General features: G+C 48.5%; 3 protein-coding genes and 1 pseudogene across 3 annotated transcripts in view; all 4 read left to right on the top strand.

The window, feature by feature from the left end:
- The first annotated feature begins 10,230 nt into the window (after positions 1–10,230).
- On the top strand, positions 10,231–12,926 carry LOC142246449 (E3 ubiquitin-protein ligase TRIM62-like). The gene has a single exon (XM_075319504.1). It carries the CDS (start codon positions 10,231–10,233, stop codon positions 11,800–11,802), a length of 1,572 nt encoding a protein of 523 aa, XP_075175619.1. The 3' UTR covers positions 11,803–12,926.
- Positions 12,927–27,437: 14,511 nt separating this feature from the next.
- LOC142246766 (E3 ubiquitin-protein ligase TRIM62-like) lies at positions 27,438–63,784 on the top strand (annotated as a pseudogene).
- Positions 60,511–61,247, top strand: LOC142245603 (E3 ubiquitin-protein ligase TRIM8-like). Its single transcript, XM_075318452.1, has one exon. The coding sequence runs from the start codon at positions 60,511–60,513 to the stop codon at positions 61,135–61,137; it is 627 nt and encodes a 208-aa protein (XP_075174567.1). The 3' UTR covers positions 61,138–61,247.
- Positions 63,785–71,556: 7,772 nt separating the features above from the next.
- The window catches only part of LOC142246448 (E3 ubiquitin-protein ligase TRIM7-like), a 3,001-nt gene continuing 2,468 nt past the window's right edge, over positions 71,557–72,089 (top strand). Inside the window, exon 1 of the mRNA XM_075319503.1 lies at positions 71,557–72,089. This exon is cut by the window's right edge and continues 2,468 nt beyond it. Coding sequence (XP_075175618.1) covers positions 71,557–72,089 — 533 coding nt within the window.

Below are 72,089 nucleotides of genomic sequence, written 5' to 3'. Positions count from 1 at the left end.
ATGACCCCCCACATCAGATTACCAAACACCCGCACAGCCACACCACCCCCTATAACAGCAGTCTGGAGCCCCCCTATAACAGCAGTCTGGAGGTGCAGTCTGGAGCCCCCCTATAACAGCAGTCTGGATGTGTAGTCTGGAGCCCCCCTATAACAGCAGTCTGGATGTGTAGTCTGGAGCCCCCTATAACAGCAGTCTGGATGTGTAGTCTGGAGCCCCCTATAACAGCAGTCTGGATGTGTAGTCTGGAGCCCCCTATAACAGTAGTCTGGAAGTGCAGTCTGGAGCCCCCTATAACAGCAGTCTGGATGTGTAGTCTGGAGCCCCCTATAACAGTAGTCTGGATGTGTAGTCTGGAGCCCCCCTATAACAGCAGTCTGGATGTGTAGTCTGGAGCCCCCTATAACAGTAGTCTGGAAGTGCAGTCTGGAGCCCCCTATAACAGCAGTCTGGATGTGTAGTCTGGAGCCCCCCTATAACAGCAGTCTGGATGTGTAGTCTGGAGCCCCCTATAACAGTAGTCTGGAAGTGCAGTCTGGAGCCCCCTATAACAGCAGTCTGCAGGTGTAGTCTGGAGCCCCCCTATAACAGCAGTCTGGATGTGTAGTCTGGAGCCCCCCTATAACAGCAGTCTGGAAGTGTAGTCTGGAGCCCCCTATAACAGCAGTCTGGAGGTGTAGTCTGGAGCTCCCTATAACAGCAGTCTGGAAGTGCAGTCTGGAGCCCCCTATAACAGCAGTCTGGATGTGTAGTCTGGAGCCCCCCTATAACAGCAGTCTGGATGTGTAGTCTGGAGCCCCCCCTATAACAGCAGTCTGGATGTGTAGTCTGGAGCCCCCCTATAACAGCAGTCTGGAAGTGTAGTCTGGAGCCCCCTATAACAGCTGTATGGAGGTGTAGTCTGTAGCCCCCTATAACAGTAGTCTGGAGGTGTAGTTTGGAGCCCCATATAACAGCAGTCTGGATGTGTAGTCTGGAGCCCCCTATAACAGCATTCTGGAGGTGTAGTCTGGAGCCCCCCCTATACCAGCAGTCTGGAGGTGTAGTCTGGAACCCCCTATAACAGCAGTCTGGAGGTGTAGTCTGGAGCCCCCTATAACAGCAGTCTGGAGGTGTAGTCTGGAACCCCCTATAACAGCAGTCTGGAGGTGTAGTCTGGAGCCCCCTATAACAGCAGTCTGGAGGTGTAGTCTGGAACCCCCTATAACAGCAGTCTGGAGGTGTAGTCTGGAGCCCCCTATAACAGCAGTCTGGAGGTGTAGTCTGGAGCCCCCTATAACAGCAGTCTGTAGGTGTAGTCTGGAGCCCCCTATAACAGCAGTCTGGAGGTGTAGTCTGGAACCCCCTATAACAGCAGTCTGGAGGTGTAGTCTGGAGCCCCCTATAACAGCAGTCTGGAGGTGTAGTCTGGAGCCCCCTATAACAGCAGTCTGGAGGTGTAGTCTGGAGCCCCCTATAACAGTAGTCTGGAGGTGCAGTCTGGAGCCCCCTATAACAGTAGTCTGGAGGTGTAGTCTGGAGCCCCCTATAATAGTAGTCTGGATGTGTAGTCTGGAGCCCCCTTATAACAGCAGTCTGGAGGTGTAGTCTGGAGCCCCCTATAACAGCAGTCTGGAGGTGTAGTCTGGAGCCCCCTATAACAGCAGTCTGGAGGTGTAGTCTGGAGCCCCCTATAACAGCAGTCTGGAGGTGTAGTCTGGAGCCCCCTATAATAGTAGTCTGGAGGTGCAGTCTGGAGCCCCCCTATAACAGTAGTCGGAGATGTAGTCTAGAGTCCCCCTATAACAGTAGTCTGGAGGTGTAGCCTGGAGCCCCCTATAACAGTATTCACTTTCCGTTTCAGGAGGCCCCACAGATGCTCCATAGGGTTTAGGTCTGGAGACCCTTGGCCAGTCCAGCACTTTTACCCTCAGTTTCTTTAGTAAGGCAGTGTGGTGGTCTTGGAGGTGTTTGGGGTCGTTATGTTGGAATATGAAGGGAGGGGATCATGCTCTGCTTCAGGATGTCACAGGACATGTTCGTATTCATGATTCCCTCAGTGATCTGTAGCTCCCACAGCCGGCAGCACTCATACAGCCCCAATCAATGACCCTCCTCCACCATGCCTGACTGTAGGTTGGAAACACTTGTCTTTGTCCTTTCTCACCTGGTTGCTGCCACACACGCTTGACAATGTAGCGCCCCACAGGGCAGCTGGTTAACCTACTCGTTGCCGGGCCGTTGGGGTCAGGTCACGTGATGTCACGGGTGGCCTTGCCCGGTTCCATTGCCCCGAGGCGTACAGAAATGGAAGGGAATAGGGGGTGTTGGGGAAAGTTTGTCATGACGCCACCTGTGATGTGCGGCCAGGGAGTTAGCCACCGCTGCAGTATTCCTCACTGGGGCAGGTGTTATGGCAGCCGGGATGGTGTAGCTCCCCACAGGTGGAGTGGGTCCCGGGTGGATGATGGAGGTAGAGGGGCGATGGCTGTCGGCGCCAAAGAGCTGGGGCGGCGACACAAGTAAAGGACGAGCCGACACAGTCTCTGCGGGTTCAAGGTGTCTCTTTACTCACAGCTTCCGTTGCCAGCCCAGTAATACCGGCCACCGCCGTGGTGGGCTCTGGTCAATCCCAAGCAAGTGAGGGGCCACCACCGGTGTTGAAGAAAGAATAGAGAAAGTGTCCTTGTAGTAGGATGTCCTCCTTAGCAGTTAGGAACCCGGGCTGAGGTCCCGCTCCAAGCCCTGGGCCCTGTGTAGATTGAAGGGTTCCAGAGATGTTTTGTCAGAACTATAGTCCCGACTAGTCTCCGTTTGTGTGTGCGTTGCGCCTACTTCTACCCCCTGTGGTGCCCACCCCCTGCCGGTTGCCCTAGCGACTGGAAGATCCCATGTTTCTGCATGGCCACCCCCCTGTCTGCCCCAAGACAGCTCCCCAGTGGGAAGCACCTGACTGTATGTTAGGGGAAATGTGGAAACACCGATGATTAACCCCCCCATTACCGGAGATGGACACCGCACCTTAATTGAGGTGTAGTACCCTGTGGTGACCAGAGCCTCAGGGGCGCCACAACACCATCTGAACCAAATAAGCTTATTTTGGTCTCATCAGACCACAGGACGGCTCCAGTAACCCATGTCCTCAGTCTGCTTGTCTTCAGAAAACTGCGGTTTCCTTGGCCATCATCTTTAGAAGAGGCTTCCTTCTAGGACAACTGCCATGCAGAGCAATGTGATGTAGGGTGCGAGATATTGTCTGAGAATTGACAGGCGGACCCCCGACCCTGTAACCTCTGCAGTGTGCAGCTTATGGTCTGAGCACTGACAGGCGGACCCAGACTGCTGTAACCTCTGCAGTGTGTGGTGTATGGTCTGAGCACTGACAGGTAGAACCCCCCCACCCCTGTAACCTCTGTATTGTGCCGCCTATGGTCTGAGCACTGACAGGCGGACCCCCCACCCCTGTAACCTCTGTATTGTGCCGCCTATGGTCTGAGCACTGACAGGCGGACCCCCCACCCCTGTAACCTCTGTATTGTGCCGCCTATGGTCTGAGCACTGACAGGCAGACCCCCGACCCCTGTAACCTCTGCAGTGTGCGGTGTATGGTCTGAGCACTGACAGGCTGACCCCCAACCCCTGTAACCTCTGTAGTGTGCGGTGTATGGTCTGAGCACTGACAGGCAGACCCCCCACCCCTGTAACCTCTGCAGTGTGCGGTGTATGGTCTGAGCACTGACAGGCGGACCCCCACCCCTGTAACCTGTGTAGTGTGCGGTGTATGGTCTGAGCACTGACAGGCAGACCCCCCACCCCTGTAACCTCTGCGGCAATGCTGCCAGCACTATCACAATAACAGTTGCACTCAAGCAAAAGGGAAAAAAAGCTAAAGGATGCACAGAGTGGACACAGGAATGTGAACATACATTTCTGCTTAGAAAAAACATGAAAAACTTAGATACTTAGCAGATAAAATGGTCAATTTTATTTGAGCCCAGTTACCACGCCACGGTGTACCTCTCAACTGGGTCCTAACCTAGTGAATGCCTCTCTTTTGTCTCAATCCTGACCTTTTATATATGGCTGGAAAAGGAGTGATGTACTGCAGGATGGGGCTGAGGAGTGATGTACTGCAGGATGGGCTGAGGAGTGATGTACTGCAGGATGGGGCTGAGGAGTGATGTACTGCAGCATGGGGCTGAGGCTGAAGATTGATGTTCTACAAGATGGGCTGAGGAGTGATGTACTGCAGTATGGGGCTGAGGAGTGATGTACTGTAGGATGGGGCTGAGGAGTGATGTACTGCAGGATGGGGCTGAGGAGTGATGTACTGTAGGATGGGGCTGAGGAGTGATGTACTGTAGGATGGGGCTGAGGAGTGATGTACTGCAGGATGGGGCTGAGGAGTGATGTACTGTAGGATGGGGCTGAGGAGTGATGTACTGCAGGACGGGGCTGAGGAGTGATGTACTGTAGGATGGGGTTGAGGAGTGATGTACTGTAGGATGGGGCTGAGGAGTGATGTACTGTAGGATGGGGCTGAGGAGTGATGTACTGTAGGATGGGGCTGAGGAGTGATGTACTGCAGGACGGGGCTGAGGAGTGATGTACTGTAGGATGGGGCTGAGGAGTGATGTACTGCAGGACGGGGCTGAGGAGTGATGTACTGTAGGATGGGGCTGAGGAGTGATGTACTGCAGGATGGGGCTGAGGAGTGATGTACTGTAGGATGGGGCTGAGGAGTGATGTACTGCAGGACGGGGCTGAGGAGTGATGTACTGTAGGATGGGGCTGAGGAGTGATGTACTGTAGGATGGGGCTGAGGAGTGATGTACTGTAGGATGGGGCTGAGGAGTGATGTACTGCAGGACGGGGCTGAGGAGTGATGTTCTGCAGGATGGGGCTGAGGAGTGATGTTCTGCAGGATGGGGCTGAGGAGTGATGTACTGCAGGATGGGGCTGAAGAGTGATGTATTGCACGATGGGGCTGAGGAGTGATGTTCTGCAGGATGGGGCTGAGGAGTGATGTTCTGCAGGATGGGGCTGAGGAGTGATGTACTGCAGGATGGGGCTGAGGAGTGATGTTCTGCAGTAAGTGTCTGTATATAACAGGATAAGAGAGTTGATGTTTTGTGCAAAACATGAGAACAGAACAAAATCATGAGTTGTTGTTGTGAGCCCCCCGTGTCCTGCCCCCCGTGTCCTGCCCCCCGTATCCTGCCCCCCGTATCCTGCCCCCCGTGTCCTGCCCCCTGTGTCCTGCCCCCTGTGTCCCGTGTCCTGTGTTCTGCGATCCCCATAATAAAGGTTATTGGGGTCTTTTATATATTTATTGTGCATAGTTTTTGTCTCGGGCTGTATGACACCAGACGCGGCCCCATCACATCTCCAGGGGTCTCTCCCAGATTTCTAAAAATTCAGTTTTTATTTAGTTCATCATCTGTCACTCAGTTTCCCCAGAATCCTCGGTGCCGATCTGCGGCTCCAGAGCTGTGAATTGGGGGCGGCATCGATCACACATTTGCCTTTTATACAACCAAGTCCTCTGCTTTGTAACTAGACATGAAAACTGAGACCTCCGTGCGCCGCTGTTTTCAGATGATGATGATGACGGCCGGGATCAGAATGGAACGTTCATGTCTGTTTTCTGTGGTGACATCATAGGTTTATGACATCATGGAATATGCAAATTATAGCTGACCACACCGATGACTACATAAAGGGGCCGCTCACTTGCATATGTCATCACTTTGTGATGTCACAGTGATCAAAGAGTCTAAAAATCCGCTCCTGAGAGCCTAACAGCCATTATACTTCATAAAGCAACAGGATGATGGACCGAACTACGCAAGCAAGAAAGAAGAAAGAGGAGCCCTTGGAAAAGAAACCGTGGAGCCCCTGGATTATACACTGTGGAGCCCTGTGCCTTTACTGCCTTTTTGGGTAGTAACCAGGATAGGAACGCCCCACGACGCAGGACCGTGAGCATCGTGAGAACCTGGTGACCGTATCCACCGTATCACTGCTCGTTATCCTAACCCTAACCCCAGCCCCCCAGTGCTGTCTGTGCCCCAGCCCTTCTTGTAATGTGTATGTGCCCCTGCCCTTCTTGTAATGTGTATGTGCCCCTGCCCCTCTTGTAATGTGTATGTGCCCCTGCCCCTCTTGTAATGTGTATGTCCCCCAGCCCCTCTTGTGGTGTCTGTGCCCCAGCCCCTCTTGTGATGTGTATTCGCAGATTTAGGAAAGTAGTGTTAGTTAGAATTTATTTTGGTGAGGGTGCAGGATTGAAATCTAGGGTTCCTTTGGAACCTGAAGGATAGAGAGTCTAGTGCCAAGTCTGTCTGAGGAAGCCTTTTCCAGCTGACGGCCTCAGACAGGTCCTAACAAGAGAGAGTAGCATTAGATAGTTTGTAGCATTAGATAGATTTTTCAGTTAGGGTTGATTCAACTACTCTAGCATCAAGCCCGCTCCTCCGGCCAGCAGCTACTCTGTGGATGCAACCCTGGGCCTGTGGAAACTATGGAAATAAGCTACTTAAAGCCTTTTTTCTAAATTTTAGAAACTATCTAAGGCCATCAGCTCAAAAAGGCTTCCCCAGACAGACCTGGCACAAGCCACTCCAATCTGCAGGTCCAGAAGGAACCCTGGCCTTCACCATTACCCTTGTTCAGGGTTCCTTTTGGACCTGCAGATTGGAGTGGCTTGTGCCAGGTCTGTCTGAGGAAGCCTTTTTGAGCTGATGGCCTTAGATAGATTCTAAAATTTAGGAAAAAGGCTTTAAGTAGCTTATTTCCATTAGGGTTATTTTACAGTGTGAGCAATGAGATGATGGATCTCTCCACCACATTGTCTTATGGTCATGCAGGCCTGTGCGCTTTTCTTGACTATTTGCAGGTTATTGGCACTAGATTATGGGACGTTGATCCCGGGAACTAGTCTGATTGCCCTATGTGGAGTCGGGAAGGAATTTTTCCCCTAATATGGGGCAATTGTCTTTTGCCTCATGGGGTTTTCGCCTTCCTCTGGATCAACACATTAGCTTTTAGGCTGAACTTGTGTCTTTCAACCTTAAGGCTATGAACCTGTTCCTGGGACCGACGCCTCAGACAGATCCCAACATTCAGGGGGAAAAGGATTAGTTAAAGAGGGAGAAATTAAAAGCAAAGCTCCAGAAACATAAACTAAAATCTCCAAAAATGTATAAGTTCCAAATAATATAATATAGAGCAAAAGTATTATCCTGTCCGGTCCCATGTCAGGGCATTAGTGCATTAGTCTGTGATCTGGGCAGATTAATGCTGCTGCTCTTGTATATTAAATAGGACATTTTGGGGAATTTTAGTTTTTCTGTAGCTTTGCTGTTAATTTTAGGGTAGGGACTCGCAAGACATGAGGACCCTTGACGTGGGTTGCGAGCTTTGTGTATTTTGGCCAAAATATCAACCAATGCCACATAAATGTTATATTGTTTTTCCATGTTCTATTTATTTGTATACAGGCGCTGGGCTCTACATGTGTGTGACCAGCGCCCTATACAAGCCTTATATAATACTGAGCAGTCGCCCCCTCCATGAATCGGGAGGTTGTGAGTGGTGGTCTCATCAGTATTTTGCCTCCATCTTTGGTGCAGTATTTTATGTGACCCGGGCAGGTAAATTCTGCTGCCCCTATTTATTGCTATATTGCACTTATGACATTTTGAGGAATTTTAATTCCTTATTCTGTGGCTTTTGCTTTTAATTTTATCAAAGGGACTCACAAAACAATGAGGACCCTTGACGTGGGTTGCAAGGTTGTGTTTATTTGGCCAAAATATCGACCAATACCTCATATATCAATCATATATATTATTTTGCACATGATATATACGGTATACTAGCTGTAGTACTCGACGTTGCCAGGGATAGTAACTATCCCTCTCTTCCAGTCTCTGTCTCTTTGTCTGTCTCTGTCCCCGTCTGTCTGTCTCTTTCCCCGTCTGTCTGTCTCTTTCCCCGTCTGTCTCTTTCCCCGTCTGTTCTTTCCAAGAATCAGCAAAAACATTGGCGTATGCCCTCATCATCTCCCGCCTCGATTACGGCAACCTACTGCTCTGTGGCCTCCCTTCCAACACTCTTGCACCCCTCCAATCTATCTTAAACTCTGCGGCCCGATTAATCCACCTCTCTCCTCGCTATTCCCCAGCCTCGCCACTCTGCCAATCCCTTCACTGGCTTCCCATTGCCCAAAGGCTCCAGTTCAAAACACTAACCATGACATGCAAAGCCATCCACAACTTGTTTCCTCCTTACATATGTGACCTAGTCTCCCGGTACCTACCTGCACGCAACCTCAGGTCCTCACAATATCTCCTTCTCTACTCCTCTTATCTCCTCTCCCCACAATCGCATCCAAGATTTCTCCCGCGCCTCCCCCATACTTTGGAATGCTCTTGTGACGCCCTGGACCCCAGGGGTCACAGGTCACTACACTCACCACACACACCCCCACCTTAGGAAGGTACCATCCGTCAACCAAAAAGACCCGATTGCCTCTCTCAGAGTCAGACAGGCACACCAGGTGGGCGGAGTCAGGCAGAAAGACACGCCCTCTGGGGAGTCTGCTGGCCTGAGGCAGGAAAACAGTAAACAGTTCAGTGCAGTACAGTAGAGACTGCAGTCGAGTACAGTTCTGTGCGGGGCCTGGGTTGGAGCCTAGGACCCCTGAACAGTCAGGCAGGCAGACGGCAGTGGCCGCCTGCAGGAGACCGGGAATACGACCGGTGGAACCGTAAGGGACCGGGACAGGGTAGTGGCCCGCCGGAACCGAACCGGGGAGCCAACAGGATACCGGAGCACCAAGCAGGGTACTCAGACCCCGAACTAGGCTATCCGCCACCACCATAGTCAAATTAACTGATTGCAGTCTGGACCTCAGGGGTTCATTCCCACCAAAGTCCCGATTGAAGGCAACAGTCCAACCCGTCCGGATAGGAGCCACCGCCAAAGGCCAGAGATCCAAGGGCCAGCGTCTGCGGGCAAAGGGGCTCCTACGACACATATACGCTGGGGAGCGGACTACCAGTGCCCAGGAACAGTGGTCAAGATACATCCTCAGGTGCAGGAGAAAGGCGGACATTGCCAACCAGACTAGGAAGCTGCAGCCATCTGCGGGCCCCGTTCATCACTTCGTTTGGTTTACCAGTGACTCTGTGTGGCTTAATTGTGAGTACACCAGTGCCATCAGGCACCGCACTGCAGCAGTGCGCCCCGCATCTCCCACATCGGGCCCGGGACACACCGCCCCTACCCACGGAGGGGTTAACACCAAAGCTGCGCCACAACACCGCTCCCGGGAGTCCCCGTACCTTCACCGCAGCGGTGGTGCCCACCATCACAACCCATGGGTGGCGTCACAAACAATCACCCCAAAAACCAAATACCCGCATCCCCCGCACGTAGCGCCAACCTCCCTTGCAGGGCGACGTAACCCCTGGGTCCGTGAGAGGCTCGAGCCACAACCCGTAGGACGCGAGCATGGATCCGAGCAGCTCGGCGGTCGCAGCCAAGGCCGCAGGGCGGTACACTCTGCGCCAGCATATCAGACTCTCGCCTACTGTGGAAAGCTTCAAAAGAAACTTGAAGACCCACCTCTTCCGACAAGCCTACAACGTGCAGCAAGCCTCAGTCCATTACACCACTGCGCAACCAGCTCTGTACTCACCTACTGTATCCTCACCCATTCCCTGTAGACTATTAGCCCTCATGGGCAGGGTCCTCTCTCCTTCTGTAGACTGTGAGCCCTCGTGGGCAGGGTCCTCTCTCCTCCTGTAGACTGATGGCCCTCGTGGGCAGGATCCTCTCTCCTCCTGTAGACTGTGAGCCTCGCGGGCAGGCTCCCCTCTCCTCCTGTACCAGTCTGCTTTTGTAATGTTCATGATGGTTGTACTTGTTATTTATGTATACCCTTTTTACTTGTAAAGTGCCACGGAATAAATGGCGCTATAATAATAAAACAGACTATTGAATATTAATACAAGATTAAAATTCCTATACCATTATGTATTCTATAAATCGCAGGTGCATCAGCGGAGGTCTGCTTTGTGAGGTTCTGCATCGTGAAGTTCTGTATCACCTGAAAAACACAACTGTATATAAGGTGTGATTGTCACTTTCTAAACTGCAGGGGTTAATTGCTCTGGAGCCTCTCTCCACCCCTCATTTGTACACAAACATTTTAGCTTTCGGCTCCCGCTCTTTCCCACTACAATGGCGTCTGCTGAGCTGAGGGACGAGCTGGACTGCTCCATCTGCCTGAGCCTCTATACAGATCCCGTATCCCTGAGATGTGGACACTTCTTCTGCCGCTCGTGTATTGTGAGTGCGCTGGATGCACAGGAGGCGGCTGGAGTGTATTCCTGTCCTGACTGCAGAGCAGAATATCCGGAGCGTCCGGCCCTGGAGAAGAACCGGAAGCTGAGGAACATAGTGGAGCATTTCTCATCTACTCAGCCTGAGATGGAGGAGACCAGAATCTTCTGCACTTATTGTGATTCTCCGGCCCCGGCTGTAAGAACGTGTCTGCAGTGTGAGGCGTCTTTTTGTGAAAAGCATCTGAGCAGACACAGTAAGTCATCAGAACATACGTTAGTTGAACCCAATGTTACCGTGGAGGGAAGAAAATGCCCCACACACAAGGAAGTTCTGAAATACTACTGTCCTATAGACAAGGCCTGTATCTGTGTGTCCTGCTGGGCGGCCGGAGACCACAATGGACATGATGTGGAACCACTCAATGTGGCCTTCGAGAAGAAGAAAGAGGAAATGAAATCTGTCTTTGAGAAAATGAAATCTAAGAGAGAAGAAGCTGAAAAAAAAGTCCAAAATCTGAAGGACCATGCGATAGAAGAGCAGGAGAAATCAGCTGGACTCGCAGGCAGAGTCGCTCTTCTGTTTACTGATCTCAGGGAGAAGCTGGATGATCTAGAAAAGACAATCCAGGGAGAGATCTCCAGACAGAAGGATCAGGTGTCACTCTCTGTCTCTGAGATGGTCAAACAGGTGGAGCTTCACATGAATAAAATTACCAAGGACATTAATCATCTTAAAGGATTATATAATATCACTGATCCAGTGAACTTCCTACAGCGTGGAAACACTGGTGACATCAGTGACTGGAGCTGTGATGTCATCAGTGATGTAAGAGATGGTCCATGTGTGGATGAAGGCCTCGTCTCACAGATATTACACAGAGGACTGGAGAACTTTGCCAAAAATATAATTGATCTGAAAATGAAGAGAAAGTTCCCAGAGATTAAGAAATCGGACATATTACTGGATATAGACACTGTTAATAATAACATTATTATATCTCAGGATCTCAGATCTGCTTCTTATTCCGCTATATTACAAGACGGCCCCGATGATCCCAAGAGGTTCAACAGTTCTCAGGTGTTAAGTTCCCGCAGCTTCTCCTCTGGGAGACATTACTGGGAGGTGGACGTAAGTCGGGCGGAGAGATGGATTATTGGAGTGGCCGGGGAAAGTCTGGAGAGGAAGGTGGTGGGTGACGAATCTTATATTGGCTTCAATAAGAAATCTTGGGGTTTGTGGATGTATAATAATCTAAACGTGAGTCATAATAAGATCCATAAAGAGCTGGTATCAAATTCTCCTGTGCGGGTTGTGGGGGTCTATCTGGATTATGAGGCCGGGCGTCTGTCCTTCTATCAGATGGGTGACCCTATCCGACACTTACACACCTTTACTACCTCCTTCTCCGAGCCGCTCTATGCCGCTTTTTGTGTATATGAAAATGCCACCATCAGAAACATAAAATAATAACAACAAAATGGCTATTTTAAAATCTTTAAGTGAAAGTTCAGCTTCTATTGTCCTTACATTTTTTTTTCTGTGCTGCTATTTATATTTATATTTAAATGATAAAACAATTCTACTTTTCATAGATGTGGATGTAAGACATAATGGGCTACCTGCAGCCACCACTGGAGGGAGCTCTGTAGCTTCCTACATATTGAATTACAATGAACTTTAGTGTATACATGGTATGTAGTGAGCTCCTCCTAGTGGTGGCTGCTGGTAACCATATTGTTATCTCCTGTATGTATGCCTATGGATTAAAACAGAACTGCTGCATTATATTGCTTTATTAAGTAATTTTGAACATGTTTAGATAAGGAAAAATAAAATGGTGTTTAATGACAACCTTTCACTTCATAAAGAACGGCAAAGTTATTACATTTATCTTCTGTTTTTCTTTAGCCAAAGAATCTTTGTCCTTCAACAAGATAATTGATTTATTTATGATACTGATGTAATCTGAGCTCTGCCTTCTTAATTTTTACATTAACTGAATGCATCTAATTGGGACAATCACAAATAAATTGCTGCAAAGAAATAGAGATTAACATTTACCAAAATTTTGAGATATGTACAAATCTGAAATAAAGTGTGGATCACAAGAAAAGAATAGAAGCAATGAGGAACTTTACCTGATTAAAAGAACAACAAAAAAACAACAGATGAGCGTTATTGATATTTCTGGGACTGTCTGATAATTCAGAATATGTCTGTTTTATCAAGAACCCTGATGAAGGTTTGTTTTCTTGAGCCGAAACGTGCGTCGGGTGCTTCTGGACTGCGAGGATCCATCCTCACACGCCACCACACACTATAATTTTGTTCTATCGCCGATGATTATATATTATTCACTGTTGTCCATATAATATTGATTTAGAAATACCAGTATGTGTGTATACCAGCCGTCTTTACCATCCATGGAGTCTCCTTTTACTCCATGGGTATTAATGATAGGACACAAGTGACGCCTAATGGCGTGACTTATGTAAAGTGTGAGGATAAATAAGTGTTATGTTAACACTCACATTGAACTGGATCTAAGTCCCTGGGATGTACATGTGTCCACCAATTTTTTCTGATAAGATATACATGTTGTTAATTTTTGTGTGTAATAAAATTTGATACACTTTTTGAGATTTATGGGCGTTTGATCGTTTTTTTTTTCTCCATTTTGCTTGTAACTGTTTTGTTTTATGCCAGATTATTCATGGAGCAAATTTGTCGATATTTTAGAAAACGGCACTGAGTTTACTGCAGTTAGAATACAATTTCTTTTTAACATATATTTTTATATACTTAAAAGGAACCTGTCAGCAGGATGCCCCCCCCCCAACTATTTATATCTACATGTGGCTTTTCCAAAGGCAAATCCAGCAATCCCTTCACATGGCCGGTCCCTTCCTCCATCACTAAGAAATCGGGCGTTTGACTAGATATGTAAGTAAGGCTGTAGATCTGATGCCTCTGTCACTCCAGCTCTATCCTCATCTCCTCCTACTTGGCTGACCGCTCATTTGGCTGAAGTCACACAGCATAGAGACTTGTCAGTTAAGTAGGAGGAATGAATTGGCCATGTAAAGGGAAACTGGACTTGTTTTGAAGATGCCACATGCTCAGATTTAATAGTTTAAGGGGTGAATTCCTGCTGACAGGTTCCCTGTAAAGAGGTTTTCCGGTGTTGCAAATTCACCTCTTGAATGGGCTGCAGTTTTTTCCTTTTTTTTTTTAAACACTGTTCTTTACCTATCCTCCCTGGGTCCATTGTTTAGGCTCTGTGACTGCTACTCGTGTCTGTTATTCTCTGCAGTGCTGATGTCACGTTAACAGTGCTGCAGCCAATCAGCGAGCGGTTCTGCTTGAGTTGACGGCACTAGATACTGAGCTCACTGACTGCAGCACTGTCTACGTGATGCCAGCGCTGCAGATAGTAACAGACGCTGGTAACAACAGTGAAGATTCAGCACTGGACCCAGGGTGGGTGAGTAAAGGTGGTGTCACACATAGCGGCGCAGCAGCGATCACGACCAGCGATCTGACCTTATCAGGATCGCTGCTGCGTCGTTACATGGTCGCTGGTGAGCTGTCAAACAGGCAGATCTCACCAGCGACCAGTGACCAGCCCCCAGCTAGCAGCGACGCGTTGAAGCGTAACTAAGGTAAATATCGGGTAACCAAGGAGAGCACTTCTCTTGTTACCCGATATTTACCTTAGTTACTAGTGTCCGCCGCTCTCACGCTGCCAGTGCCGGCTCCCTGTTCCCTACACTCCTAGCCAGAGTACACATCGGGTTAATTACCCAATGTGTACTCCAGCTACGTGTCCAGGGAGCCGGCACTGGCAGCGTGAGAGCGGCGGACGCTAGTAACTAAGGTAAATATCGGGTAACCTAGGAAAGGGATTCTTGGTTACCCGATGTTTACCATGGTTACATTCAGCAACGACCGGCGACCTCACAGCAGGGGCCAGCTCTTTGCTGGATGTCACACACAGCGACAGTGACGGGATGTCGCTGCTACGTCACAGAAAATTGTCATCATCGCTATGTGTGACACCACCTTTACATACAGTTTGTTTTTCTAAACAAACTACAAAGGGGTTTTCCAAAACCAAAACACTCCTTTAACAATGACCATAAAAAGATAGATTGGACATTTATGAATGCAGCTATACCAAATATGTGTTTTTATTTATTTTTATCTTTAATTTTTTCAAAGGGGGGGTTGATTTGAAGCTTTGTGCTTTTTTATTCATATTTTAAAAACTTTTTTCACTTTTTATTGTATTTAGTAGTCCCCTTAGGACTACTAAACTACAGACTACAGAGAATGATGTGTCCCCCATCAGCATGTGTTAAAGCCCGGTATCAGAGATTGACAGCCAGATTTAACTGGTTAACAGCTGTGGCCGGATCTCCGATCCACCTGCGGCTGTTAGAGGCAGATGACGGCTGATCAGATGAGCCGACATGTTGAGGGATAGATGCAGGCTCAGTGTGCAAGCCCGCATTAAAAGCAAGGGACACGACATATGACGTAAATATAAATTAAAGGCGTAAAGAATCGTGTAGCTCTGAATTCTGTTTTGAGGGGGATTTGGATATAAGCCCCAATGGGATAACTAAATGTGGGAAGCAACGCAATGTGAAAGCACCCTAGGAAAAATTCTTATACTCCCCTCTCCATCTTGTCCACTCCTCCCTGTCAGTTGTTCGGTCCTCATTGCATCTTCTGTTCCCCACCACTGATATCCCTGGGGCTCTCACACTGAATCGGGACTATGCAAGCGCGCGAAAGATCACAACATGTTCTGTAACCTTTGCTTGCGCATGTGTGGCGCCCCTGAGGCTTCAGTCGCCACAGAGTATTGCACACAAATTTGGGGGGATTAATCCTGGTTTCACCACATTACACACTCAAATACACACTAGGTTGCCCTTGTTCCCACTGGTGACTGGGCTAGGGTAGGGCGTTATAGGGGTCACCGACAGAGAGGCATTTATAGGATGCTTTCAACAGGGGCCCCAGCCCCACTAGCTTAGAACCTCGGAGGGGGAGGTGCAGCCAGCAGGGGGAGTCTGGAGCCAACACAACAGTTAGAGAGTTCTTCAGCAGGAGAGCAACAGAGCAGTCGCATCTTACAGGTGCTCCGGTGGGGAGGAGGAGAAGTTCACACGATTGCGTGGGGAGAGGGATCTCTGCTCCCCATGGAGTCAACGCCACAGAGGGTGGCAGGACCCAAGGGAAGATCATACTGCACATTGGTTTTCCAGAATCTGCCTGGACGGGGAAAACTTCCAGCTTCCCTGCCCACACAGTGCCCGACAGCACAGTGCCATATAGGATCCGGGGCCTAGGACAACGCCAGATCCCACAGCGGAACCGCGGCACCTGCAGATAGGGACAAGAGCTCGACTAGTGAAATCCAGGGTCCCCTTGTAGCTTCAAGCCAGGCGATCCGCAGACAGGCATTACAAGGAGGAGACCCACCGAAGACCAAACCGGACTGATCTCTAACGGGTTTGAGTTTGACGGAGCCCATCATATCAAGTGACTGGTATTACCTGGGTGAGCGGCACAGCACTAAAAGTGAGTAAACAACCTGGAACTGCAGCCAAAGACTGATGTGTCGCCCGTGGATAAGGGGTACTCAGATCCGGGCCACGAGGTCACTTCTGTGGGTATCACGGTGGCGTGACCCGGTCTGTGATCCCAGGCTCCACAGTAAAAAGGGGGTTAGGTAAGGGAGATTGTCCGTGACGCCACCCACGGTTGTGGTGAGGTTGTGACACCACCGCTGCTCTGGACGGGGATCCCGGGAGCGATGACAGGGGGCAGCGTTGTTGGTAGTTGTCCCCTCCGTGGGTAGGGGGTTGGTTGTCCCGGGGCCCGGTGATGTGGTAGGTAGGGATGGATGGCAGGCGGGTTGCGGGGCTTGGCGAGGTGCAGGGTCGCAGGGGTAGCGCTGTGCACGGCACGGGGGTACTCACTCAGCCAGTAATCAGGACACAGTTCTTGGTAAAACACTCGGCTGGATGGACGGGTCCCACAGACGCTGCGGTGTTTTCCCCTGACCCCAGGTTGGTAATGGAAGTCCTTTCCTGCACCTTCCGTACACTCCTCCTGCGCTCCGGTTTCCAGCTGGCTCCCCGATTCAGTACCGGTGGGCCACCGCCCAGCCCCGGCTACCTACGGTTCCACCAACTGTCTTCCCGGCTCCCTGCAGACGGCCACCACCATCTGCCTCTCTGCTGCACGAGGGACCTAAGCTCCAACCTAGGCCTCTGTCTGCGTCTGCCTCACTGCAGACCTCCTCTCTCTTCCTCTCCTAGACTTGTCTGGGCTTGTTTCCTGCCTCAGGCCAGCTAAACTCCTGGGTGGGCATCTCCATCTCCTGACTCCGCCCACCTGGTGTGTCTGTCTGAGCCCGAGGAAGAGATCAAGTATTACTGGGGATGTCTGCTGTGAACTGCTGGGGGTGGGGGTGTGTGTGTGTTGTTACCTGTGGCCCCTGGCTTGTCCAGGGCGCCACACTAACTCTTCATTACCGGCACTGCTGCTCCACGCCTAGGTGCCCTCCATTACTACTCCTCTCCTCATCCTTCCCGGGGCCCGCTCCACCTGTGGGGAGCGATACCATCCGTAGCTGCTACTACCATCTTCCCTGGAGGACAGCGGCAGCAGCCGATTCCCTGGCCGCATACCACAGGTGGCGTCAAGACATCCATCCGCACTACTACCCCCATCATCCTTCCCCAGCCATCTTCTGTACGCCTCGGGGCAATGGAGCCAGGCTAGGCCACCCGAGACCGCGACAGTCGAGGGCCCAGCGACGAGTAGGTTAACCGCCTGCCCCGTGGGGCGCTACACATGCGCAAAACCGTCTCAGACCTCACTACGGATTTCATTACTCATGACATGGATGAGAAAATACGAGGACAAGACGCGTGAGGATAATATAACTCCAATTTAGGTAGAAAAAAAACCCCTTGAATAAAAGTTAATGCATAATAAATAAGAAATGAAAGCTGCAATCTGCATGGATCTACACAGATGGAGACAGCAGGGGAAAAAATCTAAAAAGTCTGTGGTCAGGCGAGCGTATAGCATCCGATGTGATCTGCTAATGACGCTCATCCCAAACCCTGCTGCGAGCGTCATTCACTGTGATCTGATTCCCTCGCGTGTGAGAATCGGAGCACAGGTGCGGAGAGGATGCAGAAATTAATCTCTCCATATTCTCCATTGTCTGCCTCTACATAGGTCGGACTGTACTGACATCCAAGTGCAGTCTGATGTTTCACACACTCATAGACTTGAATGGGTGCGCGTGATCGGAGAAACACTGCCAATCGCAGCATGCAGCAATTTTTTAAACCCCTTCACGACCTTGGACGGATCTATCCGTCCAGGATCGTGTCCCGTTAAGCCACGCCCCCTGCCGCGGGCAGGCGGCGGCGGTCGGCACACATATCAGCTGTTTTCAACAGCTGACATGTGTGCCTGCTAGCCGCGGGTGGAATCACTTCCACCCGCGGCCATTAACCCCTTAAATCTTGCTGCCAAAGTCTGGCAGCAAGATCTAAATGCGCGCGGCCATGTTTTTTACTTACCGCCGCCCCCACCGGAAGTCACGTGCGTGATCACGTGACTATCGGTGATTGCCATCGTAGCACAGGGTCATGTGATGACGCCTGCAGCTATGATGTTTCACTTTCATTTTCCCTCGGCACGGAGCAGAGGGAAAAAGAAAGTGACTGAATCTGCTGTTTACAGCTCTATAGCTGTGATCAGCAGATAGATAAAAGCGATCGGATTGCTGATCGCTATAGCCCCCTAGGGGTACTAGTAAAATAAAAAAAAAAAGTAAAAAAAAAAGTTTTAAAAAAAAACAAAAAAACAAAAAACCTAAAAGTTCAAATCACCCCCCTTTCCACCCATTGAAAATTAAAGGGTTAATAAAGAAATAAATATACACATATTTGGTGTCGCCGCGTTCAGAAATGCCCGATCTATCAAAATATAAAATCAATTAATCTGATTGGTAAACGACGTAGTGGCAAAAAAATTCCAAACGCCAAAATTACGTCTTTTGGTCGCCGCATGTTTTACGCAAAATGCAATAACAGGCGATCAAAATGTAGCATCTGCGCAAAAATGGTACCATTAAAAATGTTACCTCGAGATGCAAAAAATAAGCCGTCACTGAGCCATAGATCCCGAAAAATGAGAACGCTACGTGTTTTGGAAAATGGCGCAAAACGTGCGCCACTTTTATTGGACAAACTTGTGAATTTTTTTAACCCCTTAGATACAAGTAAACCTATACATGTTTGGTGTCTACAAACTCGCACCGACCTGAGGCATCACATAGATACATTAGTTTTACCATATAGTGAACACGGTGAATAAAACATCCCAACAACTATTGTGCGATCACACTTTTTTTGCAGTTTTTCCAAACTTGGAATTTTTTTTGCTGTTTTCCAGTACAATATATGGTAAAACCTATGGTTTCATTTAAAAGTACAACTCGTCCTGCAAAACACAAGCCCTCATATGGCAAGATTGACGGAATAATAAAAAAGTTACGGCTCTCGGAAGAAAAGGAGCAAAAAACAAAAACGCAAAAACGGAAAGTGCCTGGGGGCTGCAGGGGTTAATCAGTCCGATAAGAGATGAGGAAAAACCCACAGATCAGAATTGCCCCATATTGGCCCGAATGCAATGCAATTGTTTTTCTCACATTGCACTTGTCTAATTTTTATGCTCGTGTGTAACAGCAATTACACAGGAAATTTACTTCCCCACAAATCACCTGAGTTTCAGGACGGCCAAAAAACCCCCAGTGCTGCTGCTCAGTGCCCGCTGCGTAGTCTGACAGTGTGATTAGCCGCTATCAGTGTGATTTCAGGAGAATCTGCCATTGCTGCTGCTCAGTGCCCGCTGCGTAGTCTGACAGTGTGATTAGCCGCTATCAGTGTGATTTCAGGAGAATCTGCCATTGCTGCTGCTCAGTGCCCGGCTGCGTAGTCTGACAGTGTGATTAGCCGCTATCAGTGTGATTTCAGGAGAATCTGCCAGTGCAGCTGCTCAGTGCTCGCTGCGTAGTCTGACAGTGTGATTAGCCGCTATCAGTGTGATTTCAGGAGAATCTGCCAGTGCTGCTGCTCAGTGCTCGCTGCGTAGTCTGACAGTGTGATTAGCCGCTATCAGTGTGATTTCAGGAGAATCTCCCATTGCTGCTGCTCAGTGCTCGCTGCGTAGTCTGACAGTGTGATTAGCCGCTATCAGTGTGATTTCAGGAGAATCTGCCATTGCTGCTGCTCAGTGCTCGGCTGCGTAGTCTGACAGTGTGATTAGCCGCTATCAGTGTGATTTCAGGAGAATCTGCCATTGCTGCTGCTCAGTGGTCGCTGCGTAGTCTGACAGTGTGATTAGCCGCTATCAGTGTGATTTCAGGAGAATCTGCCATTGCTGCTGCTCAGTGCCCGCTGCGTAGTCTGACAGTGTGATTAGCCGCTATCAGTGTGATTTCAGGAGAATCTGCCATTGCTGCTGCTCAGTGCCCGCTGCGTAGTCTGACAGTGTGATTAGCCGCTATCAGTGTGATTTCAGGAGAATCTGCCATTGCTGCTGCTCAGTGCTCGCTGCGTAGTCTGACAGTGTGATTAGCCGCTATCAGTGTGATTTCAGGAGAATCTGCCATTGCTGCTGCTCAAGGACGACAAGGAATGAAACCTTTTCTATGATTTAAAGGGGTTATGCGGCTTCTTTGACATTTTTTTTTATTTCCCTACTGGGCTACATTGGGGCAGGTAAGTAGATAGAGACCACTTACCTTCCCTGCTGTCAGCCCCTGTCCCCCGGCTCAGAGCGGTCATGTGACCGCTCCTGCCGCGATTTTGCTGCTTCCGGTCATTTCATGTCTACATGGGCAGGGCCATGTTGACATGCAAATGTGGAACAGCATGTCGCCTCCCTGCTGGGCGGGTACAGTGCGATGAGCCCCGCCCCCTTCCCTGCACCCTCCCACACATTCCCCCCGCACCTCCAGTAACCTCCCCCTGCACTGCTGTGGGGTCCATGACCTGGGGGCGGGGAATGGCGGCGGCTGTCGTGGTGTCAGCGCCAGTACCGGGCCCCCTGCCCAGGATCGCACATTCAAATGTACCGGCATCACAGATCACAGATCACCGATGCCGGTACATTTGAAAGTGCTGATGAGAAGCAGCGCAGCTTCTCATCACTGTCCCTCCCGCTGTCTGTGCTCTCTGCAGCATAGCAGTGACGTCACTACTGTGCTGAAGAGAGCACAGACAGCGCACGAATGTGCAGAAGCGGCGGGGACCGAGGACAGGTGAGTATGTACTCCACATGTTTTCCCTATGGGGATGGGGATGGGGGGGGGGTTGCAGAGCCATATGTGTGCGTGTGCAGAGCCATATGTGTGCGTGTGAGGTGCAGACCCATATATGTGCGTGTGCAGAGCCATGTGTGTGCGTGTACGGTGCAGAGCCATGTGTGTGCGTGTGCAGAGCCATATGTGTGCGTGTGCGGTGCAGAGCCATATGTGTGCGTGTGCGGTACAGAGCCATATGTGTGCGTGTGCAGAGCCATATGTGTGCGTGTGCGGTGCAGAGCCATATGTGTGCGTGTGCGTAGCCATATGTGTGTGTGTGCGGTACAGAGCCATATGTGTGCGTGTGCAGAGCCATATGTGTGCGTGTGCGGTGCAGAGCCATATGTGTGCGTGTACGGTGCAGAGCCATGTGTGTGCAGAGCCATATGTGTGCGTGTGCGGTACAGAGCCATATGTGTGCGTGTGCAGAGCCATGTGTGTGCGTGTACGGTGCAGAGCCATGTGTGTGCGTGTACGGTGCAGAGCCATGTGTGTGCGTGTGCAGAGCCATATGTGTGCGTGTGCGGTACAGAGCCATATGTGTGCGTGTGCAGAGCCATGTGTGTGCGTGTACGGTGCAGAGCCATGTGTGTGCGTGTGCAGAGCCATATGTGTGCGTGTGCGGTGCAGAGCCATATGTGTGCGGTACAGAGCCATATGTGTGCGTGTGCGGTACAGAGCCATATGTGTGCGTGTGCGGTACAGAGCCATATGTGTGCGTGTGCGGTACAGAGCCATATGTGTGCGTGTGCGGTACAGAGCCATATGTGTGCGTGTGCGCTACAGAGCCATATGTGTGCGTGTGCGGTACAGAGCCATGTGTGTGCGTGTGCGGTACAGAGCCATATGTGTGCGTGTGCGGTACAGAGCCATATGTGTGCGTGTGCGCTACAGAGCCATATGTGTGCGTGTGCGCTACAGAGCCATATGTGTGCGTGTGCGGTACAGAGCCATATGTGTGCGTGTGCGGTACAGAGCCATATGTGTCCACCTCCCCCTGATGAAATAATCTTATAGCTGAGATTGTGAAACGTATACGTCGGGGCTCTCTCCGGGGGGTCTTCTCTGCTGCTTATCAGGCCGGCTTTGTGCACTTATGGGTATGTTTACTTAAAGCGGCTGGGATTTTATTCATGCATTCATGTCTTTGTACTTAATCTGACTGTTCATTGGCATCCATTCAGCACCTCATGGTGGCTAAACCTGTTTATCTGCTTTTTGACTTCTAACTATTTGACTCTGTCACTGCAGAAGTTGCTGTTTCACCAGCATCTGTATCAAGCACTGTTTATTAGTGATTAGTGAGACTTGGATCCTATTTTATATATTTTATATATCTCTGTTATTTCAGAGTATACACTGTTATCATTGTGCTTATCCAGAGCTGTTTTTTTTCCATCTGTCTATGTGTAACAATTGTCAAAATTTTACACCATGCTCTTTATGTGCAGGATGCCTTGTTCATGTTTTTGACCCAGTCTGTTATTTATTCATTTTACTTGTGCCCTATATGTAATTGTCATCTAGTACATCTATATTTTATTTGCCGGCCTGTTTTTGCCGCTGATTCTTTTGTGGCAGTTGCTATTTATTAAACCTATTTGCACTTTACTCCTTGTCCTCCAGTCTTTGTGAGAGCCATATGTGTGCGTGTGCGGTGCAGAGCCATATGTGTGCGTGTGCGGTGCAGAGCCATATGTGTGCGTGTGCGGTACAGAGCCATGTGTGTGCGTGTGCGGTACAGAGCCATATGTGTGCGTGTGCAGAGCCATATGTGTGCGTGTGCGGTACAGAGCCATATGTGTGCGTGTGCGGTGCAGAGCCATGTGTGTGCGTGTGCGGTACAGAGCCATATGTGTGCGTGTGCAGAGCCATATGTGTGCGTGTGCGGTACAGAGCCATATGTGTGCGTGTGCGGTGCAGAGCCCGATGTGGGGCTGTTATTTGCAATGCTGTAGTGATACCAGGTCAGGTGCTGGGGAAGAATACTGACAGGGAATGTGTGTGCAGGGGGCGGGCAGGGGGCGAGGCTGGACACTGGGGTGGGTGGTGACAGCTCTGACTGAGGTTCAGCACAGGAAGTGGTCAGTTTGCTGGAGCTGAATGTAAACAAGAAGCTGCCGAGAATAAAGGGATAATTCAAGAGGAACAAAAGCTAGAAAACAAAAAATAACAATGTAGGTGTGATTTATATGACAATACAGCACAGATAAACTCAAAAAATTTTGTTAAGCTAATGTCGGACAACTCATTTAAAGCAATCTCTAGGAAAAAAAAATTGTGAAGAGCTCCCTGTTGGTCTTCCAGGTGGATTGTTTGCGTGACGCCGCCTTCTTCCCAATATAAATGATAAGAATAATGATTATATATATGTGCAAGGCTGCAGACTGAGCACATACATACAGATCATACATCATTCTGGTGATTTGTAATATTCTCAGAATTTACTAGGACGCCTTATTAAGTGACAGGAGAATTTCTTATTTATCAATCAAAAAGGCAGAACACATCTGCTCCCGTTGAAGACTTTATTCTCATATATGAGGACACAGCTCAAAATCACCTTTCTGAAGCAAAAATATAAGAGTATCTCACTTTCTAGGATGACATCTGTTTTTTTCATAGTAATACTTCAAGGGAACAGCTGCAAACCATCACATATCACCCTAGCCTTTATACATAAATCCCTTAATTCCCAGCTCACCAGATAAGGAACTTGTAACCTCTTAGCTATTCTAACTAGGACTTTGTTTGACCTTGACTAAAGGTAGTATCACACATAGCGACGCAGCAGCGATCACGACCAGCGATCTGACCTTATCAGGATCGCTGCTGCGTCGTTACATGGTCGCTGGTGAGCTGTCAATCAGGCAGATCTCACCAGCGACCAGTGACCAGCCCCCAGCCACACGTGGAAGCGTAACTAAGGTAAATATCAGGTAAGCAAGGAAAGCACTTCTCTTGGTTACCCGATATTTACCTTAGTTACTAGTGTCCGCCGTTCTCACGCTGCCTGTGCCGGTTCCCTGTTCCCTGCATACGTAGCTGGAGTACACATCGGGTAATTAACCCGATGTGTACTCTGGCTAGGAGTGCAGGGAGCCAGCGCTAAGCGGTGTGCTCTCACGCTGTTAGTGCCGGCTCCCTGTTCCCTGCACTCCTAGCCAAACTACACATCGGGTTAATTACCCGATGTGTACTCCAGCTACGTGTGCAGGGAGCCGGCACTGGCAGCGTGAGAGCGGCGGAAGCTAGTAACTAAGGTAAATATCGGGTAACTAAGGAAAGGGCTTCCCTTGGTTACCCAATGTTTACCGTGGTTACAGCTTACCGCAGGCTGCCAGAAGCCGGCTCCCTGCTCGCTTCAGTTCGTCTCTCTCTTGCTGTCACACACAGCGATGTTTGCTTCACAGCGGGAGAGCGACGAGCAAAAAATTAAGCAGGAAATTCAGCAACGACCAGCGACCTGACAGCAGGGACTAGGTCGTTGCTGGATGTCACACACAGTGACAGCGATGGGACGTCGCTGCTACGTCACAGAAAATGGTGACTTAGCAGCGACGTCGTTGTCGTCGTCGCTATGTGTGTGTACCACCCCGTGGCCTCGGCTGCTACCGCCGAGCCGCTCGGATCCGTGCTCATTCTGCGGGCGGTCGCTCGAGCCTTCCACGGACCCGGGGTCACTTCGCTCTGTAACGGGAAGGCTGGCGCAGAACGCTGGGGGTGCGGGGATTTCGGGTGATCACTCATGACGCCAACCACGGGTTGTGATGATGGTGGGCACCATCACTGCGGTAGAGGTGAGGTACTCCCGGAAGCGATGTCGGGGCGCAGCTTCGGATGTTAACTCCTCCGTGGGTAGGGGCGGTGTGTCCCGGGGCCCGGTTGTGGGGAGCTGGCGCAGGGCTGCTGTGCGGTGTGGTGCTGCAGTACTCACGATTGAAAGACACGGAGGCACTGGTAAACCAAACGTGGTGGAAGACGGGTGGCCCACAGCCATCTGCAGTCCACTAGGCGGGTTGGCAGAGTCCCCCTTTCTCCTGCACCTAAGTGTAAGTGGACCACGGTGCCTAAGCACAGGTGGTCCATTCCCCAGCGGGTTTGCCGAAGGAGCTCCTTTGCCCGCAGACGCTGGCTCTTGGATCTCTGGTCTCTGGCGGTGGCTACTATCCAGTCGGGTTGGGCTGTTGCCGTCAATCGGGACTTTGGTGGGAAAGAACCCCGGGAGGTCCAGATCCTCAATCAGTTAATTTGACTAAATTGTGGCCCACGGCCTAGTCAGGGTCTGAGTACCCTTCCTGGTGCTCCGGTAAACTGTTGGCTCCCCGATTCGGTTCCGGCGGGCTCCAACCCTGTCCCGGCCCCTACGGTTCCACCGGTCGTGTTCCCGGTCTCCTGCAGGCGGCCCCTGCCGTCTGACTGCCTGACTATTTCAGGGCCCTGGGCTCCAACCCAAGCCCTACGCAGAGCTGTACTGAACTCCTCCACTACCACTTCCAACTCACTACGAGCACTGACTACTGTTTTTCCTGCCTCAGGCCAGCAGACTCCTCGTTGGGCGTGTCTTTCCGCCTGACTCCGCCCACCTGGTGTGCCTGTCTAACACTGAGGGAGGCTATCAGGGCTTTATGTGTGACGGGTGTTACCTGCCTAGTGTGGTGGGGGTGTAGGTGGTGTAGTGACCTGTGACCCCTGGGGTGTCCAGGGCGTCACATGTGACACCACCTTTAATCTTTATCTTCTGCCCTAGTGTCCAGACAGGAGAAGCCTAGATAAACATCTGGAGGAATAATTTACACTCCCCCTCTTCATATATCAGCAGATACAGAATAATGAGTACAGAGAATTAGAATCGAATATATAAAGCTGAGTGTATGTATGTATGTATGTATGTATGTGTGTGTTTGTATGTCTGCTAAAGGAATCGTCTCATGTACAATCACAAAATTTTGCACAGACACCCCATTTGACTCAGGGAACGTCATAAATTATGTTTTCAGGGGAAATTTTAACCTCACGATTTACAGTTATTCGCCAAATAACCTGTCTCCATTAAAGTCAATGGAGCTGGGAGTGACAATGCAGCCAGAACTTCAGAAGAATGTTGGAGTATCACAATGCAGCCAGAGAAAGAGACAGATACAGGCAGAGATAAGACAGACTGGGAAAGAGAGAGACAGACAGACAAAGAGACAGAGACAGGAAAAGACAGGGAAAGAGAGGGGCAGAGACAGACAGGGAAAGAGATAAAGAGACAGGGAGACAGAGAGAAACAGACAGGGAAAGAGACAGACAGACACAGAGAGGGAGACAGACACAGAGATAGAGACAGTTACTATTGTGGGCAACACCGGGTGCTACAGCTAGTTACTTATAATATCCAGCTATTAATACGAGACTAAAATTTCTAAAACACTACTCATAATGAATACAGACTAAACAACATAAGTTGGGGATGCACAGCAATAAATAATCTACAATTCAATTGTGTGAGGGTGCATAAGCCCAAAGAAGGCAATGGAAAACAAGGAGAAAGCTTGTTTTTACAAGCGACACGCGTTGGGTGGGGACTTATCAACATGTACATCATGCCAGCATTTAAATAATGATAGGATTTTTTGTCCATTTGGTTTTGGCAGTATGGATTCTGATACAGGTTGTATATTGTATACTGACTAATTTTGGTGCTATTTTGCTATGACTTATTGTTATTTATTGGATCCCAGTGACTCAAACAATTTCAGCTTTATTGTGATTATTGAGGGTTGTTATATGTGGATATTATCTTTGATTGATTATGCCTCCTGATGATATTGATATCCTCTGTCTGGTTATTGATCCATATGGACTCTACCTATGATAACTATATTTTGTTATTGCTGCAATTATGATGGATGGCACTTTGTTTTTAACATGTTTTTAATTGTCTGTCTAAGGGTATGTGCGCACGTTGCTTTTTACCTGCTTTTTACCTGCTTTTTTGCTGCTTTTTCTTCTGCGCTGTTTAATGCCAAAATGGATGTGTTCTTCTATTCAAGCAAAGTCTATGGGAATTTGGGTTTCTTGTTCACACTATGTTGTTCAAAATGCTGCCTTTTTGAGGCAGAACTTTGGTCAAAAACTCAGCTTTTCAAAGAAGCAACATGTCAATTGTTTTTGCCATTTGGGTTTTGCACTGCAAAGCTGAGTTTTTGACCAAAGTTCGGCCACAAAAAGGCAGCATTTTGAACAACATAGTGTGAACAAGAAACCCAAATTCCCATAGACTTTGCTTGAATAGAAGAACACATCCATTTTGGCATTAAACAGCGCAGAAGAAAAAGCAGCAAAAAAGCAGGTAAAAAGCAGGTAAAAAGCAACGTGCGCACATTCCCTAAATAAACATAGTTGAAATTTTTTGTATATTAGTGAGTAGAGTGCATTTTATTAGCCCAAGCTTTCTCCTTGTTTTCCAATGAATACAGACTATTGAATATTAATACAAAATTATAATTCCTATACCATTAGGTATTCTATAAATCGCAGGTGCAGCAGCGGAGGTCTGCTTTGTGAGGTTCTGCATCACCTGAAAAACACAACTGTATATAAGGTGTCTGTCACTTCCTGACCTGCAGGGGTTAATTGCTCTGGAGACTCTCTCCACCCCTCATTTGTACAAAACCTGTTTCACTTTCAGTTCCTGCTCATTCACTCTACAATGGCGTCTGCTGATCTGAGGGACGAGCTGGACTGCTCCATCTGCCTGAGCCTCTATACAGACCCCGTATCCCTGAGATGTGGACACTTCTTCTGCCGCTCGTGTATTGTGAGTGCGCTGGATGCACAGGAGGCGGCTGGAGTGTATTCCTGTCCTGACTGCAGAGCACAATATCCAGAGCGTCCGGCCCTGGAGAAGAACCGGAAGCTGAGGAACATAGTGGAGCGTTTCTCATCTACTCAGCCTGAGATGGAGGAGACCGGAACCTTCTGCACTTACTGTGATTCTCCGGCCCCGGCTGTAAGAACGTGTCTGCAGTGTGAGGCGTCTTTTTGTGAAAAGCATCTGAGCAGACACAGTAAGTCATCAGAACATACGTTAGTTGAACCCAATATTACCCTGGAGGAAAGAAAATGCTCCACACACAAGGAGGTGCTGAAATACTACTGCCCTATAGACAAGGCCTGCATCTGTGTGTCCTGCTGGGTGGCCGGAGACCACAATGGACATGACGTGGAACCACTCAATGTGGCCTTAGAGAAGAAGAAAGAGGAAATGAAATCTGTCTTTGAAATAATGAAATCTAAGAGAGAAGAAGCTGAAAAAACACTCCAAAATCTGAACGCTCATGCGATAGAAGAGCAGGAGAAATCATCTGGACTCGCGGGCAGAGTCGCTCTTCTGTTTACTGATCTCAGGGAGAAGCTGGATGATCTAGAAAAGACAATCCAGGGAGAAATCTCCAGACAGAAGGATCAGCTGTCACTCTCGGTCTCTGAGATGGTCAAACAGGTGGAGCTTCACATGAATAAAATTACCAAGGACATTAATCATCTTGAAGGATTATATAATATCACAGATCCGCTGAACTTCCTACAGCACGGAAACACTGGTGACATCAGTGCCGGGAGCTGTGATGTCATCAGTGATGTAAGAGATTCTCCGTGTGCGGATGAAGGCCTCGTCTCACAGATATTACACAGAGGACTGGGGAACTTTGCCGATAATCTGATTGAAATGAAGAGCCAGTTCTCAGTGATGGAGAAATCGGACATATTACTGGATATAGACACGGCTCATAATAACATTATTATATCTAAGGATCTCAGATCTGCTTCTTATACCACTACTTGGAGGTTCAAACCAGATGGGCCCAAGAGGTTCAAATCCTGTCAGGTGTTAAGTTCCCGCAGCTTCTCCTCCGGGAGACATTACTGGGAGGTGGACGTGAGTCAGGCGATTGGGTGGATGGTTGGGGTGGCCGTGGAAAGTCTGCAGAGGAAGGTGAACGGCAATGAATCCTATATTGGTTATAATGAGAAATCCTGGGGTTTGGTGACCAATGAAACGTTTGGATTTCGTCATAACATGATCTATACAGAGCTGGTATCAGATTTTCCTGTGCTGATCGTGGGGATCTATCTGGATTATGAGGCCGGGCGTCTGTCCTTCTATCAGGTGTGTGACCCCATCAGACACTTACACACCGTCACCGCCTCCTTCTCCGAGCCGCTCTATGCCGCTTTCTATCTGTATGAAGGGTCCAGGATCAGAATAATGAAATAATTATAAAAAGGAGACTTCTATAAAAGCCATAAATTGAATCTCCACATTCTATTATTCTTACGTGCTGCTTAATTTGTTTTCATAGCTGTTCAAATTTTTTTGTATTAATTATACAACCCTCCAAATCATCTCAATAGACAAAGATTTAAAGGGAATCTGGCACCAAGTTTTTCCTCCCCCATCTGAGAGCAGCATAAGGTAGAGACAGAGACCCTGATTCCAGCAGTGTCACTTACTGAGCTGTTTGCTGTCATTTTGATAAAAACAATGTGCAGATCTTAGTCAGTCAGTCAGTCAGCTTAGTTAGTGACGCATTACTGGAATCAGGATCTCTACCCCCTACATTATGCTGCTCTCCTATTAGGTAGCAAAAATCTAGCGACAGATTCCCTTTAAGATAATGTGCTACCTGTAGCCACCGGTAGAGGGAGCTCATGAGCTTGTCTTATTATTGCATTAGCCATAAAATGAATCTCCACATTCTATCATTCTTACGTGCTGCTTAATTTGTTTTCATAGCTGTTCAATTTTTTTGTATTAATTATACAACCCTTCAAATCATCTCAATAGACAGATTTAAGAGATAATGTGCTACCTGTAGCCACCGGTAGAGGGAGCTCATGAGCTTGTCTTATTATTGCATTAATTGTATGCACAGTATACAGTGAGCTCCCCCTATTGGTGGCTGTAATGAACAACAAAATAATTGATGCATTCATAATCCAGACATGAGCTGAACTTTGTCTCCTGTTAAGATGTTTATCCAGAATTATCCAGAGTCCGACATATTATACGGGATGCTATTGTAAACGTCAGAGGGGCAATTAATTTTACCAAGGGGCCACATGAGAGACCGTGACTGTTGTGGAGACCAAACCAATCGGCTGAAATTAATTTTGTTTAAAGGGAACCTGTCAGGTGCAATATGCAGCCGGGACCACGAGCAGTTCTAGGTGTATATTGCTAATCCCTGCCTCACTGTCCCTGTATCTAGTAGCATAGATAAAGAGATCTATAGAAAATGTATTTTTAAAGCGCCTTTATGATATGCTAATCAGTGCAGGGACTAGTCGCAGGAGTGTTATATCCCCTGACTAGTCCGCCCTCTTAACATCTTAGTATACCCACAGGGGGTTGCTAGCATGCTATTCAATGCCTATTGCCAAGTGTCATTGGCGGTGACGCGCGTACCTATGTCCACTGTCATCTCCTCTCAGATGCCAGGTTTAGGCTCAGTGGCCATGATCAGAATGCCCCGCACTTCCGGTCATGCGCAGTATGAAGCCGGGTGTACGCGTCCCGGCTTCAGAGAGGTCTAGTGCCGGGACTTCTGATCATGCGCACTGCCCAATGTATGATGTGGTTACAACGGACACAGGCAACGCTGGGCAATGGGCATTGAAAAGCATATTAGCACCCTCCTGTGGATGAGCTAAGAGGGTGGACTAGTCTGGGGGGGGGAATATAACGCCCTTGGGACTAGTCCCCGCGCTCATTAGCATCTCATAAAGGATCTTTATAAATACTTTTCCTATAGATCTCTTTATCTATGCTAGTGTATACAGAGACAGGCAGGAATTAGCAATATGCACCTAGAACTGCTTATGGTCTCGGGTGCATATTACACCTGACAGGTTCACTTTAATATTAATTATAATATTTTATATTAATTGTATCACTTAATATTGAGCAGAATTAAGTATCCTGACACCCCCTACATACTGTGTGAGCCCACAGACAGCCCACTATATACCATATGAGCCCTCACACTGTTATATACAGAATGAGCACTCAAATAATCTCCTTATACACAGAATGAGCCCCTACATAGCCTCCATATATACAGCCTGACCCCCTACATAGCCCTCCTTTATACTGTATGATCCCCCACATAGCCCCTATATACGGTATGATCCCCCACATAACCCCTATATACGGTATAAGCCCCCACATATCAATTATATGTACAGCGACACACGTCACATACAGAAACAAAAACAATCAACACATACTCACCTGTTAATATCTGAAAGTTCATAATGCATGATCATCTAATGCTGAATTAAAGGGCCGTTACGCTCGATGTCCGGCAGCTGTTACAGGTGAAGCTGATTCCTGATTTTCCAATGATCAATTTTGTCTTATTCGAGTTTGTCACTTTCTTGTCACTTTACTTCTAATAAAATAATCACATTGATATTGTCGGCTGTTTTTTTTTTGGAGACGATCAATGAGATCTGATCTCTGAAATTACTTTACAACCTTGTATAAAACATGAGTGACATAGCATAGGATCCGTGACAGCCCCAGCGCCCACTCCCCTAATTATCAGGGGGGACAGTACGCTCATAGGTCACATCCACCTACTGGGTGGAGAGTATCAGGGACTCCCAGGATGGGTAACAAAGGGTGGGTGCAGGGGGTCACGAATTGCCAAGGTCTATTAATTGTTAAGGCTATGTGCCCACGCTGCGGATTTGCCGCGAAAGTCGCGGATTTTCATGCAGAAAAATCCGCAGGTACATTCTACCGTGGACACATAGCCTAAGAGTGGACTCACCTGGCGTGGTTGAGAGTCACAACCACTGTAATGGCGTAAATACGGCTGCAGCAGAATCCACGTGGGACATGCAGTCCAAATTTGGAGAGAAAAGGGTTAATAGACCGCGCTGCCGTAGAAAGGAGGATCCATGTAGAAGGAATGATTTTATTTGTCTACATGTTTCAAAGCCTTATGGCTTCTTCCTCAAGACAAATCATATCCACCCCTTCACCGCTGATTGCACTTGTATGTGGATATATTGGGGCCTCTGACGTCTGCACCAATACAAGTACGCGCCATATAAGTATGATGCATTGAATTAGGCCCGAATTGGACCGGAAGGTAACGGGACATATAGACTCAATAATGTTTGTGTTTCCTTTCACTTTCACCACCATAACACTTCATTTGTTACTCACCCCTCTGATCAGGGGCGGATTAAGGGTAACCAGGGCCCCGGCTGTTCAGGACCTGTGCCCCCCATCCCTACACTCAGGTCATGTGACGGGTCCAGCATCATACACCTGAAACAGATCATTTCTGAAAAATAGTTGCAGAAACTATAACCTTAAAAACATCCACTTATCTAATAAATATTCCCTTCAGTTTATAAAAAAAAAAAAAATTAGGCAGAGTATTGAACAGTCCAGCTGTAAACAAGACTACTGCGCAAAAAACACAAAAACTGAGCAAAAACATCCTGTGTGAACATAGTTTAACAAATACTGAAGTAAAATACTCACCAAATACTCGTGTGCACGAGGCCTTACACATACTGAGGTAAAAACTCACCAATACTGACCGTATGCACGAGGCCTTACACATACTGAGGTAAATACTCCCCAATACTGACCGTGTGCACGAGGCCTTACAAATACTGAGGTAACAACTCACCAATACTGACCGTGTGCACGAGGCCTTACACATACTGAGGTAACAACTCACCAAATACTGACCATGTGCACGAAGCCTTACACATACTGAGGTAATAACTCACCAATACTGACCATGTGCACGAGGCCTTACACATACTGAGGTAACAACTCACCAAATACTGACCATGTGCACGAGGCCTTACACATACTGAGGTAAAAACTCGCCAATACTGACCGTGTGCACCAGGGCTGTGGAGTCGGTAAGCCAAACCTTCGACTCCGACTCCGACTCCTCAAATTCTCTTGCACCGACTCCGACTCCGGCTCCGACTCCGACTCCGGCTCCGACTCCGACTCCTACATATATTGCTTATAGTTAGGTGAAAAATTTATTGTAGTACATGAATATGTGTATGTGAACATCAGACATTTAATAATTTTTATGATACAATAATCAAGATATTTGGATAGAACATAAAATATATTTATTGGAATACAACTTTAGAACACAAAAAACTGTAATAAATTGTAAATATGTAATACACTATGTAATATACAGTAGATTACATATATATCTTGTGTGTGTGTATATACACTGTATATATATATATATGTATATACAGTGTATATACACACACAAGATATATATGTAATCTACTGTATATTACATAGTGTATTACATATTTACAATTTATTACAGTTTTTTGTGTTCTAAAGTTGTATTCCAATAAATATATTTTATGTTCTATCCAAATATCTTGATTATTGTATCATAAAAACAATTAAATGTCTGATGTTCACATTGTACTACAATACATTTTTCACTTAAATATAAGCATTATACTAAATGTTATTATTTAGTAAAATATTCAGCACATTCTGCATTGCACTCCTGTCCCCAATTTATTATATATTTTAGGAGTCGGAGTCTGTGCATTTTATACCGACTCCAACTCCGACTCCACCAAAATGAGCTCCGACTCCGACTCCACGACTCCGACTCCGACTCCACAGCCCTGGTGTGCACGAGGCCTTACACATACTGAGGTAAAAACTCACCAATACTGAACATGTGCACGAGGCCTTACACATACTGAGGTAAAAACTCGCCAATACTGACCGTATGCACGAGGCCTTACACATACTGAGGTAAAAACTCACCAATACTGACTGTGTGCACGAGGCCTTACACATACTGAGGTAAAAACTGACCAATACTGAACATGTGCACGAGGCCTTACACATACTGAGGTAAATACTCACCAATACTGAACATGTGCACGAGGCCTTACACATACTGAGGTAAATACTCACCAATACTGATCATGTGCACGAGGCCTTACACATACTGAGGTAAAAACTCACCAATACTGACCGTGTGCACGAGGCCTTACACATACTGAGGTAAAAACTCACCAATACTGACCGTGTGCACGAGGCCTTACACATACTGAGGTAAAAACTCACCAATACTGACCATGTGCACAAGGCCTTACACATACTGAGGTAAAAACTCACCAATACTGACCGTGTGCACGAGGCCTTACACATACTGAGGTAAAAACTCGCCAATACTGACTGTGTGCACGAGGCCTTACACATACTGAGGTAAAAACTGACCAATACTGACCATGTGCACGAGGCCTTACACATACTGAGGTAAATACTCCCCAATACTGAACATGTGCACGAGGCCTTAAGCTACTTTCACACATCCGGCTTGAGCTCTGCGGCTCAATCCGGCTGTGCACACGCCCCCTGACGAAGGCATCTCGCCGAAACGGCCGTCGGGAAGGACGCGGACAACACCCACTGACTACCAATATTCAGGTATAGTGCTGTACCATATGTGTGCCACGATTGGGGTATGGTTTCCCTTGTATGTAGGTACTTGAGCTATAATAAGCGGACCTACATGATTGAGATACATATAAATGTCTCTCTCTTTCTAGCACACATAGTGGTGCAGACCGCTTATATTGGGTTGTTATGGTTGTGTACTATCTATGTTAGTTAGGATCACAGTCTACTAATAAGGCCAATTGTGGCTGTTACTAAGTAGAATTTTTTTTGGACTGTGTATACAGTATTGATTACATCATTCCTTCAGGCACTGTGGGATTCCCTTGTGAAACATTAACATACTGTTATCAAGTGGACATCTCTGATGGCTGGGAGATGTGGAGAAATTTTTCCTCTTTTTTGTGACCATCAAATCTGTGGTACATATTTTTCCATTTTTCTATAGATCCTTTCAGCTTAGTTTCTGATACCCAGTATGTCAGTTTGAGATTGATAACAGCACATGCTATGTATATAGTGCAAATTTATTAATTAACACATATCTGGGATACTCTGGATTCTATAATACATCCAGAGGGACATAATAGCAATCCTTCCCTCCCCTGTGACAATTTAGTCCACTTTTATGAATTTTATACTTCTAAATCTGTATACACAATCAAGGGTCTCCCATATGCACTAGAGATTGGAGTTATGTGATCTGTACATAGATGCATTTACAATTTGTGATATACTGTGCACATATAGTCAGTGTTTGTTGTCTGTGGCTCCACTTGTATTGTGCCGCCCTGCACCTACCCTCAATAAAGATCTCACTTTTTGCACTTTGGATGTTGGTCGTATTGTTCTCTCTTTTCAAGCTATGCAACGGATGCGGTGAAAACACCGCATCCTTTGCATAAGTTTTTCCCTTGCGGCCCGTCCGGTTTTTGCCGCTTGCGGCATGCTACTGAGCATGCGCAGTGGCAAAAACCGCATGCGGCGGCCGGATGCGGTTTTTGCCGCATCGCGCCGCATCCGGCCGCCATAGGCATGCATTGAGAGATGCGCCGCATCGGCCGAATGCGGCGCGATGCGGTTTTTTTTGCCGCACGAAAAAACGTGCCAGGCAACGTTCCATCCGGCCGCCGCATCGGCTAAATCTGCCGCATGCAGCAAAAACCGGACGGAACGCAAGGCCATGCGGCACAATGCGGCACTAATTAAAGTCTATGCAGGAAAATCGCAACCGGCAGCAAAAAAAAACGGTTGCGATTTTCCTGCAAAGTGCCGGATTGTGCCGCAGAAGAAAAACCGGATGTGTGAAAGCAGCCTTACACATACTGAGGTAAATACTCACCAAATACTGAACATGTGCACGAGACCTTACACATACTGAGGTAAAAACTCACCAAATACTGAACATGTGCACGAGGCCTTACACATACTGAGATAAATACTCACCAAATACTGAACATGTGCACGAGACCTTACACATACTGAGGTAAAAACTCACCAAATACTGAACATGTGCACGAGGCCTTACACATACTGAGGTAAAAACTCACCAAATACTGAACATGTGCACGAGGCCTTACACATACTGAGGTAAAAACTCACCAAATACTGAACATGTGCACGAGGCCTTACAAATACTGAGGTAAAAACTCACCAATTACTGAACGTGTGCACGAGGTCTTACGGGTACTGAGGTAAATACTCACCAATACTGAACATGTACACGAGGTCTTACACATACTGAGGTAAATACTCACCAATACTGAACATGTGCACGAGGCCTTAGGCTGTAATCACACTTGCGAGTGTAAAATCGGTCCGATTCTCATGCCAGAAAGTCGGACAATTTTAGTTCACTTTTCAACCGTGTGCTGTTAGTATGCTCTCAGTGTGCAATCAGTTTTTACCCTCAGCAGCTGCTACTCATGTACTGTTATGTACAGGAGCATGTACGGTAAATACATTATTCTCAGCTACTTGCTTGAAATGTATTGTGAAAAACGCATGTCACTAGGATGGTCCGTATGCACCCATAGACTTGCATTGAAGAGACTTGTGCGAGAAACTCACCAAAACGCAGCTTGCTGCGATTTTTTTTCTCAGTCCGATATGGACTGAGAAAAAAAATAGCAGATGGGAGCTGCCTCATTGATTAACATGGGTCCCAGTGCAATGCGAGAATTTCTCGCATTACACTCGTGCGAGTTAATCGCAAGTGTGAAGTGTGTGCCTTAGGCCGGCTTCTCACTTACGATTAACTCGCACGAGTGCAGTGCGAGAAATTCTCGCATTGCACTCGGACCCATGTTAATCAGTGAGGCAGCTCCCATCTGCTATTTTTTTCTCAGTACAAATCGGACTGAGTTTTTCGCGCGAGTCTCTCCAATGCAACTCTATGGGAGCGGGTAAATAAACGGATGTCACACGGGACGCCACACACACCATCCTAGTGACATCCGCTTTTCTAAATACATATATCGCATGTTTCACAAAACACTGGAAACGAGATGTCTCACAACGTCGGTCAATCTCTATCTCTGTCAGTCGGTCTCTCCCTCTCGGTCTCTATTCTCTCTCTGTCTGTCGGTCGGTCTCTCTCTCTGTCGGTCTCTCTCTCTCTCTGTCCATGTCGGTCTATTCCTCTCCCCCCCTCTCTCATACTCACCGATCCCCGATCACTGGCGCGGCGCTGCACGGCGTTCACACTGCTCCGGCGGCTTCTCCTCTTTTGAAAATGCCGGCCGCTCATTATTCAATCTCGTATTCCCTGCTTTACCCGCCCACTGGCGCCTATGATTGGTTGCAGTCAGACACGCCCCCACGATGTGTGACAGCTGTCTCATTGCAACCAATCACAGCTGCCGGTGGGCGGGTCTATATCATGCTGTAAAATAAATAAATAAATAAAAAAAAGGCGTGCGGTTCTCCCCAATTTTAATACCAGCCAGGGTAAAGCCACACGGCGGAAGGCTGATATTGTCGGATGGGGAGCCCCACGTTATGGGGAGCCCCCCCAGCCTAACAATATCAGCCAGCAGCCGCCCGGAATAGCCGCATCCATTAGATGCGACAGTCCCGGGACTGTACCTGGCCATCCTGAATTGCCCTGGTGCGGTGGCAATCGAGGTAATAAGGAGTTAATGGTAGCAGCCCATAGCTGCCACTAAGTCCTAGATTAATCATGGCAGGCGTCTCCCCAAGATACCTTCCATGATTAACCTGTAAGATTAAGAAAATGAAGACATACACCAAAAAATCCTTTATTTGAAATAAATAACAAAAAAAACCAACCCTCTTTCACCACTTTATTCAAGTCCCCAAATACCCTTCCATGTCCGACGTAATCCAAAGAGGTCCCACGACGCTTTCAGCTCTGCTACCTCAGAAGCTGACATAGAGCGGTCACAGACATCGACCGCTCTCTGTGAGCTCCCCGCAGTGACTGAAGTGAGTGGCGCTATCAGCGATGAGGTCACTCAGGTTACCTGCGGCCACAGATCTCAGCGGGAGGACTTCAGCTGTGGCCGCGGGTAACCTCAGTGACGGCACCGCTGATAGCACGGCTCACTCCGGTCACTCGGGATTTGCGGTCACCGGTGAGACCTTCACCGGTGACCGAAAATCAGGCCATGCCACACAGACAGAGCCGCAGGATGACAATGAAGTCGGGTGAAGTTCATTCTGATGGTGTGGCTCTGTCTGTGTCTGCTGTCAGCGGCCATTCAGCTCTGCTACATGGCTCTGTCTGTGGCTGCTGTCAGCGGCCATGTAGCAGAGCTGAATGGGAGATGACATAGTAAAAACGGATCCCATACGCATCAAACACACATTGCACACGGACTGCAATCATGAGAAAAATCCCAGGATCGCAGTCCAGTTGCATTGCACACTGATCATAACGTGAACTAAAATTGTCCGACTTTTTATCATGCAACTCGGACCGATTTTACACGCATAAGTGTGTTTCCAGCCTCAGGCCGGCTTCTCACTTGCGATTAACTCGAAGGAGTGCAATGCGAGAAATTCTCGCATTGCACTCGGACCCATGTTAATCAATGAGGCAGCTCACATTTGCTATTTTTTTCTCAGTCCAAATTGGACTGAGAAAAAAATCATAGCATGCTGCGTTTTGGTGAGTTTCGTGCGCGAGTCTCTTCAATGGAAGTCTATGGATGCGTGAAAAAAAAACGCATGTCACACAGACAGCACACGGACCATCCTAGCAACATGCATTTTTCACAATAGATTTCTAGCAAGTAGCAGAGAATATTGTAAATGCTCCTGTACATAACAGTACATGAGTAGCAGCTGCTGAGGGTAAAAACTGATTGCACTCTGATGAAATGTGAACTAAAATCGTCCGACTTTCCAGCATGAGAATCGGACTGATTTTACACTCGCAGTCCCGACTTGTCTCCGTTTGTGTGTGCGTTGCGCCTACTTCTACCCCCTGTTGTGCCCACCCCCGCCGGTTGCCCTAGCGACTGGAAGATCCCATGTTTCTGTATGGCCACCCCCCTGTCTGTCCCGAGAGAGCTCCTCAGTGGGAAGCATCTGACTATATGTGAGGGGAAATGTGGAAACACCGATGATTAAACCCCCCATTACCTGAGATGGACACCGCACCTTAACTGAGGTGTAGTACCCTGTGGCGACCAGAGCCTCAGGGGCGCCACAACACCATCTGAACCAAATAAGTTTATTTTGGTCTCATCAGACCACAGGACGGCTCTAGTAATTCATGTCCTTAGTCTGCTTGTCTTCAGAAAACTGCGGCTTCCTTGGCCATCATCTTTAGAAGAGGCTTCCTTCTAGGACAACAGCCATGCAGAGCAATGTGATGTAGTGTGCGGCATATGGTCTGAGAATTGACAGGCGGACCCCCGACCCCTGTAACCTCTGCAGTGTATGATGTATGGTCTGAGCACTGACAGGCGGACCCCCGACCCCTGTAACCTCTGCAGTGTGTGGCGTATGGTCTGAGCACTGACAGGCGGACCCCCGACCCCTGTAACCTCTGCAGTGTGCGGTGTATGGTCTGAGCACTGACAGGTGGATCCCCGCCCGCTGTAACCTCTGCGGCAATGCTGCCAGCACTATCACAATAACAGTTGCACTCAAGCAAGAGGGAAAAAAGCTAAAGGATGCACAGAGTGCACACAGGAATGTGAACATACATTTCTGCTTAGAAAAAACACGAAAAAATTAGATACTTAGCAGATAAAATGGTTAATTTTATTTGAGCCCAGTTACCACGCCACGGTGTACCTTTCAACTGGGTCATCCTGACCTAGTGAATGCCTCTCTTTTGTCTCAATCCTGACCTTTTATGTATGGCTGGAAAAGGAGTGATGTACTGCAGGATGGGCTGAGGAGTGATGTACTGCAGGATGGGTTGAGGAGTGATGTACTGCAGGACGGGGCTGAGGAGTGATGTACTGCAGGATGGGCTGAGGAGTGATGTACTGCAGGATGGGTTGAGGAGTGATGTACTGCAGGACGGGGCTGAGGAGTGATGTACTGCAGGATGGGGCTGAGGAGTGATGTACTGCAGGATTGGCTGAGGAGTGATGTACTGTAGGACGGGGCTGAGGAGTGATGTACTGCAGGACAGGGCTGAGGAGTGATGTACTGGAGGACGGGGCTGAGGAGTGATGTACTGCAGGACAGGGCTGAGGAGTGATGTACTGCAGGATGGACTGAAGAGTGATGTTCTGCAGGATGGGCTGAGGAGTGATGTACTGGAGGACGGGGCTGAGGAGTGATGTACTGCAGGACAGGGCTGAGGAGTGATGTACTGCAGGATGGGCGATGTACTGCAGGATGGGCTGAGGAGTGATGTACTGGAGGACGGGGCTGAGGAGTGATGTACTGCAGGACGGGGCTGAGGAGTGATGTACTGCAGGATGGGCTGAGGAGTGATATCCTGCAGGATGGGCTGAGGAGTGATGTCCTGCAGCATGAGCTGAGGAGTGATGTTCTGCAGGATGGGCTGAGGACTGATGTACTGCAGGATGGGCTGAGGAGTGATGTTCTGCAGGATGGACTGACGAGTGATGTACTGAAGGATGGACTAAGGAGTGATGTTCTGCAGGATGGGCTGACGAGTGATGTACTGCAGGATGGACTAAGGAGTGATGTTCTGCAGGATGGACTAAGGAGTGATGTTCTGCAGGATGGGCTGAGGAGTGATGTTCTGCAGGATGGGCTGAGGAGTGATGTTCTGCAGTAAGTGTCTGTATATAACAGGATAAGAGTTGATGTTTTATGCAAAACATGAGAACAGAACCAAAATCGTCAGATGGTTTGTTGTTGTGAGCCCCCTGTGCCCTGCCCCCTGCGTCCTGCCCCCTGTGTCCTGCCCACTGTGTCCTGCGATCCGCAAAAGAAGGTTTATTGGGGCCTTTTATATATTTATTGTACATAGTTTTTGTCTCGGGCTGTATGACACCAGACGCGGCCCCATCACATCTCCAGGGGTCTCTCCCGGATTTATTTAGTTCATCATCTGTCACTCAGCTTCCCCAGAATCCTCGGTGCCGATCTGCGGCTCCAGAGCTGTGAATTGGGGGCGGCATCGATCGCACATTTGCCTTTTATACAACCAAGTCCTCTGCTTTGTAACTAGACATGAAAACTGAGACCTCCGTGCGCCGCTGTTTTCAGATGATGATGACGGCCGGGATCAGAATGGAACGTTCATGTCTGTTCTCTGTGGTGACATCATAGGTTTATGACATCATGGAATATGCAAATTATAGCTGACCACACCGATGACTACATAAAGGGGCCGCTCACTTGCATATGTCATCACTTTGTGATGTCACAGAGATCAAAGGGTCTAAAAATCCGCTCCTGAGAGCCTAACAGCCATTATACTTCATAAAGCAACAGGACGATGGACCGAGCTACGCAAGCAAGAAAGAAGAAAGAGGAGCCCTGGGAATAGAGACCGTGGAGTCCCTGGATTATACACCGTGGAGCCCCTGGATTATACACCGTGGAGCCCCTGGATTATACACCGTGGAGCCCCTGGATTATACACCGTGGAGCCCCTGGATAATACACTGTGGAGCCCCTGGATTATACACCGTGGAGCCCCTGGATTATACACCGTGGAGCCCCTGGATTATACACCGTGGAGCCCCTGGATTATACACCGTGGAGTCCCTGGATTATACACCGTGGAGCCCCTGGATTATACACCGTGGAGCCCTGCGCCTTTACTGCCTTTTTGGATAGTAACCAGGATAGGAACACCCCACGACGCAGGACCGTGAGCATTGTGAGAACCTGGTGACCGTATCCACCGTATCACTGCTCGTTATCCTCTAATGCCATGTTAACCTTTGCTGGGCAATTTATCAAGGCTGGGGCTTTTCTGTGCCAACCTTCATGACGCGCCCCCTGGAGTAAGATCTGTCAGGGATATTTTACACCAGGGGGATGGGGAACCCCAATGATGTCTGCGCTTCCCCCAGTGATGTCTGCGCACCCCCAATGATGTCTGCGCTCCCCCCAGTGATGTCTGCGCTCCCCCCAGTGATGTCTGCGCTCCCCCCAGTGATGTCTACGCTCCCCCCAGTGATGTCTGCGCTCCCCCCAGTGATGTCTGCGCTCCTTCCAGTGATGTCTGCGCTCCTTCCAGTGATGTCTGCGCGCCCCCGAGTGATGTCTGCGCTCCCCCCAGTGATGTCTGCGCGCCCCCCAGTGATGTCTGCGCGCCTCCAGTGATGTCTGCACACCCCCCAGTGATGTCTGCGCTCCCCCCAGTTATGTTTGTGCCCCAGCCCCTCTTGTAATGTGTATGTGCCCCAGCCCCCCTTGTGGTGTCTGTGCCCCAGCCCCCCTTGTGGTGTCTGTGCCGCAGCCCCCCTTGTGCTGTCTGTGCCCCAGCCCCGCTTGTGGTGTCTGTGCCCCAGCCCCTCTTGTGGTGTCTATGCCCCAGTCCCGCTTGTGGTGTCTGTGCCCCAGCCCCTCTTGTGGTGTCTGTGCCCCAGTCCCGCTTGTGGTGTCTGTGCCCCAGCCCCTCTTGTGGTGTCTGTGCCCCAGTCCCTCTTGTGGTGTCTGTGCCCCAGCCCCTCTTGTGGTGTCTGTGCCCCAGCCCCTCTTGTAATGTGTATGTGCCCCAGCCCCTCTTGTAATGTGTATGTGCCCCAGCCCCTCTTGTAATGTGTATGTCCCCCAGCCCCTCTTGTGGTGTCTGTGCCCCAGCCCCTCTTGTGGTGTCTGTGCCCCAGCCCCTCTTGTGATGTGTATGCGCAGATTTAGGAAAGTAGTGTTAGTTAGAATTTATTTTGGTGAGGGTGCAGGATTGAAATCTAGGGTTCCTTTGGAACCTGAAGGATAGAGAGTCTAGTGCCAAGTCTGTCTGAGGAAGCCTTTTCCAGGTGACGGCCTCAGACAGGTCTTAACAAGAGAGAGTAGCATTAGATAGTTTGTAGCATTAGATAGTTTTTTCAGTTAGGGTTGATTCAACTACTCTAGCATCAAGCCCGCTCCTCCGGCCAGCAGCTACTCTGTGGCTGCAATCCTGGGCCTGTAGAAAGTATGGAAATAAGCTACTTAAAGCCTTTTTCCTAAATTTTAGAATCTATCTAAGGCCATCAGCTCAAAAAGGCTTGCTCAGACAGACCTGGCACAAACCACTCCAATCTGCAGGTCCAGAAGGAACCCTGGCCTTCACCATTACCCTTGTTCAGGGTTTCTTTTGGACCTGCAGATTGGAGTGGCTTGTGCCAGGTCTGTCCGAGGAAGCCTTTTTGAGCTGATGGCCTTAGATAGTTTCTAAAATTTAGGAAAAAGGCTTTAAGCTTATTTCCATTAGGGTTATTTTACAGTGTGAGCTATGAGACGATGGATCTCTCCGCTACATTATCTTATGGTCATGGAGGCCTGTGCACCTTTCTTGACTATTTGCAGATTATTGGCACTAGATTATGGGACGTTGATCCAGGGAACTAGTCTGATTGCCCTATGTGGAGTCGGGAAGGAATTTTTCCCCTAATATGGGGCAATTGTCTTTTGCCTCATGGGGTTTTCGCCTTCCTCTGGATCAACACATTAGCTTTTAGGCTGAACTTGTGTCTTTCAACCTTAAGGCTATGACCCTGTTCCTGGGGCCGACGGCCTCAGACAGATCCCAACATTCAGGGGAAAAGGTTTAGTTAAAGAGGGAGAAATTGAAAGCAAAGCTCCAGAAACATAAACGATAATCCCCTAAATGTATAAGTTCAAAATAATATAATATAGAGCAAAAGTATAATCCTGTCCGGTCCCATGTCAGGGCATTAGTGCATTAGTCTGTGATCTGGGCAGATTAATGCTGTTGCTCTTCTATATTAAATAGGACATTTTGGGGAATTTTAGTTTTTCTGTAGCTTTGCTGTTAATTTTAGGGTAGGGACTCGCAAGACATGAGGACCCTTGACGTGGGTTGCGAGCTTTGTGTATTTTGGCCAAAATATCAACCAATGCCACATACATTTTATATTGTTTTTCCATGTTATATTTATTTGTATACAGGCGCTGGGCTCTACATGTGTGTGACCAGCGCCCTATACAATCCTTATCTAATACTGAGCAGTCGCCCCCTCCATGAATCGGGAGGTTGTGAGTGGTGGTCTCATCAGTATTTTGCCTCCATCTTTAGTGCAGTATTTTCTGTGACCCGGGCAGGTAAATTCTGCTGCCCCTATTTATTCCTATATTGCACTTATGACATTTTGAGGAATTTTAATTCCTTATTCTGTGGCTTTTACTTTTAATTTTATCAAAGGGACTCAAAATACAATGAGGACCCTTGACGTGGGTTGCAAGGTTGTGTTTATTTGGCCAAAATATCGACCAATACCTCATATATCAATCATATATATTATTTTGCACATGATGTATACGGTATACTAGCTGTAGTACTCGACGTTGCCAGAGATAGTAACTGTCCCTCTCTTCCAGTCTCTGTCTATGTGTCTCTTTCCCCGTCTGTCTCTTTCCCCGTCTGTCTCTTTTCCCGTCTGTCTCTTTCCCCGTCTGTCTCTTTCCCCGTCTGTCTCTTTCCCCGTCTGTCTCTTTCCCCGTCTGTCTCTTTCCCCATCTGTCTCTTTTCCCGTCTGTCTCTTTCCCCGTCTGTCTCTTTCCCCGTCTGTCTCTTTCCCCGTCTGTCTCTTTCCCCGTCTGTCTCTTTCCCCGTCTGTCTCTTTCCCTGTCTGTCTCTCTTTCTCACTTATACATCTATTCTGAAGAGAGATGACCTCTGGATATGACGCGGAGCTCATGCACTCGGCTTCTGTGGTCGCTCGTGGTAAGCCCTGTTCTGAGTGGATCCTGTCTTGTTATCCGCTGTATGGTCTTGGCCACCGTGCGCAGCTCAGGTTCAGGGTGGTGACAGTCTTCGTATAGCCTCGGCCATCTTTATGTAGAGCAACCATTCTTTTTTTTAGATCCTCAGAGAATTCTTTGCCATGAGGAGCCATGCTGAACTTCCAGTGACCAGTATGAGAGAGTGTGTGAGAGATAACACCGAATGTAACACCCTGCTCCACATTCACACCTGAGATCTTGTAACACTAATGAGTCAATGGTTAATTGGGTACAATTTGGCCAGTTTCCCTTAGAGGTGTACAGACTTTTGTTGCCGGCGGTGTAGACATTAATCGCTGTTTGTGGAGTTATTTCCCCTGTTATACAAGCTGCGCACTGACACTGCACATGGTATCACAGGGTCAGATCTGCAGTGCTGTCCCAGGAAAAGATATTATAAAATATTTACAAAATGTGAGGGGTGTACTTACTTTTGTGTTCTAATGTAGAACTGTAAGTAAATCCTACGTTAATGAGGTTATGGCATCCAGTGGATAATAGTGTTATGAGGGTGCTGTGACAACAGTTAAGGGTAATCTTTGGCTGCACTGTTATGGGGTTCCTGTGGCTGAAACGGTTAATGGGGGTCCTGTGACTTGCACTGTTATGGGGCTCTGGGGGGTCCTGTGGCTGGTCCTGTTATGAGGGTCCTATAGCTTGCACTGTTATGGGGTCCTGTGGGTGGCAGTGTTATGGGGGTCATGTGACCTGCACTGTTATGGGAATCCTATGGCTGACACTAGCTTATCGGGGTCCTGGGGCTAACATTGTTATGGGGGGTCTCATGGGTGGCAGTGTTATGGTGGTATTGAGATCTGCACTGTTATGGGATTCCTGTGGCTGAGACTGTTATTGGGGTCCTGTGACCTGCACTGTTACGGGGGTTCTGTCTTATGCTGTTATGGGGGTTCTGTGACTGACACTGTTATGGAGGTCCTGTGTCTTATATTGTTATGGGGGTCCTGTGTCTTATGATGTTATGGGGTTATGTGTCTTATGCTCTTATGGGGGCCCTGTGGTTGGCCCTGTTGTAGGGATCCTGTGGATGGTCCTGTTATGGGGGTCCTGTGTCTTATGCTGTTATGGGGGTCCTGTATCTTATGCTGTTATGGGGGTCCTTTGGCTGACACTGTTATAGGGATCCTGTGGCTGGCACTGTTGTGGGGGTCCTGTGGCTGGCCCTGTTATAGGGATCCCTTGGCTGGCACTGTTGTGGGGGTCCTGTGGCTGGCACTGTTATGGGGATCCTGTGGCTGACACTGTTATGGGGGTCCTGTGTCTTATGCTGTTATGGGGTCTTGTATCTTATGCTGTTATGGGGGTCCTGTGGCTGGCACTGTTATGGGGGTCCTGTGGCTGGCACTGTTATGGGGGTCCTGTGGCTGGCACTGTTATGGGGGTCCTGTGGTTGGCACTGTTATGGGGATCCTGTGGCTGGCACTGTAATGGGGGTCCTGTGGCTGACACTGTTATGGGGGTCCTGTGGCTGGCCCTGTTATGGGGGTCCTGTGGCTGGCCCTGTTATAGGGGATCCTGTGGTTGGCACTGTTATTGGTGTCCTGTGGCTGGCACTGTTATGGGGGTCCTGTGGCTGGCACTGTTATGGGGGTCCTGTGGTTGGCACTGTTATGGGGATCCTGTAGTTAGCACTGTTATGGGTGTCCTGTGGCTGGCACTGTTATGGGGGTCCTGTGGCTGGCACTGTTATGGGGTCCTGTGGCTGGCACTGTTATGGGGGTCCTGTGGCTGGCACTGTTATGGGGATCCTGTAGTTGGCACTGTTATGGGTGTCCTGTGGCTGGCACTGTTATGGGGGTCCTGTGGCTGGCACTGTTATGGGGGTCCTGTGGTTGGCACTGTTATGGGGGTCCTGTGGCTGGCACTGTTATATGATTCAGCTGCGTCAGCACACGGCTATACAGTGCCACCAGTGATCCCCAGCAGGACACAATGGGGGGTTTACGTTACAGACCATTTCCCTCCCAAGCCCCTGCCGTACTGACCTGAGAACCCCATATCCAGCATGGCCGCTCTCTTCCTGTCCTTGACGCTGCTGATTTGAGGGAAATTAATGTCCAGGAGGATGAAGAAAACGCAGCGAAAAATGCGCTGATTCCGACAGAGATGGCAGTTACCGGCCCCCTCATACCTGTGTACACAGAGCGCAGCTCCGGCTGCTGATGGTCACAGACCCTTCATTTATTATCGAGCCGAAGACCACGACAGAGAAAACCTGAGAGGGGGACAATGAAGGGTTAATAACGACCCCCACATCAGATTACCAAAAACACGCACTGCGACTTATATCCGTCACCCACAGCCACAACACCCCCTATAACAACAGTCTGGAGCCCCCCTATAACAGCAGTCTGGAGATGTAGTCTGGAGCCCCCTATAACAGCAGTCTGGATGTGCAATCTGGAGCCCCCCTATAACAGCAGTCTGGAGGTGCAGTCTGGAGCCCCCTATAACAGCAGTCTGGATGTGTAGTCTGGAGCCCCCTATAACAGCAGTCTAGAGGTGTAGTCTGGAGCCCCCCTATAACAGTAGTCTGGAGGTGTAGTCTGGAGCCCCCTATAACAGCAGTCTGGAGGTGTAATCTGGAGCCCCCCTATAACAGCAGTCTGGATGTGTAGTCTGGAGCCCCCTATAACAGCAGTCTGGATGTGCAGTCTGGAGCCCCCCTATAACAGCAGTCTGGAGGTGTAGTCTGGAGCCCCCCTATAACAGTAGTCTGGAGGTGCAGTCGGGAGACCCCTATAACAGCAGTATGGAGGTGTAGTCTGGAGCCCCCCTATAACAGAAGTCTGGAGGTGCAGTCTGGAGCCCCCTATAACAGCAGTCTGGAGGAGTAGTCTGGAGCCCCCCTATAACAGAAGTCTGGAGGTGCAGTCTGGAGCCCCCTATAACAGCAGTCTGGAGGTGTAGTCTGGAGCCCCCTATAAGAGAAGTCTGGAGGTGTAGTCTGGAGCCCCCTATAACAGCAGTCTGGAGGTGTAGTCTGGATCCCCTATAACAGCAGTCTGGATGTGTAGTCTGGAGCCCCCCTATAACAGCAGTCTGGAGGTGTAGTCTGGACCCCTTTATAACAGCAGTTTGGATGTGTAGTCTGGAGCCCCCTATATCAGCAGTCTGGATGTGCAGTCTGGAGCCCCCCTATAACAGCAGTCTGGAGGTGTAGTCTGGAGCCCCCCTATAACAGTAGTCTGGAGGTGCAGTCGGGAGACCCCTATAACAGCAGTATGGAGGTGTAGTCTGGAGCCCCCCTATAACAGAAGTCTGGAGGTGCAGTCTGGAGCCCCCTATAACAGCAGTCTGGAGGAGTAGTCTGGAGCCCCCCTATAACAGAAGTCTGGAGGTGCAGTCTGGAGCCCCCTATAACAGCAGTCTGGAGGTGTAGTCTGGAGCCCCCTATAAGAGAAGTCTGGAGGTGTAGTCTGGAGCCCCCTATAACAGCAGTCTGGAGGTGTAGTCTGGATCCCCTATAACAGCAGTCTGGATGTGTAGTCTGGAGCCCCCCTATAACAGCAGTCTGGAGGTGTAGTCTGGACCCCCTTATAACAGCAGTTTGGATGTGTAGTCTGGAGCCCCCTATATCAGCAGTCTGGATGTGTAGTCTGGAGCCCCCTATAACAGCAGTCTGGAGGTGTAGTCTGGAGCTCCCCTATAACAGCAGTCTGGAGGTGCTGTCTGGAGCCCCCCTATAACAACAGTCTGAACGTGTAGTCTGGAGCCCCCTATAACAGTAGTCAGGAGGTGTAGTCTGGAGTCCCCCTATAACAGTAGTCTGGAGGTGTAGTCTGGAGCCCCCTATAACAGTAGTCACTTTCCGTTTCAGGAGGCCCCACAGATGCTCCATGGGGTTTTGGTCTGGAGACCCTTGGCCAGTCCAGCACTTTTACCCTCAGTTTCTTTAGTAAGGCAGTGGTGGTCTTGGAGGTGTTTGGGGTCATTATGTTGGAATATGAAGGAAGGGGATCCTGCTCTGCTTCAGGATGTCAAAAGACATGATGGCATTCATGATTCCCTCAGTGATCTGTAGCCCCCACAGCCGGCAGCACTCATACAGCCCCAAACCATGACCCTCCTCCACCATGCCTGACTGTAGGCAGGAAACACTTGTCTTTGTCCTTTCTCACCTGGTTGCTGCCACACACGCTTGACAATGTAGCGCCCCACAGGGCAGGTGGTTAACCTACTCGTTGCCGGGCCGTTGGGGTCGGGTCAGGCGATGTCACGGGTGGCCTTGCCTGGTTCCATTGCCCCGAGGTGTACAGAAATGGAAAGGAATAGGGGGTGTTGGGGAAAGTTTGTCGTGACGCCACCTGTGGTATGCGGCCAGGGAGTTAGCTGCCGCAGCAGTATTCCTCACTGGGGCAGGTGTTATGGTAGCCGGGATGGTGTCGCTCCTCACAGGCGGAGCGGGCCCCAGGTGGATGATGGAGGTAGAGGGGGCGATGGCTGTCGGCGTGAAAGAACTGGGGCGGCGACACCAGTAAAGGAGGAGCCGACACAGTCTCTGCGGGTTGAAGGTGTCTTTTTACTCACAGCTTCCGCTGCCAGCCCAGTAATACCGGTCACCGCCGTGATGGGCTCCGGTCAATCCCAAGCAAGTGAGGGGCCACCACCGGTGTTGAAGAAAGAACAGAGAGAGTGTCCTTGTAGTAGGATGTCCTCCTTAGCAGTTAGGAACCCGGGCTAAGGTCCCGCTCCAAGCCCTGGGCCCTTTGTAGATTGAAGGGTTCCAGAGATGTCTTGTCAGAACTATAGTCCTGACCTGTCTCCGTTTGTGTGTGCGTTGCGCCTACTTCTACCCCCTGTGGTGCCCACCCCCTGCCGGTTGCCCTAGCGACTGGAAAATCCTATGTTTCTGCATGGCCACCCCCTTGTCTGCCCCAAGACAGCTCCCCAGTGGGAAGCACCTGACTGTATGTGAGGTGAAATGTGGAAACACCGATGATTAACCCCCCCATTACCTGAGATGGACACTGCACTTTAACTGAGGTGTAGTACCCTGTGGCGACCAGAGCCTCAGGGGCGCCACAACACCATCTGAACCAAATAAGTTTATTTTACTCTCATCAGACCACAGGACGGCTCCAGTAACCCATGTCCTCAGTCTGCTTGTCTTCTGCAAACTGCGGCTTCCTTGGCCATCATCTTTAGAAGAGGCTTCCTTCTAGGACAACAGCCATGCAGAGCAATGTGATGTAGGGTGCAGAATATTGTCTGAGAATTGACAGGCGGACCCCCGATCCTGTAACCTCTGCAGTGTGTGGTGTATGGTCTGAGCACTGACAGGCGGACCCCCCACCCATGTAACCTCTGCAGTGTGTGGCGTATGGTCTGAGCACTGACAGGCGGACCCCCCACCCCTGTAACCTCTGCAGTGTGCGGTGTATGGTCTGAGCACTTACAGGCGGACCCCCGACCCCTGTAACCTCTGCAGTGTGTGGTGTATGGTCTGAGCACTGACAGGCGGAACCCCCACCCCCTTAACCTCTGCAGTGTGTGGTGTATGGTCTGAGCACTGACAGGCGGACCCCCGACCGCTGTAACCTCTGCAGTGTGTGGTGTATGGTCTGAGCACTGACAGGCGGACCCCCCACCCCTGTAACCTCTGCAGTGTGTGGTGTATGGTCTGAGCACTGTCAGGTGGACCCCCGACCGCTGTAACCTCTGCAGTGTGTGGTGTATGGTCTGAGCACTGACAGGCGGACCCCCGACCGCTGTCACCTCTGCGGCAATGCTGCCAGCACTATCACAATAACAGTTGCACTCAAGCAAGAGGGGAAAAAAGCTAAAGGATGCACAGAGTGGACACAGGAATGTGAACATACATTTCTGCTTAGAAAAAACATGAAAAACTTAGATACTTAGCAGATAAAATGGTCAATTTTATTTGAGCCCAGTTACCACGCCACGGTGTACCTCTCAACTGGGTCCTAACCTAGTGAATGCCTCTCTTTTGTGTCAATCCTTACCTTTTATATATGGCTGGAAAAGGAGTGATGTACTGCAGGATGGGTTGAGGAGTGATGTACTGCAGGATGGGGCCGAGGAGTGATGTTTTGCAGGATGGGGCTGAGGAGTGATGTACTGCAGGATGGGCTGAGGAGTGATGTTTTGCAGGATGGGGCTGATGAGTGATGTTCTGCAGGATGGGGCCAAGGAGTGATGTTTTGCAGGATGGGGCTGAGGAGTGATGTACTGCAGGATGGGCTGAGGAGTGATGTTTTGCAGGATGGGGCTGAGGAGTGATGTACTACAGGATGGGCTGAGGAGTGATGTACTGCAGGATGGGCTGAGGAGTGATGTCCTGCAGGATGGGCTGAGGAGTGATGTTCTGCAGGATGGGGCTGAGGAGTGATGTTCTGCAGGATGGGCTGAGGAGTGATGTTCTGCAGGATGGGCTGAGGAGTGATGTTCTGCAGGATGGGGCTGAAGAGTGATGTTCTGCAGGATGGGGCTGAGGAGTGATATTCTGCAGGATGGGGCTGAGGAGTGATGTCTGCAGTAAGTGTATGTATATAACAGGATAAGAGAGTTGATGTTTTGTGCAAAACATGAGAAAAGAACAAAATTATGGGTTGTTGTTGTTGTGAGGTTCCTGTGTCCTGTGTCCTGCCCACTGCGTCCTGCCCCCTGTGTCCTGCCCCCTGCGTCCTGCCCCCTGCATCCTGCGATCCCCATAATAAAGGTTATTGGGGTCTTTTATATATTCATTTTACTTAGTTTTTGTCTCGGGCTGTATGACACCAGATGCGGCCCCATCACATCTCCAGGGGTCTCTCCCGGATTTATTTATGTAGTTCATCATCTGTCACTCAGTTTCCCCAGAATCCTCGGCGGCCGATCTGCGGCTCCAGAGCTGTGAATTGGGGGCGGCATCGATCACACATTTGCCTTTTATAGAACCAAGTCCTCTGCTTTGTAACTAGACATGAAAACTGAGACCTCCGTGCGCCGCTGTTTTCAGATGATGATGATGACGGCCGGGATCAGAATGGAACGTTCATGTCTGTTCTCTGTGGTGACATCATAGGTTTATGACATCATGGAATATGCAAATTATAGCTGACCACACCGATGACTACATAAAGGGGCCGCTCACTTGCATATGTCATCACTTTGTGATGTCACAGAGATCAAAGGGTCTAAAAATCCGCTCCTGAGAGCCTAACAGCCATTATACTTCATAAAGCAACAGGACGATGGACCGAGCTACGCAAGCAAGAAAGAAGAAAGAGGAGCCCTGGGAAAAGAAACCGTGGAGCCCCTGGATTATACACCGTGGAGCCCTGCGTCTTTACTGCCTTTTTGGGTAGTAACCAGGATAGGAACGCCCCACGACGCAGGACCGTGAGCATCGTGAGAACCTGGTGACCGTATCCACCATATCACTGCTCGTTATCCTAACCCTAACCCCAGGCCCTCTTGTGGTGTCTGTGCCCCTGCCCCTCTTGTAATGTGTCTGTGCCCCAGCCCCTCTTGTGGTGTGTATTTGCCCCTGTCCCTCTTGTGATGTCTGTGACCCAGCCCCTCTTGTGGTGTATGTGCCCCAGCCCCTCTTATAATGTGTATGTCCCCCAGTCCCTCTTGTGGTGTCTGTGCCCCAGCCCCTCTTGTGGTGTCTGTGCCCCAGCCCCTCTTGTAATGTGTCTGTGCCCCAGCCCCTCTTGTGGTGTGTATTTGCCCCTGTCCCTCTTGTGATGTCTGTGACCCAGCCCCTCTTGTGGTGTATGTGCCCCAGCCCCTCTTATAATGTGTATGTCCCCCAGTCCCTCTTGTGGTGTCTGTGCCCCAGCCCCTCTTGTGGTGTCTGTGCCCCAGCCCCTCTTGTAATGTGTCTGTGCCCCAGCCCCTCTTGTGATGTGTATGTCCCCCAGCCACTCTTGTGGTGTCTGTGCCCCAGCCCCTCTTGTGGTGTCGGTGCCCCAGCCCTTCTTGTGGTGTCTGTGCTCCAGCCCCTCTTGTGATGTGTATGTGCAGATTTAGGAAAGTAGTGTTAGTTAGAATATATTTTGGTGAGGGTGCAGGATTGAAATCTAGGGTTCCTTTGGAACCTGAAGGATAGAGAGTCTAGTGCCAAGTCTGTCTGAGGAAGCCTTTTCCAGGTGACGGCCTCAGACAGGTCCTAACAACAGAGAGTAGCATTAGATAGTTTGTAGCATTAGATAGTTTTTTCAGTTAGGGTTGATTCAACTACTCTAGCATCAAGCCCGCTCCTCCGGCCAGCAGCTACTCTGTGGATGCAATCCTGGGCCTGTGGAAAGTATGGAAATAAGCTACTTAAAGCCTTTTTCCAAATTTTAGAATCTATCAAAGGCCATCAGCTCAAAAAGGCTTCCTCGGACAGACCTGGCACAAGCCACTCCAATCTGCAGGTCCAGAAGGAACCCTGGCCTTCACCATTACCCTTGTTCAGGGTTCCTTGTGGACCTGCAGATTGGAGTGGCTTGTGCCAGGTCTGTCCGAGGAAGCCTTTTTGAGCTGATGGCCTTAGATAAATTCTAAAATTTAGGAAAAAGGCTTTAAGTAGCTTATTTCCATTAGGGTTATTTTACAGTGTGAGCAATGAGATGCTGGATCTCTCCACCACATTGTCTTATGGTCATGGAGGCCTGTGCACCTTTCTTGACTATTTGCTGGTTATTGGCACTAGATTATGGGACGTTGATCCAGGGAACTAGTCTGATTGCCCTATGTGGAGTCGGGAAGGAATTTTTCCCCTAATATGGGGCAATTGTCTTTTGCCTCATGGGGTTTTCGCCTTCCTCTGGATCAACACATTAGCTTTTAGGCTGAAATTGTGTCTTTCAACCTTAAGGCTATGAACCTGTTCCTGGGGCCGACAGCCTCAGACAGATCCCACATTCAGGGGAAAAAGGTTTAGTTAAAGAGGGAGAAATTAAAAGCAAAGCTCCAGAAATATAAACTAAAATCCCCAAAAATGTATAAGTTCCAAATAATATAATATAGAGCAAAAGTATAATCCTGTCCGGTCCCATGTCAGGGCATTAGTGCATTAGTCTGTGATCTGGGCAGATTAATGCTGTTGCTCTTGTATATTAAATAGGACATTTTGGGGAATTTTAGTTTTTCTGTAGCTTTGCTGTTAATTTTAGGGTAGGGACTCGCAAGACATGAGGACCCTTGACGTGGGTTGCGAGCTTTGTGTATTTTGGCCAAAACATCAACCAATGCCACATAAATTTTATATTGTTTTTCCATGTTATATTTATTTGTATACAGGCGCTGGGCTCTACATGTGTGTGATCAGCGCCCTATACAAGCCTTATCTAATGCTGAGCAGTCTCCCTCCTCCATGAATCGGGAGGTTGTGAGTGGGGGTCTCATCAGTATTTTGCCTCCATCTTTAGTGCAGTATTTTCTGTGACCCGGGCAGGTAAATTCTGCTGCCCCTATTTATTGATATATTGCACTTATGAAATTTTGAGGAATTTTAATTCCTTATTCTGTGGCTTTTGCTTTTAATTTTATCAAAGGGACAAAACAATGAGGACCCTTGACGTGGGTTGCAAGGTTGTGTTTATTTAGCCAAAATATTGACCAATACCTCAAATATCAATCATATATATTATTTTGCACATGATGTATACGGTATACTAGCTGCAGTACTTGACGTTGCCAGGGATAGTAACTGTCCCTCTTTTCCAGTCTCTGTCTCTGTGCCTCTTTGTCTGTCTCTTTCCCCATCTGTTTGTCTCTTTCCCCATCTGTCTGTCTCTTTCCCCATCTGTCTGTCTCTTTCCCCGTCTGTCTCTTTCCCCGTCTGTCTCTTTCCCCGTCTGTCTCTTTCCCTGTCTGTCTCTCTTTCTCACGTATACGTCTATTCTGAAAAGACGACCTCTGGATATGACGCGGAGATCGTGCACTCAGCTTCCGTAGTCGGCCATGGTGAGCCCTGTTCTGAGTGGATCCTGTCTGGTTGTTCCGCTGTATGGTCTTGGACACCGTGCTGCAGCTCAGTGTCAGAGTGGTGACAATCTTCGTATAGCCTCGGCCATCTTTATGTAGAGCAACAATTCTTTTTTTCAGATCCTCAGAGAATTCTTTGCCAAGAGGAGCCATGCTGAACTTCCAGTGACCAGTATGAGAGAGTGTGTGAGAGATAACACAGAATGTAACACCCCTGCTCCACATTCACACCTGAGATCTTGTAACACTAATCAGTCAATGGTTAATTGGGCACAATTTGGCCAGTTTCCCTTAGAGGTGTACTCACTTTTGTGGCCGGCGGTGTAGACATTAATCGCTGTTTGTGGAGTTATTTCCCCTGTTATACAAGCTGCACACTGACACTGCACATGGTATCACAGGGTCAGATCTGCAGTGCTGTCCCAGGAAAAGATATAATAAAATATTTACAAAATGTGAGGGGTGTACTTACTTTTGTATTCTAATGTAGAACTGCAAGTAAATCCTACGTTAATGAGGTTGTGGCATCCAGTGGATAATAGTGTTATGAGGATGCTGTGACAACAGTTAAGGGTGATCTTTGGCTGCACTGTTATGGGGTTCCTGTGGCTGAAACGGTTAATGGGGGTCCTGTGACTTGCACTGTTATGGGGCACTGGGGGGTCCTGTGGCTGGTCCTGTTATGCGGGTCCTATAGCTTGCACTGTTATGGGGTCCTGTGGGTGGCAGTGTTATGGGGGTCATGTGACCTGCACTGTTATTTGAATCCTATGGCTGACACTGTTATCGGGGTCCTGGTGCTTACACTGTTATGGGGGGTCCCATGGGTGGCAGTGTTATGGGGGTCCAGTGGTTGGCACTGTTATGGGGATCCTGTGGTTGGCACTGTTATGGGGATCCTGTGGCTGGCACTGTTATGGGGGTCCTGTGGTTGGCACTGTTATATGATTCAGCTGCGTCAGCACACGGCTAAACAGTGCCACCAGTGATCCCCAGCAGGACACAATGGGGGGTTACGTTACAGACCATTTCCCTCCCAAGCCCCTGCCGTACTGACCTGAGAACCCCATATCCAGCATGGCCGCTCTCTTCCTGTCCTTGACGCTGCTGATTTGAAGGAAATTAATGTCCAGGAGGATGAAGAAAACGCAGGTGAAAAATGCGCTGATCCCGACAGAGATGGCAGTTACCGGTCCCCTCATATCTGTGTACACACAGTGCAGCTCCGGCTACCGATGGTCACAGACCTTTCATTTATAATGGAGCCGAAGACCACGACAGAGAACACCTGAGAGGGGAACAATGAATGGTTAATAACGACCCCCCACATCAGTGCGACTTATCTCCGTCAGCCACAGCCCAATCACCCCCTATAACAGCAGTCTGGAGGTACAGTCTAGAGCCCCCCTATAACAGCAGTCTGGAGCACACCTATAACAGCAGTCTGGAGGTGTAGCTGGAGCCCCCCTATAACAGCAGTCTGGAGGTGTAGTCTAGAGCCCCCGTATAACAGCAGTCTGGAGGTGTAGTCTGGAGCCCTCCTATAACAGCAGTCTGGAGGTGTAATCTGGTGCCCCCTATAACAGCAGTCTGGAGGTGTAATCTGGTGCCCCCTATAACAGCAGTCTGGAGGTGCAGTCTGGAGCCATCTATAACAGCAGTCTGGAGGTGCAGTCTGGAGCCCCCCTATAACAGCAGTCTGGAGGTGCAGTCTGGAGCCCCCCTATAACAGCAGTCTAGAGGTGTAGTCTGGAGCCCCCTATAACAGCAGTCTGGAGGTGCAGTCTGGAGCCCCTATAACAGCAGTCTGGACGTGTAGTCTGGAGCCCCCTATAACAGAAGTCTGGAGGTGCAGTCTGGAGCCCCTATAACAGCAGTCTGGAGGTGTAGTCCGGAGCCCCCCTATAGCAGCAGTCTGGAGGTGTAGTCTGGAGCCCCCCTATAGCAGCAGTCTGGATGTGTTGTCTGGAGCCCCCTATAACAGCAGTTTGGATGTGTAGTCTGGAGCCCCCTATAACAGCAGTCTGGACGTGTAGTCTGTAGCCCCCTATAACAGCAGTCTGGAGGTGCAGTCTGGAGCCCCTATAACAGCAGTCTGGAGGTGCAGTCTGGAGCCCCTATAACAGCAGTCTAGATGTGTAGTCTGGAGCCCCTATAACAGCAGTTTGGATGTGTAGTCTGGAGCCCCCTATAACAGCAGTCTGGATGTGTGGTCTGGAGCCCACCTCTTCATTACAGTGGTGCAGGAAAATGAAAATTTAAAGGGGAAATTCACCCACAGCGAGTGGCTATAGGTGATCGCGCACAGCTGGTGGTAACCTCTGTGCTTCGCATTCCCGCTTTCACAAACTGCTTACTAAGTGTGAGAGCGTCTTCAGTGCCATCTATATATATGTCAGCAACTTCCTTACACGATGCAGATGCTGCTGCCACTTTATACAACACTACAATCTCTGCAACTCTCAAGTCAGCCGCCCCCCTCATGCATACCAAAACTCGCACAATCAACAGGCAACCTTGGCACACGAGCCAAACTAAAGAACTGAGACGGGATTCCAGAATTGCTGAGCGCAGATGGAAGAGGTCTCATTCCACCAGAACTCTTCATTGCATATAGAGTCCCTCACCACTTTCAAGTTCACACTCACTGCTGCAAAACAACCCTACTTTTCATCTCTCATATCCTTCCTGTCTTACAACCCTAAACAGCTATTCAACACTGCCCCTTTCTTCAAGCAGAAGATTGACAACATCAGAGCAAGCTTTGGCCCACAATCCCCCCAGCCCCTCAGCATAACTGCTCAGCCCTCTTCCTCCAAATCCAGTTTTTATACCATGACAGAAGATAATCTTTCCACTCTACTTTCAAGATCACATCTCACCACCTGTGCACTTGATGCCCTCCCGTGGCACCTCATCCCAAACATCACCGCAGTCTACATCTCGACCCTAACTCATCTCTTCAACCTATCACTAACAACCGGTGTATTCCCTTTATGCTTTAAACATGCTTTGATCACACCCATCCTCAAAAAACCCTCCCTTGACCCATCCTCTGTGTCTAGTTACCACCCCATATCCCTTCTCCACTATGCCTCAAAACTACTGGAACAGCATGTCCATCTTGAACTGTCCCCCACCTCTCCTCCCTCTTTGACCAGTTACAATCTTGCTTTCAACCACATCATTCCACTGAAAATGCTGTAACTAAAGTCACCAATGACCTACTAACCACCAAAGCCAAGTGACACTACTCTGTCCTCCTCCTCCTGGACCTGTCCTCTGCCTTCGACACAGTAGACCACTCCTTCCTATTACAGATTGTCTCATCTCTGGGCATCACAGACTTGGCACTACATGGATCTCCTCATACCTAACTTTCAGCATCTCCCATTCTCACACCACTTCCTCATCTCACCCTCTATCTGTCGGTGTCCCCCAAGCTTCAGTTCTTGGACCCCTGCTGTTCTCTATCTACACTTTTTGGCTTGGGACAGCTCATAGAGTCCCATGGCTTTTAGTATCATCTTTATGCCGATGATACACAGATCTACCTCTCTGAACCTGACATCTCCCTACTAACCAAAATCCCACAATATCTGTCTGCTATTTCATCCTCTGCGCGATTCCTAAAGCTTAACATGGACAAAACAGAATTCATTATCTTTCCTCCTCCTCACTCAACCCATCCAACAAGTCTATCCATCAAAGTTGATGGCTGCTCACTCTCCCCAGTCTCACAAGCTTGTTGCCTCTGAGTAGTGTTGTGAATGTCATCTGTGTGGGTGCTGTTTTGGAGCTCTCTCTGGTGGCCAGGAATGGTAGTGGAGAAGAGTCTGAGCCTGTGACTCAGACAGGTGTCGGCGTTAATTGGGAATTAGGGAAGTCCTATTGCAGACAAGCCTGGTGTATATAGGAGAGTACTTTTTGCTTTGCTGTTGCCGGTTATTGTTGAATTTTCCTCAGCCTCTGAACCTGGCTTGGAGTTCGATTCTTCCCTGTTTCCCTGTGCAAGACTTCTGTAGATAAGTTTGCTAGTTTTTCCCTTGCTTCCTCGTTTACACCTTAGAGTGTTTGTTTTTCTTGGTTTTGTATCTGTTTTCTTGCAAGTGAAGTTTTGTTTCTCTAGTGTGGTGACCATGGGGGTTCCCCGTTTGCTAGCTCATCGGCTTGAAAAGGGAGTTTCTCCATGTCTAACTTGATTATTTGCACTTTTGCATTTTTGTGTTCTTTTTGTTTTTTTGCCTCTCCGATTATTTACAAGAGTACCTGATATAGTGGGGGTGAGGTTGTGCAACCTCAAGAGCCATTTTTACTATCAGGAGAATGGTATTTTTCTGTAGGATTTTGTACTGACCACAGTCAGTTTCCTTTCCTTTCCTTTGTATCTAGGTAGTCGGGCCTCGCCTTTGCTAAATCTATTTTTCCTTTATGTGTATCGTGTTTTCCTACATCACCGTAATCTTTATATGTCGGGGGCTGTCTACTCCTTTGGGGATTTCTCTGAGGCAAGGTAGATTTTCTCATTTCTATCTGTGAGGCATAGCTAGTTTCTCAGGCTGTGACGAGGCGTCTAGGTGTTTAGGAACGCTCCACAGCTATTTCTAGGGTGGTCTGATAGGGGATTGCGGTCAGCTTAGATTCCAACTACTCTTGTTGTTCTTGGTGTTTTTCCACTAATGGCAGTTTTTTGTAATTTTCCATGGTTACCGAATCATAACAGAGTAGCCCTCACCTCTGCTCTACCCTTCAAGCCACACATGCAAGCCCTTTTCACCTCATGCCGACTACAACTCAAAAATATCTCCCGGATTCGTGCTTTCCTTTACCAAGAATCAGCAAAAACATTGGCGCATGCCCTGATCATCTCCCACCTCGATTATGGCAACCTACTGCTCTGTGGCCTCCCTTCCAACACTCTTGCACCCCTCCAATCTATTCTAAACTCTGCGGCCCGATTAATCCACCTGTCCCCTCGCTATTCCCCAGCCTCGCCACTCTGCCAATCCCTTCACTGGCTTCCCATTGCCCAAAGACTCCAGTTCAACACACTAACCATGACATACAAAGCCATCCACAACTTGTCTCCTCCTTACATATGTGACCTAGTCTCCCTACCTGCACGCAACCTCAGGTCCTCACAAGATCTCCTTCTCTACTCCTCTCTTATCTCCTCTTCCCACAATCGCATCCAAGATTTCTCCTGCGCCTCCTCCATACTCTGGAATACTCTGCGCCAGCATATCACTTTTGCCTACTGTGGAAAGCTTCAAAAGAAACTTGAAGACCCACCTCTTCCGACAAGCCTACAACCTGCAGTAAGCCTCAGTCCATTACACCACTGTGCAAGCAGCTCTGTACTCACCTACTGTATCCTCACCCATTCCCTGTAGACTGTTAGCCCTCACGGGCAGGGTCCCCTCTCCTCCTGTGGACTGTGAGCCCTCGTGGTCAGGGTCCTCTCTCCTCCTGTAGACTATTAGCCCTAATCGGCAGGGTCCTCTCTTCTTCTGTAGACTGTGAGCCCTCGCGGGCAGGATCCTCTCTCCTTCTGTAGACCGTGAGCCTCGTGGGCAGGGTCCTCTCTCCTTCTGTAGACTGTGAGCCTCGCGGGCAGACTCCCCTCTCCTCCTTTACCAGTCTGCTTTTGTAATGTTCATGATGGTTGTACTTGTTTTTTATGTATACCCTTTTTACTTGTAAAGCGCCATGGAATAAATGGCGCTATAATAATAAAACACACTATTGAATATTAATACAAGATTAAAATTCCTATACCATTAGGTATTCTATAAATCGCAGGTGCATCAGCGGAGGTCTGCTTTGTGAGGTTCTGCATCGTGAAGTTCTGTATCACCTGAAAAACACAACTGTATATAAGGTGTGATTGTCACTTCCTGACCTGCAGGGGTTAATTGCTCTGGAGACTCTCTCCACCCCTTTTGTACACAAACCTTTTAGCTTTCGGCTCCCAGTCTTTCCCACTACAATGGCTTCTGCTGAGCTGAGGGACGAGCTGGACTGCTCCATCTGCCTGAGCCTCTATACAGACCCCGTATCCCTGAGATGTGGACACTTCTTCTGCCGCTCGTGTATTGTGAGTGCGCTGGATGCACAGGAGGCGGCTGGAGTGTATTCCTGTCCTGACTGCAGAGCAGAATATCCGGAGCGTCCGACCCTGGAGAAGAACCGGAAGCTGAGGAACATAGTGGAGCGTTTCTCATCTGCTCAGCCTGAGATGGAGGAGACCGGAACCTTCTGCACTTACTGTGATTCTCCGGCGGCCCCGGCTGTAAGAACGTGTCTGCAGTGTGAGGCGTCTTTTTGTGAAAAGCATCTGAGCAGACACAGTAAGTCATCAGAACATACGTTAGTTGAACCCAAGGTTACCCTGGAGGAAAGAAAATGCTCCACACACAAGGAGGTGCTGAAATACTACTGCCCTATAGACAAGGCCTGTATCTGTGTGTCCTGCTGGGTGGCCGGAGACCACAATGGACATGACGTGGAACCACTCAATGTGGCCTTAGAGAAGAAGAAAGAGGAAATGACTATCTACTACACTCGCAAGCTTCAAACGGAACCTAAAGACTCATCTGTTCAGAAATGCCTATAACCTTCAATGACCTCACTACTTCACCACCGTGCGGAGCTGCCGCCCCACCACCGTGCGGAGCTGCCGCCCCACCACCGTGCGGAGCTGCCGCCCCACCACCGTGCGGAGCTGCCGCCCCACCACCGTGCGGAGCTGCCGCCCCACCACCGTGCGGAGCTGCCGCCCCACCACCGTGCGGAGCTGCCGCCCCACCACCGTGCGGAGCTGCCGCCCCACCACCGTGCGGAGCTGCCGCCCCACCACCGTGCGGAGCTGCCGCCCCACCACCGTGCGGAGCTGCCGCCCCACCACCGTGCGGAGCTGCCGCCCCACCTACACCCCACCTACTGTCTCCTCCCCAAAATCCTTTAGGATGTAAGCCCGCAAGGGCAGGGCCCTCTTCCCCCTGTGCTAGTCTGTCTATTGTAACGTGTACATGTATTCTGTATGTAACCCCCTCATGTACAGCACCATGGAATCAATGGTGCTCTATAAATAAACAATAATAATAATAATAATAATAATAAATGAATTCTGTCTTTGAGAAAATGAAATCTAAGAGAGAAGAAGCTGAAAAAAAGTCCAAAATCTGAAGGATCATGCGATAGAAGAGCAGAAGAAATCAGCCGGACTCGCAGGCAGAGTTGCTCTTCTGTTTACTGATCTCAGGGAGAAGCTGGATGATCTAGAAAAGACAATCCAGGGAGAGATCTCCAGACAGAAGGATCAGGTGTCACTCTCGGTCTCTGAGATGGTCAAACAGGTGGAGCTTCACATGAATAAAATTACCAAGGACATTAATCATCTTGAAGGATTATATAATATCACTGATCCACTGAACCTTCTGCAGCGTGGAAACACTGGTGACATCAGTGACTGGAGCTGTGATGTCATCAGTGATGTAAGCGATGGTCCATGTGTGGATGAAGGCCTCGTCTAACAGATATTACACACAGAGGACTGGAGAACTTTGCCAAAAATATAATTGATCTGAAAATGAAAAGACAGTTCCCAGAGATTAAGAAATCAGACATATTACTGGATATAGACACGGTTAATAATAACATTATTATATCTCAGGATCTCAGATCTGCTTCTTATTCCGCTATATTACAAGACGGCCCCGATGATCCCAAGAGGTTCAACAGTTCTCAGGTGTTAAGTTCCCGCAGCTTCTCCTCTGGGAGACATTACTGGGAGGTGGACGTAAGTCGGACGGAGAGATGGATTATTGGAGTGGCTGAGGAAAGTCTGGAGAGGAAGGTGGTGGGTGATGAATCCTATATAGGCCTCAATAAGAAATCTTGGGGTTTGTGGATGTATAATAATCTAAACGTGAGTCATAATAAGATCCATAAAGAGCTGGTATCAGATTCTCCTGTGCGGGTTGTGGGGGTCTATCTGGATTATGAGGCCGGGCGTCTGCCCTTCTATCAGATGGGTGACCCTATCCGACACTTACACACCTTTACTACCTCCTTCTCCGAGCCGCTCTATGCCGCTTTTTGTGTATATGAAAATGCCACCATCAAAAACATAAAATAATAACAACAAAATGGCTATTTTAAAATCTTAAAGTGAAAGTTCAGCTTCTATTGTCCTTACATTTTTATTCTGTGCTGCTATATGTATTTATATTTAAACGATAAAACAATTCTACTTTTCATAGATGTGGATGTAAGACATAATGGGCTACCTGCAGCCACCACTGGAGGGAGCTCTGTAGCTTCCTACATATTGAATTACAATGGACTTTAGTGTATACATGGTATGTAGTGAGCTCCTCCTAGTGGTGGCTGCTGGTAACCATATTGTTATCTCCTATATGTATGCCTATGGATTAAAACAGAACTGCATGCGTTATATTGCTTTAGTAAGTAATTTTGAACATGTTTAGATAAGGAAAAATAAAATGGTGTTTAATGACAACCTTTCACTTTAGATAGAACTGCAAAATTAGTACATTTATCTTCTTGTGCTCTGTTTTTCTTTAGCTACAGGATCTTTGTCCTTGAACCAGATAATTGATTTATTTCTGATATTCATGTAATCTGAGCTCTGCCTTCTTAATTTTTACATTGTCCCAATTAGATGCATTGGGTTAATAACAAATGAAGTGCTGCAAAGAAATAGAGATTAACATTTAACAATCCAAATTTCCGAAATTTTGAGAAATGAGCATGTTTATGCTCAAATCTGAAATAAAGTGTGGATCACAAGATAAGAACAGAAGCAATGAGGAACTTTACCTGATTAAAACAACAACAAAAAAACAACAGATGAGCGTCATGGATATTTCTGGGACTGTCTGATAATTCAGAATATGTCTGTTTCATCATGACCCTTGATGAAGGTTTGTTTTCTTGAGCCGAAACGTGCGTCAGGTGCTGCTGGACTGCGAGGATCCATCCTCACACGCCACCACACACTATAATCTTGTTCTATCTCAGGTGATTATATATTATTCACTATTGTCCATATAATATTGATTTAGAAATATCAGCATGTGTGTATACGCCCCATCTTTACCATCCATGGAGTCTCCTTTTATTCCATGGGTATTAATGATAGGACACAAGTGACCCCTAATGGCGTGACTTATGTAAAGTATGAGGATAAATAAGTGTTATGTTAACACTCACATTGAACTGGATCTAAGTCCCTGTGATGTACATGTGTCCACCAATTGTTGCTGATAAGATATACATGTTGTTAATTTTGTAGGTAATAAAATTTGATACACTTTTTGAGATTTATGGGCGTTTGATCATTTTTTTCCTCCATTTTACTTGTAACTGTTTTATTTTATGCCAGATTATTCATGGAGCGAATTTGTCGATATTTTAGAAAACGGCACTGGGTTTACTGCAGTTAGAACACAATTTCTTTTTAACGTATATTTTTATATACTTAAAAGGAACCTGTCAGCAGGATGCCCCCCCCAACTATTTATATCTACATGTGGCTTTTCCAAAGACAAATCCAGCAATCCCTTCACATGGCCGGTCTCTTCCTCCATCACTAAGAAATCAGCGTTTGAATATATATGTAAGTAAGGCTGTAGATCTGATGCCTCTGTCACTCCAGCTCTATCCTCATCTCCTCCTACTTGGCTGACCGCTCATTTGCCTGAAGTCACACAGCATAGAGACTTGTCAGTTAAGTAGGAGGAATGAATTGGCTATGGAAAGGAAAACTGGACTTGTTTTGAAGATGCCACATGCTCAGATTAATAGTTTAAGGGGTGAATTCCTGCTGACAGGTTCCCTGTAAAGGAGGTTTCCGGTGTTGCAAATTCACCTCTTGACTAGGCTGCATTTTTTTCCTTTTTTTTTTTTAAAAACACTGTGCTTTACCTATCCTCCCTGGGTCCATTGTTTAGTCTCTGTGACTGCTACTAGTGTGTTATTCTCTGCAGTGCTGATGTCACGTCAACAGTGCTACAGCCAATCAGCGAGCGGTTCTGCTTGAGTTGACGCACGAGATACTGAGTTCACTGACTGCAGCACTGTCTACGTGATGCCAGCGCTGCAGATAGTAACAGACGCTGGTAACAACAGTGAAGATTCAGCACTGGACCCAGGGTGGGTGAGTAAAGCACAGTTTGTTTTTGTAAACAAACTACAAAGGTGTAGAGGGGTTTTCCAAAACCAGAAGACTCCTTTAACAATGACCATAAAAAGCTTTGGGCGCCATTTTCAGGGAACCTTTACGTTTTTATTTTTCAGGATCTGGGACCCAGTGATGGCCTTTTTTTTTTTCTCTCTGACCTGACGTTCTTACTGATACCATTTTGGGGTAAATACAATGTTTTTATCGCCGCTTATTGTATTTTATTGCAATGTTGTGACGGCCAAAATACTGTAATTCTGGCTTTTTACATTTTTCGCTGTTTACCAATCAGATTATTTTATATTTTGATAGATTGGACATTTCTGAACGCAGCTACACCAAATATGTGTATTATTTTATTTTTTTTTAACTTTTCTTTTTTCACATGGGGGTTGATTTGAAGTTTTGTGCTTTTTTATATTTTTTTCTTCATATTTTAAAAACTTTTTTTTCACTTTTTATTGTATTTAGTAGCTTGAAGCTGTGATCTTCTGATCTGTTGTGTATCAGCTCTTCTCTGTGCAGCAGAAATCACGAACTGTGAATGTTGCTCGCAGCCAGCGTTCACAGGAGGATCGTTATGGTAGACACAGGGGTCATCAGCTGACCCCCGACTGCCATGACAATCCATCTGTGCCCCGCGATTATGTCATAGGGCCGCCAATGGGAGCAGAGAATGATGTGCTCCCCACTGTCGCGTGTTAAAGCCCGCTTTAACAGAGATTGACAGTCGGATTTAACTAGTTAATAGCTGCGGACGAATCTCGGATCCATCTGCGGCTGTTAGAGGCAGATGACGGCTGATCAGATGAGCCGACATGTTGAGGGATAGATGCAGGCTCAGTGTGCAAGCCCGCATTAAAAGCAAGGGACACGACATATGACGTAAATATAAATTAAAGGCCTAAAGAAGCGTGTACATCTGAATTCTTTTTTGAGGGGGGTTCGGATATAAGCCCCAATGGGATAAATAAATGTGGGGAGCAACGCAATGTGAAAGCACCCTAAGAAATATTCTTATTCTCCCCTCTCCATCCTGTCCAGTCCTCCCAGTCGGTTGTTCGGTCCTCATTGTATCTTCTGTTCCCCACCACAAGCACTGATATCCCCGGGGCTCTCACACTGAATCGGGACTACGCAAGCGCGTGAAAGATCGCAACATGTTTTGTAACCTTTGCTTGCACATGTGTGGCACCCCTGAGGCTTCAGTTGCCACGCAGTATTGCACCCAAATTTGTGTGTAATGCTAAACCTGGATCCTGAGTTGATCAATCCTGGTTTCACCACATTACACACTCAAATACACACTAGGTTGTCCTTGTTCCCACTGGTGACTGGGCTGGGTAGGGCAATATAGGGGTCACCGACAGAGAGGCATTTATAGGATTCCCTCAACAGGGGCTCCACTCCCACTAGCTTAGGACATGGGAGGTGCAGCCAGCAAGGGGAGTCTGGAGCCACCACAACAGTTAGAGAGTTCTCCAGCAGGAGAGCAACAGAGCAGTCGCATCTTACAGGTGCTCCGGTGGGGAGGAGGAGAAGTTCACATGATTGCGTGGGGAGAGGGATCTCTGCTCCCCATGGAGTCGACGCCACAGAGGGCGGCAGGACCCAAGGGAAGATCATACTCCATGTTGGTTTTCCAGAATCTGTCTGGACGGGGAAAGTTTCCAGCTTCCCTGCCCACACAGTGCCCAACAGCACAATGCCATATAGGATCCGGGGCCTAGGACAACGCCAGACCCCACAGCGGAACCGCGGCATCTGCAGATAGGTACAAGAGCTCAACTAGTGAAATCCAGGGTCCCCTTGTAGCTTCAAGCCAGGGGATCCACAGAAAGGCGTTACAAGGAGGAGACCCATCGAAGACCAAACCGGACTGATCTCTAACGGGTTCGGGTTCGATGGAGCCCATCATAGCAAGTGACTGGTATTACCTGGGTGAGCGGCACAGCACTAAAAGTGAGTAAACAACCTGGAACTGCAGCCATAGACTGACTCTTCATTACCGGCCCTGCCGCTCCACGCCTATTCGCCCCCCATTACTACTCCTCTCATCATCCTTCCCGGGGCCCGCTCCACCTGTGGAGAGTGATACCATCCGTAGCCGCTACTACCATCTGCTTCGGAGCACAGCGACAGCAGCGGCGGCCGATTCCCTAGCCGGAGAAACACTGCCAATCGCAGCATGCAGCAAATTTTTTAATCAGTCCAATTAGAGAGGAGAAAAAACTCGCAGATCGGAACAGGCCCATAGAGTAACATTGGTCCATGTGCAATGCAATTTTTTTTCTCACATTGCACTTGTCTAATTTTTATGCTCGTGTGTAACAGCAATTACACAGGAAATTTACTTCTCCACAAATCACCTGAGTTTCAGGACGGCCAAAAAACCCCAAGTGCAGCTGCTCAGTGCTCGCTGCGTAGTCTGACAGTGTGATTAGCCGCTATCAGTGTGATTTCAGGAGAATCTGCCATTGCTGCTGCTCAAGGACAACAAGGAATGAAATCTTTTCTATGATTTAAAGCAATCTCTAGGGGAAAAAAAATTGTGAAGAGCTCCCTGTTGGTCTTCCAGGTGGATTGTTTGCGTGACGCCGCCTTCTTCCCAATATAAATGATAAGAATAATGATTATATAAATGTACAAGGCTGCAGACTGAGCACATACATACAGATCATACATCATTCTGGTGATTTGTAATATTCTCAGGATTTACTAGGACGCCTTATTAGGTGACAGGAGAATTTCTTATTTATCAATCAAAGAGGCAGAACACATCTGCTCCCGTTGAAGACTTTACTCTCATATATGAGGACACAGCTCAAAAATCACCTTTTGGAAGCAAAATATAAGAGTATCTCACTTTCTAGGATGACATCTATTTTTTTCATAGTAATACTTCAAGGGAACAGCTGCAAACCATCACATATCACCCTAGCCTTTATACATAAATCCCTTAATTCCCAGCTCACCAGATAAGGAACTTGTAACCTCTTAAGGCCCAGTCACACTAAACAACTTACCAGCGATCCCAACAACGATACAACCTGATAGGGATGTAGCTATTCTAACTAGGACTTTGTTTGACCTTGACTAAATCTTTATCTTCTGCCCTATTGTCCAGACAGGAGAAGCCTAGATAAACATCTGCAGGAACAGCTTACACTCCCCCTCTTCATATATCAGCAGATACAGAAGGCTAGGTTCACACACTGCATTTTTTTGACGCTGCGTTTGTGTGTTTTTTGCGGCAAAAAATGCACAAAAACGCACCCGCGTAAAAAAAAGCAGCAAAAACCGCATGCGGTTTTGCCGCGATTTGGTGCGTTTTTTGCTGCGTTTTGCTGCGCTTTTGCTCACGGCATCTTTATGCGTTTTTGATCAGTGAACAAAAAAAAAAAGGTCTGATGTCATTTCCTTCTTCAATATGTTCTTCATTCTCCACTAGTGTATGCAGGAGAGCAGACAGCTGCAGAACTACATGGCTCAGCATACTCCATCCAATAGTGTATGCAGGAGAGCAGACAGCAGCTGCAGAACTACAAGGCTCAGCATCCTCCATCCAGGACTGTATGCAGGAGTGTTTTGCCCCCCCCCCCAAAAAATGATGTGGGCTTCGCCATATTTTTGTATGCTAGCCAGGTACAGCAGGCAGGTACGGGCTGCCCCCAACCCCCAGCTGCCTATTTGTAGCCGGCTGGGAACCAAAAATATAGGGAAGCACTTTTTTTTTTAATTTCATGAATTTCATTGGGCTTCGCCTAATTTTTGAGTCCAGCCAGGTACAACTAGGCAGCTGGGGATTGGAATCCACAGTGCAGGGTGCCTATGCTTTCTGGGCACCCCCGCTGCGAATTGCAGTCCGCAGCCACCCCAGAAAATGGCGCTTTCATAGAAGCGCCATCTTCTGGCGCTGTATCCAACTCTTCCAGCTGCCCTGGTGACGGGTGGCTCGCTGGGTAATAATGAGGTTAGGGCTAGCTGTATATTATCAGCCCTAAGCCCGAAATTCATGGTGTCACACCAATATTAGGCATGGCCACCATGAATTTCTAGTAAAGATAAAAAAAAAAACACAACACACAGAAAAATATTTTTATTATACATAAAACACAACACAATTAGTGACTCCATCTTTATTGAAATAAAGAACCCCCCTCCACAGTAATCCTGGATCAAGGGTCCCGTGCCGTCCAATCCGGATCCAATATCATCTGATCGGTTTGCTGGAAGGCAAAGTGATCAGATGATGTGTCAGGTTCCAGGATGTGAATCACATCACACATCAGCTGATTGTATAAAAGCCGTTTATACGATCAAATGATGCATCAGTGCAAAAAAAAAAATAAAAAAATACTCACTTATGTGCTGATTACCGGCAGCTCCTGGAGCGGAGTCTGATCCCGTCCGATCGCTGCAGGAGCTGCCGGTAATCAGGGATGAAGTCTCCTGACGGCATCCGCTGACAGGTTAAGCTGTCACCGCGAGACTTACGATCAGCTGATGCGTCAGGTGACTGCATCAGGTGATCAGCGCCCGGTCCTGCACCTATCGGAGGTGTCCCGGCCGTCTGCACACAGCCGGAGTGGCGGTACCGGGAGAGGAGCTGGGAGCGGACATGCCACCGGGAGTCTGCAGACAGGTGAGTATGACATTTTTTTTTTTTCTACTGTTCACTTTTGTTTTCGCAGCTGCCTCCACCTCCCGCCCAGACATGGCGCCGCACGGGAGCTGACATGCACAGGACTGGAGGTGGACGCAGCGGTGACGGTACCAGGAGGATTCACGCTTCTGTATTTAATGACAGAAGGAATCCTCTTCCTGTATATGTCACTTTACTGCCCACCCCTTGCGTTTATAGCTGCGTTTTTAGTCATAGAAACGCACTAAATCGCAGCTAAATTTGCAATTTGCGTTTCTCATTGTGTCTTTCAACATCCCATTGCACTCAATGGATGAAAAACGCCGTGAAAAACACGGGAATAATTGACATGCTGCGTTTTTGTGGTCACCACAAAAACGCAGCTGAAAAAAAACGCTGTGTGCAGACAGCAAAATTGAAAACTCATAGACTTTGCTGGGGAAGCAAAGTCATGCAGTTTTCTGAGCAAAAACGCACCCGAAAACTGCGCAAAAACGCCGCGAAAAACGCACTGTGTGAACTTACCCTAATGAGTACAGAGAATTAGGATCGAATATATAAAGCTGAGTGTATGTATGTATGTATGTATGTGTGTGTGTATGTCCGCTAAAGAAATCGTCACATGTACAATCACAAAATTTTGCACAGACACCCCATTTGACTCAGGGAACGTCATAGACTATGTTTTCAGGGAAAATTATAACCTCACGATTTACAGTTATTCGCCAAAAAACCTGTCTCCATTAAAGTCAATGGAGCTGGGAGCCACAATGCAGCCAGAACTTCAGAAGAATGTTGGCGTATCACAATGCAGCCAGGGAAAGAGACAGACACAGAAAGAGACAGACAGACTGGGAAAGGGACAGATAGGGAAACAGAGAGACAGACAGGCAAAGAGACAGAGACAGGAAAAGACAGGGAAAGAGAGGGGCAGAGACAGACAGGGAAAGAGATAAAGAGACAGAGAGAAACAGACAGGGAAAGAGACAGACAGGGAAAGAGACACATAGACAGAGAGGGAGACAGACACAGAGAGAGACAGTTACTATTGTGGGCAACGCCGGGTGCTACTGTGACGCCTTGGCAAAACCAGGGTGTCACAGAGCCTGCAGACATCCAGCAAAGTGCAGGCCATTCTCCTCCTTGGTAACCTGATCCCACACCAGTGCAGCAGGACAGACACCCCCCCCAGTGTAAGAGCTAAACAGAGCAGGAGGGGAGGGGCTGGAGCAGAGTGAGTTTGGAGTGTGAAGAGAGCAGACCAGGAGAGGATAGCTCCTGGCTGCTATAAGGAAGTGTGAGGAAGGGGCCCGAGGTGGCCGGGGCAGGGTAGTGGCCCGCCGGCATCAAGGGGTGACCCGAATCACTGCAGGGGGAGTGGGCTCCCCGTTCCCGACTGAGGAAGGAGAAAGAAGAGTCTACCTGCAAAACAAAAACAGGATCCTGCTGTACTGCGTGTGGGACCCTAAACACCCTCCGCACCGAAGGCTGTGGACTCCGGCAGTTTCTAGTTTACCAGTTACTCTGTGGTTTACTTGTGAGTACAATAGTGCCATCAGGCACCGCACCGCAGCAGTGCGCCCAGCAGCCCTCCTCCTCATTCTCCACCAGGCCCCGGGATCACCAACCCCTACCCACGGAGGGGGAACCAACATCCTAGCTGCTCCCTGCCATCGTTCCCGGGATCCCCGTCACCAGCAGCGGTGGTGCCCATTATCACCACGACCCGTGGGTGGCGTCACGAACTATCTCCCCAAACAAAGCACCCCCTTTTCACTCGTGGACGAGGAGCACTGCTCGAGTCCCCGGGTCCGGCCCACCGCTTGAGCCACCGAGCAGCAGCAGAAGCCCCGGACCCGAGCGTGGCGAGCGCGTCCCCTCCACCCGCGATAATATCCAGCTATTAATACGAGACTAAAATTTCTAAAACACTACTCATAATGAATACAGACTATTGAATATTAATACAAAATTAAAATTCCTATACCATTATGTATTCTATAAATCGCAGGTGCAGCAGCGGGGGTCTGCTTTGTGAGGTTCTGCATCACCTGAAAAACACAACTGTATATAAGGTGTCTGTCACTTCCCGACCTGCAGGGGTTAATTGCTCTGCAGACTCTCTCCACCCCTCATTTGTACAAAACCTGTTTCACTTTCGGTTCCTGCTCATTCCCACTACAATGGCGTCTGCTGATCTGAGGGACGAGCTGCACTGCTCCATCTGCCTGAGCCTCTATACAGACCCCGTATCCCTGAGATGTGGACACTTCTTCTGCCGCTCGTGTATTGTGAGTGCGCTGGATGCACAGGAGGCGGCTGGAGTGTATTCCTGTCCTGACTGCAGAGCACAATATCCGGAGCGTCCGGCCCTGGAGAAGAACCGGAAGCTGAGGAACATAGTGGAGCGTTTCTCATCTACTCAGCCTGAGATGGAGGAGACCGGAACCTTCTGCACTTACTGTGATTCTCCGGCCCCGGCTGTAAGAACGTGTCTGCAGTGTGAGGCGTCTTTTTGTGAAAAGCATCTGAGCAGACACAGTAAGTCATCAGAACATAGGTTAATGGAACCCAATGTTACCCTGGAGGGAAGAAAATGCTCCACACACAAGGAGGTGCTGAAATACTACTGCCCTATAGACAAGGCCTGTATCTGTGTGTCCTGCTGGGTGGCCGGAGACCACAAGGGTCATGATGTGGAACCACTCAATGTGGC

Source organism: Anomaloglossus baeobatrachus, chromosome 7 (genome assembly GCF_048569485.1).
Source record: "Anomaloglossus baeobatrachus isolate aAnoBae1 chromosome 7, aAnoBae1.hap1, whole genome shotgun sequence".
NCBI lineage: Eukaryota > Metazoa > Chordata > Amphibia > Anura > Aromobatidae > Anomaloglossus > Anomaloglossus baeobatrachus.
The sequence above is the reverse complement of the archived record's forward strand: the minus strand, read 5'-3'. Positions and strand labels throughout refer to the sequence as shown.

Bases quoted from the DNA above. Each gene is read 5' to 3' on its own strand.
- LOC142245603 (XM_075318452.1), top strand. From the start codon at position 60,511: ATGGCTTCTGCTGAGCTGAGGGACGAGCTGGACTGCTCCATCTGCCTG.
- LOC142246449 (XM_075319504.1), top strand. From the start codon at position 10,231: ATGGCGTCTGCTGAGCTGAGGGACGAGCTGGACTGCTCCATCTGCCTG.